Source organism: Pan troglodytes, chromosome 3 (genome assembly GCF_028858775.2).
Source record: "Pan troglodytes isolate AG18354 chromosome 3, NHGRI_mPanTro3-v2.0_pri, whole genome shotgun sequence".
Lineage (NCBI taxonomy): Eukaryota > Metazoa > Chordata > Mammalia > Primates > Hominidae > Pan > Pan troglodytes.
In genome coordinates this window covers 157146403-157218491 of record NC_072401.2, presented here as the reverse complement: position 1 = coordinate 157218491, position 72089 = coordinate 157146403, and the positions used below count along the sequence as shown (strand labels likewise).

The following is a 72089-nucleotide window of genomic DNA, read 5'->3' as shown; positions in this document are numbered from 1 at the left end:
TAGTTTGTTATAATTTCTGTTCTTTTACATTTGCTGAGGAGAGCTTTACTTCCAACTATGTGGTCAATTTTGGAATAGGTGTGGTGTGGTGCTGAAAAAAATGTATATTCTGTTGATTTGGGGTGGAGAGTTCTGTAGATGTCTATTAGGTCCGCTTGGTGCAGAGCTGAGTTCAATTCCTGGGTATCCTTGTTGACTTTCTGTCTCGTTGATCTGTCTAATGTTGACAGTGGGGTGTTAAAGTCTCCCATTATTAATGTGTGGGAGTCTAAGTCTCTTTGTAGGTCACTCAGGACTTGCTTTATGAATCTGGGTGCTCCTGTATTGGGTGCATAAATATTTAGGATAGTTAGCTCCTCTTGTTGAATTGATCCCTTTACCATTATGTAATGGCCTTCTTTGTCTCTTTTGATCTTTGTTGGTTTAAAGTCTGTTTTATCAGAGACTAGGATTGCAACCCCTGCCTTTTTTTGTTTTCCATTGGCTTGGTAGATCTTCCTCCATCCTTTTATTTTGAGCCTATGTGTGTCTCTGTACGTGAGATGGGTTTCCTGAATACAGCACACTGATGGGTCTTGACTCTTTATCCAACTTGCCAGTCTGTGTCTTTTAATTGGAGAATTTAGTCCATTTACATTTAAAGTTAATATTGTTATGTGTGAATTTGATCCTGTCATTATGATGTTAGCTGGTGATTTTGCTCGTTAGTTGATGCAGTTTCTTCCTAGTCTTGATGGTCTTTACATTTTGGCATGATTTTGCAGCGGCTGGTACCGGTTGTTCCTTTCCATATTTAGCGCTTCCTTCAGGAGCTCTTTTAGGGCAGGCCTGGTGGTGACAAAATCGGTCAGCATTTGCTTGTCTGTAAAGTATTTTATTTCTCCTTCACTTATGAAGCTTAGTTTGGCTGGATATGAAATTCTGGGTTGAAAATTCTTTTCTTTAAGAATGTTGAATATTGGCCCCCACTCTCTTCTGGCTTGTAGGGTTTCTGCCGAGAGATCCGCTGTTAGTCTGATGGGCTTCCCTTTGAGGGTAACCCGACCTTTCTGTCTGGCTGCCCTTAACATTTTTTCCTTCATTTCAACTTTGGTGAATCTGACAATTATGTGTCTTGGAGTTGCTCTTCTCGAGGAGTATCTTTGTGGCGTTCTCTGTATTTCCTGAATCTGAACGTTGGCCTGCCTTGCTAGATTGGGGAAGTTCTCCTGGATAATATCCTGCAGAGTGTTTTCCAACTTGGTTTCATTCTCCGCATCACTTTCAGGTACACCAATCAGACGTAGATTTGGTCTTTTCACATAGTCCCATATTTCTTGGAGGCTTTGCTCATTTCTTTTTATTCTTTTTTCTCTAGACTTCCCTTCTCGCTTCGTTTCATTCATTTCATCTTCCATTGCTGATACCCTTTCTTCCAGTTGATCGCATCGGCTCCTGAGGCTTCTGCATTCTTCACGTAGTTCTCGAGCCTTGGTTTTCAGCTCCATCAGCTCCTTTAAGCACTTCTCTGTATTGGTTATTCTAGTTATACATTCTTCTAAATTTTTTTCAAAGTTTTCAACTTCTTTGCCTTTGGTTTGAATGTCCTCCCGTAGCTCAGAGTAATTTGATCGTCTGAAGCCTTCTTCTCTCAGCTCGTCAAAATCATTCTCCATCCAGCTTTGTTCCGTTGATGGTGAGGAACTGCGTTCCTTTGGAGGAGGAGAGGCGCTCTGCATTTTAGAGTTTCCTGTTTTTCTGTTCTGTTTTCTCCCCATCTTTGTGGTTTTATCTACTTTTGGTCTTTGATGATGGTGATGTACAGATGGGTTTTCGGTGTGGATGTCCTTTCTGTTTGTTAGTTTTCCTTCTAACAGACAGGACCCTCAGCTGCAGGTCTGTTGGAGTACCCTGCCGTGTGAGGTGTCAGTGTGCCCCTGCTGGGGGGTGCCTCCCAGTTAGGCTGCTCGGGGGTCAGGGGTTAGGGACCCACTTGAGGAGGCAGTCTGCCCGTTCTCAGATCTCCAGCTGCGTGCTGGGAGAACCACTGCTCTCTTCAAAGCTGTCAGACAGCGACATTTAAGTCTGCAGAGGTTACTGCTGTCTTTTTGTTTGTCTGTGCCCTGCCCCCAGAGGTGGAGCCTACAGAGGCAGGCAGGCCTCCTTGAGCTGTGGTGGGCTCCACCCAGTTCGAGCTTCCTGGCTGCTTTGTTTACCTAAGCAAGCCTGGGCAATGGCGGGCGCCCCTCCCCCAGCCTCGCTGCCGCCTTGCAGTTTGATCTCAGACTGCTGTGCTAGCAATCAGCGAGACTCCGAGGGCGTAGGACCCTCCGAGCCAGGTGTGGGATATAGTCTCGTGGTGCGCCGTTTTTTAAGCCGGTCTGAAACGCGCAATATTCGGGTGGGAGTGACCCGAGTTTTCCAGGTGCGTCCGTCACCCCTTTCTTTGACTCGGAAAGGGAACTCCCTGACCCGTTGCGCTTCCCAGGTGAGGCAATGCCTCGCCCTGCTTCGGCTCGTGCACGGTACGCGCACCCACTGGCCTGCGCCCACTGTCTGGCACTCCCTAGTGAGATGAACCCGGTACCTCAGATGGAAATGCAGAAATCACCCGTCTTCTGCGTCGCTCACGCTGGGAGCTGTAGACCGGAGCTGTTCCTATTCGGCCATCTTGGCTCCTCCCCTCAACATTTTACTTTTATGCTTTTATTTCATATCTAGTTTTTACTTTGAGACAATAGATGAAAGGATGTTTAAAGGAGACCAGTAAGTAGAGTTGCATAAAATAAAATGAGAATTAAATTTAGGAAATAAAATTCCATCTTCTAAAGGTGAAATAAGGGTATCTAATGAGTAAATTTAGGTAAAAAACCATTCTCATGATATTCACAGGAATGTATATTGTAAAGACTTTCCTGGAAGGCATTTTGGCAGGAAGGATAACTGCAGTTAGTTTTCATATACTTTAACCTGATTATTCTACCTCTAGGATGTATTCTAAATAAACAACTACATGTACCACAAGGCTGCTCATGCAACCTGAAAACAACCATATTTATAAATATATACATATAATTATATAACCATAAAATAATGCACAATTCGGTTTTTGATTAACATGGAAAGATTTTCAAATGGCAAGACCAGGTTATAGAATAATATATGTAATATGACCATTTTTGTGCATAGAGGATAAAAGTATGGAAAAGAACCCTAACTATGAACAATGATCCTGGTTGAGTTTGGGCGGGTAGGGAAAGGATTGGGAGGTGAGCAGCTTACATTAAGTCTTTTAAAAACATGGATTTAAACAATATTTTCTCGACACATTAAACTAGTAAATTTCTACTTTCTAATATAAAGAAAAAGCTAATCATTCAAAAAGCTTTATTAAATGATGTAAATAGCTTTGTTTCAATGTAACTTTTAATCACTGTAAGCAAAATGAAGTATCTCAAGAATATGAATGATTACATGCATGTTCCCTCCGGATAGTAAATCCTTTGCTGCCATCTTCTGGAACTTGATTATTAACGTATACTCTGGGCTTCCCAGAAGAGACAAAAGAATAATTACATCCTTACAAGAGCACAATGCTGACGCCAAATTAGCTGTATGCACGTGCTAAATAATTTCTTTTATTCTCATTAACCTACAGTTGGGCTCTGGACTTTCCTTGAGAATCCTGAATGGGATTATTTTTTTACAAAGAAATTCCCACTAAGTAATGCCTGGGCTTTCTTCAGTGCTGGATTTTAATTCCACAAAAACTCATAATCTTACAAATGCATATAATGATAACAGATAAAATAGAACAATTTGAATAAAGAGTAACGTGTAAATAAGTGATTAAAAAAACTTGAAACTATGTTTACCCTCCCCCCCCACTTTTTTTCAAACATTAGTTTGGGGCCCTTTATTTAGGAAATCTTAATCAGAAATCCAACATACAAACAAAGAGAACTGGGCATCCACTTGCATCCTTCTTCCAAAAAGTGCCTAAAAGTATATTTGCATTCGTGTGTGAAACTAGATTTGTCTTAAAGGGATCGTGTACAAAGGAGGAAGGAGCCAAGCAATTCCAGAAAGGTGGATGAACAGAGGAGCTACACATGGGAGAAATGATGCAAAAAGACAATGTGTGCTAATCGATCAGGAAAGAAGGAAAGCATTGGGTTAATTTCTTACATAACAATAATGTCGTTTTATATATGTGAGATGCCATTAAAAGTAAAGATTTCTTAAAACTTTAGTGATACAATAGAGGCTATATAATCAATCTTGTCTGGGACATTTCCAGGAAAAAGCAATGTTCTTTCAAACCTATCTGGGTCTTAAGATGTGACTGTACTGTGCCCTTTCCCTTCACCACTCACGTCTGGAAAGATAATGAACTCCCTCAGCCCCATTTCCTTATCTCCCATTCACTTGCAGACTTAATCAGTCACGCTTCAGCTTTCTTCTCTCCCACTTGAAGCTGGTGAATGTTTAACTCTTGGGATGGGGAAGGTTGTGAGAAGGGAACACCCTGATTTGTAGCATTGTAGCATTTGCTGATTTCAAGTAATTCCACCATCACTGATTTAAAGCTGATGTCATTGAATGCAGAGCTGGGCTTGGATGTGCACAAGAGACTCTCCTGAGTAGGTATGAGCTCCTGTGCACAAGGGACTCTCTTGAGTAGGTATGAGCTCCAGTGCACAAGGGCCTCTGCTGAGTAGGTGTGAGCTCCAGCACACCTCTCTCTAATCCCTCTATTGAAACTGCTCTTACCTAGGCATGGTACAGATCCCAGTGACCTCCTAAGGAAAAATCTAGTTTGCTTCTCTACTTGACTAACAGGCAGCATGAGCCACTCCCTTATTGGTGAGCCATTCTCCTCTTTGGTTCTCTTCCTATTTCCCTGGCAATTTCTTGCCTTTCTGTGCTACGTACAACCTCTGCCCATAACTTGATAGATGCTTCCTAGGGTCCTATCCTCTGCTCCCTTCTGTATTCACTCCCCTTATAATCTCAGCCCCTCACCCACTCCCATATATCACAGGCACCTCCAACTCAGGGAGTCCCAGTCTGACATCATGCTGTCCCCTCTTCCTTTTTTTCCTGCACCCGGCACACACTTCAATCGTACTATTTACCATAGTTTAAAAATGTATCTATTCCTCTCTATATTCACTGCTATTGCCTAATTTCATCTGCATGTCATATCTCTCCTGAGCAAATGCCGCAGCTTTTTGGGTGATTTTTTTTGTCTACCCTCCTTTCAAATTCTTCTCCCCACAACCACCATTCATCTTCCAACTCAACTGTCAAAATTGCACTTCTTTGGCACAGTCTAATTACATTTCCTACTTTCTCCCATTTTTTCTCTAGGTTAAAATATTAATTGCACAGGCCATAATCAATCCTGCTTCCCTGCCATGTGTAGGAGGCACCAACAGAAATAGAACTTATTAACATAAAGTTGTATGTTTTTCCCATTCTGAGCACCAGAATCTTGACTGAAAAAGTCAGGTATATGAAAATATAGTGTAGGGGTTATATGAATATCTGATTGCTGCCATAGTCATTTACTGTCTTACAACACCATCTCCAGACAGTTCTAGAGACCACAAGTCTGAAATGCATGAGCAGGGATGCACTCCTTCTAGAGGCTTTAGGGGAGAATCTGTTCCCTGCTCCTTCCTAGCTTCTAAGGGCCATGACCCTGCATCACCCCAACTTCTGCTTCCATCGTGGTCACACCTCCTCTCTGATTCTTACCCTCTTGTACTCCAATTGTATGGACCCCTGTGACTACACTGGGCCCACTCTGATAATCCATAATCTCCCCATTTTGAGATCTTTAATTTAATCACATCTGCAAAGTCTCTTTTGATATGCAAGTTAACACATTCACAGGTTCTGGGAATTAGAACATGGACTTTTCTGAGAGTTAACTACAGGGGTTAGTTAAGAACGCTGGCTCTGGGTCCAATCCTGGTTCAATTAATTAAAAGCTACTTGCCTGGATTTGAGTGATCTGTCAGCCACAAGTTTACAGAACTGCCCCTTAGAGGTGGAGAAACTTTTTTTGTTGTTTTTAAGAGACAGAGTCTGGCTCTGTTGCCCAGGTTGCAGTGCAGGGGTGCAATCAAAGCTCACTGCAGCCTCAGACTCCTGGGCTCAAGCAATCCTCCTCCCTCAGCCTCCAAAGTAGCTAGAACTACAGATGCATGCCACCACATCTGACTAATTTGTAAATTTTTTGTAGCAACGGTGTCTTGCTATGTAGCTTAGACTGGTTTCAAACTCCTGGCCTTGGCCTCACCCTCCCAAAAGTGCCAGGATTACAGACACGAACCATGGCAACTGGCCAAAATAAGGATTCTTAAATAATCCCTTCATTCATCCTTTTAACACTCAGTAAGCATTCATTAAGTGCCGTTTACATGGCAGGCCCTATTCTAGGCTCTGGAAAAGAGTAGTGAACTAAATAAAGCTTCTTACCCTTAGAGAATTTATATTGTGGTGAGAGAAAACAGACAAATAGATAAATAGAATGCACAGTGTATCAAGTGCTATCAAGTGGCATGTCATTGAAGAGAAGGGAGACAGGGAATATGGCCTTTACAACTTTGAATGGAGCTGTTTTAGAGAGTGGGGTTGTCAGCTCTGTCTCTGAATTGCTCTATGAACTTGGGCAAGTTTTATATGGCCTTGGGCAAATCTCCTAATCTGGTAGCACAGCTTCTTATGTGCAAGATGGTGATAATGTTTTATGAGGATGAACAGATTATATAATACAAAGTGATCATCATAAAATAAGCACTCAGCATATTTATTTATTTATTCATTCGATAAATACTTACTATGTATTTACTTACACTGTTCCAAATGCTTATTAACTCGTTGAACTATGTGTTACTTTGTTCTCCACCCTCCACCTAGAATGAATCTCTTCTAGTTAGATGAATTCATCTATTATGTGTTGATTCTTAGTTTCAACATCATCTCCAGGTTCTTGAGGCTGTTTCTGAGGCACTCGAGTAGAGAAAGTTTGCTTATTCCCTCCTTCCTCCCCTCTGCCTCAGGCACTTCCGTTAGTATTTCCAGCTTGTGTGCATCCAAACACCAACAGCAGTGGTGGGAGCATTTTCGTGCACAGGCCCGAGGAACATGAAAAGCTTACTCTGTGCCAGGCTCTGGGATAGGCTCAGAGTGAAGGAAACTGAGTCCTTATCCATGTGGAACATACGTGGTTGAGGAGGGAGGACGGGAAAGTAAAGTCGACCAATAGATTACCAAAATAAACTGAGAATGATAAGTGCTATGAAGAGGGGAAAAAAAACAAATAGCTGAGAGTCTCTGAGAGCTAAGGTACTTCACTAGGTGAAGTGGTCTGAGAATTATTATCTGACCATTGAACTAAGATGTAAATAAAGAAAAGCAAGCCATGTGGAATGTTCCAGGAAAGGAGCATTTGGAGCAGTGGGAACATCGTGTGCAAAGGCCCTGAGGCAGGAGCAGCTTGGCACACTCCAGAAACAGAATGAAGGCCAGGGGAGCCACAGCAAGATGATGGAGAGGAGCAAGGGCTGGAGATGATGTGGGAGAGCTGGGCAAAGGCCAGATAAAGTAGGACATGGGAAGGAAGTTTGCATTTTTTTCTAAGTCTTTGTTACTCCTAATGTGGTCCAAGAGCAGCAGCAACTGCATTGCCTGGGAGCTTGTTGGAAATGCAGTCTTGAGCCCAACCCCAGATCAACTGAATCACAAACTTCATCTAAGCAAAATTCCCACATGACTCTGAAAATATATTAAATTTTTGGAAGCATAGTACTCTTAAGTTCATGGAAAGAAAGCCACATTCTTTGCAGATGGGGAATTGCTTTTTTTGTTTTGTTTTGTTTTTTGTTTGTTTTGTTTTTTGAGATGGAGTATTGCTCTTGTCACCCAGGCTAGAGTGCAATAGTGCAATCTCAGCTCACTGCAACCTCCACCTCTTGGTTTCAAGTGATTCTCCTGCCTCAGCCACCCCAGTAGCTGGGATTACAGGCATGTACCACCACGCCTGGCTAATTTTGTATTTTTAGTAGAGACGGGGTTTCTCCATGTTAGTCAGGCTGGTCTCAAACTCATGACCTCAGGTGATCTGCCCACCGTGGCCTCCCAAAGTGTTGGGACTGCAGGCATGAGCCACCACGCCCAGCCCAGGGAGAGTTTTAAAGATCCCTCAGGCTGCCACATGAAGAGCAGATGGTAGAGATACAAGGGCAGAGCCATCGCTCTGGTTTTGAGATGGCTGTGGTGGCCCAGGCCAGGTCGGGGAGGAGGAACCAGGTGGGAGTGGAGGAGATGGAGGAAATGGAGGGGACAGAGACACGTTTTGGAGACAGAGTCAACAGGACAAGCAATGGAAAAGGAAGAGTTCCAGCCATCCTGGCAGTGTAGCCTCCACTCCTCCAAAGACACTGCAGGGCACTGCGGGAAGAGCCCTACCCTGCAGCCAGGTGTGGCCACACCCTCAGGTACCAAATCCACTCTCCCTTACCCCTCCGTACACCTAGCATAATCTCAGGACTCAGTGGGTTTCTATTAGAGCCTGAAGCCGTGCAGGGGGAGCTTGGGATTCATGGATTTCACCTTCGATTAAATTGGTCAAGAAATGCACAAAGTTGCCCTGGAGAGATACACTCTTTTTATTGTTATTACATGCACCTGTGCTCATTCATTCATTTACTTCTTCATTCATTCAACAAACATCTACTGAACCTCCAATATGTCCTCAGCACGGTGCCCTACTGGGAATACGGCAGTAAATAGCACATCATGTTATAGTCTATAAAAGGACTTTCCATCTATTTCAGCTCACAGTAACCCTGTGTTGTCTTCCTAAGGCCCATTCCATGTTGCTCCCAGCTAGAAAACCCATGGGTTCCCTGTCAACCTCAGAGTGAAGTATGAATTCCTGAACCGGGGTACAAGGTCCTGCATTCCAGGGCCCTGATGATGTCTCCAAGCTTATCTGCTACTCAAGGCTGTTTTGAGTGAATATCCCAGTTTTAAGAATCTGATGAAAATAAAAAGCCTCTCTCCAGAAAAAAAAAATAGACATCCACAATTATGATAAAACGTCTGGAGGTTTGTGGGCCCCCCTTGAGGCTGTCCATGAACCCCAGGCTTATAGACAATCTTGTCTCTGCCTTTAACTCAACAATCTTGGTCACACCATGGAGTTTCACGTAGTGGTGTCTTTGCTCAGGCTATCACTTCTGCCTGCGGTCCTTCCTCTCCATCTCCCCATGTAAATTTCTACTCATCCTGGGGGCCTAACACACATGCACAACACCACCTCTCCCACAACAGGAGTAATCTTTCTAACTTCCATATTCCTATACAATTTTGTACACCAACTTACTTTTTATTCTTTCCCTACCTGATTCTTTCCCTAACTGGATAGTGAGTCTCCCTGGACTCAGATAGACCCTATATGACCTCGGCAAAGGTTTTCAGCTCTCTGAGCTTTTATTTCCTCATCTGTAAAAATGAGTGTAATAATCCGTCTCCACATTGCTTGAGCCCAGGAGTTCAAGACCAGCCTGGGCAACATAGTGAGACCCCATCCCTACAAAATAAAAAGTAAAAATAAATAAAAAATGATAATTCTTCTCCCTCAGGGTGGCTGAGAAATGTAAGGAAAAGAAAACAAATAGGCCTGGCACACAGCGGTGTTTCACACATGTTTGAATAAACAAATGATGGAATGCATTTTACAGGAGAAGAAACCAAGGCTTCTCTCTAGGGACAAGACTCCCGTGTGGCCCATAGGTGCTTGTTCCAGAAGACACATCACTACCACCTGTGCAGTGCAGTCAGAACCAGGCTGTGGACCAGGCTGTAAGGAGGAACAAAGTCAAAAAATGGTCTGATCAGCCTTAAAACTGAAGCCACCCAGGTTGTCATGGGCTTTTTCAGGCAACCTGGCCATAGATAGAACGGCTCTGAGAGATGTAGGGGAGAAACATCCTGGGAAGGCCAGGAGGGGATGTGGGTACCCTCTTTTCATTCAGCTACCTTCTGAGCCATTTGTCTTCCTCCACTTTCAAAACCCATGCCCGTCTGTTGCCATCAGGGTACACCCTGTGCTCCCTCAGTTGCAGTTTCTTGCACTCATCTTCCAATCACCTCAACTCATTTATCATGGGCTCTAGCTTCCCCTCCACACCAGGCTTTATCAGAGCCTCCAATCCACTTTCAGTATCACCTTTTTCACTACCACACACTCATGTCCTCACTCCCCTCCTAACCTCGTGTTGTTAAGTCGAACCATGGCAAATCAGAACTGTCTGTATGTATAGATCTATAGATAGATAGAATACAATAAAATTGATAAATTAGACTTCTTCAAAATTCAGAACTTTTGCACTTCCAAAGACACCATGAGGAAGTCAAATTGTCCCTGTTTGCAGATGATGTGATTGTATATTTAGAAAACCCCATTGTCTCAGCCTAAAATCTCCTTAAGCTGATAAGCAACTTCAGCAAAGTCTCAGGATACAAAATCAATGTGCAAAAATCACAAGCATTCCTATACACCATTAACAGACAAACAGAGAGGCAAATCATGAGTGAACTCCCATTCACAATTGCTACAAAGAGAATAAAATACCTAGGAATGCAACTTACAAGGGATGTGAAGGACCTCTTCAAAGAGAAGTACAAACCACTGCTCAAGGAAATAAAAGAAGACACAAATGGAAGAATATTCCATGCTCATGGATAGGAAGACTCCATATCATGAAAATGGCCATACTGTCCAAAGTAATTAAAAGATTCAATGCCATCTCCATCAAGCTACCAATGACTTTCTTCACAGAATTGGAAAAAACTACTTTAAAGTTCATATGGAACCAGAAAAGAGCCTGCATTGCCAAGACAATCCTACACAAGAAGAATAAAGCTGGAGGCTTCATGCTACCTGACTTCAAACTATACTACAAGGCTACAGTAACCAAAACAGCATGGTACTGGTACCAAAACAGAGATTTAGACCAATGGAACAGAACAGAGGCCTCAGAAATAACAACACACATCTACAACCATCTGATATTTGACAAATCTGACAAAAACAAGAAATGGGAAAAGGATTCCCTATTTAATAAATGGTGCTGGAAAAACTGGCTAGCTATATGTAGAAAGCTGAAACTGGATCCCTTCCTCACACCTTATACAAAAATTAATTCAAGATGGATTAAAGGGCCAGGTGTGGTGGCTCACACCTGTAATCCCAGCACTTTGGGAGGCCAAGGCGGGCAGATCACAAGGTCAGGAGATCGAGACCATCCTGGTTAACACGGTGAAACCCCGTCTCTACTGAAAATACAAAAAATTAGCCAGGCGTGGTGGCAGGTGCCTGTAGTCCCAGCTGCTCTGAAGGCTGAGGCAGGAGAATGGTGTGAATCTGGGAGGCGGAGCTTGCAGTGAGCTGAGATTGTGCCACTGCACTCCAGCCTGGGTGACGGAGCAAGACTCCATCTCAAAAAAAAAAAAAAAAAAAAAAAGATGGATTAAAGACTTAAATGTTAGACCTAAAACCATAAAAACCCCCAGAAGAAAACCTAGGCAATAGCATTCAGGACATAGGCATGGGCAAAGACTTCAGGTCTAAGACACCAAAAGCAATGGCAACAAAAGCCAAAATAGACAAATGGGATCTTATTAAACTAAAGAGCTTCTGCACGGCAAAAGAAACTACCATCAAAGTGAACAGGCAACCTACAGAATGGGAGAAAATTTTTGCAATCTACCCATCTGTCAAAGGGCTAATATCCAGAATCTACAAAGAACTCAAATTTACAAGAAAAAAACAAACAACCCCATCAAAAAGTGGGCAAAGGATATGTACAGACACTTCCCAAAAGAAGACATCTATGTAGCCAACAGACACATGAAAAAATGTTCATCATCACTGGTCATCAGAGAAATGCAAATCAAAACCTCAATGAGATACCATCTCACACCAGTTAGAATGGCGATCATTAAAAAGTCAGGAAACAACAGATGCTGGAGAAGATGTGGAGAAATAGGAACACTTTTACACTGTTGGTGGGAGTGTAAATTAGTTCAACCATTGTGGAAGACAGTGTGGCAATTCCTCAAGGATCTAGAACTAGAATTACCATTTGACCTAGCAATCTCATTACTGGGTATATACCCAAAGGATTATAAATCATGCTACCATAAAGACACATGAACACGTATGTTTATTGTGGCACTATTCACAATAGCAAAGACTTGGAAACAACCCAAATGTCCATCAATGATAGACTGCATTAAGAAAATGTGGGCCAGGTGCGGTGGCTCACACCTGTAATCCCAGCACTTTGGGAGGCCAAGGTGGATGGATCACAAGGTCAGGAGATCGAGACCATCCTGGCTAACACAGTGAAACCCCGTCTCTACTAAAAATACAAAAAACTAGCTGGGCATGGTGGTGGGCGCCCGTAGTCCCAGCTACTCGGGAGGCTGAGGCAGGAGAATGGTGAGAACCCAGGAGGCGGAGCTTGCAGTGAGCCGAGATCGCGCCACTGCAGTCCAGCCTGGGCGACAGAGTGAGACTCCGTCTCAAAAAAAAAAAAAAAAAAAGAAAGAAAGAAAATGTGGCACATATACACCATGAAATACAATGCAGCCATAACAAAGGGTGAGTTCATGTCCTTTGCAGGGACGTGGATGAAGCTGGAAACCATCATTCTCAGCAAACTATCACAAGGACAGAAAACCAAACACCGCTTGTTCTCACTCATAGGTGGGAATTGAACAATGATATCACTTAGACACAGGGCAGGGAACATCACACACCACACTGGGGCCTGTCTGGGGCTTGGGGGCCGGGGGAGAGATAGCATTAGGAGAAATACCTAATGTAAATGATGAGTTGATGGGTGCAGCAAACCAACATGGCACATGTAAACCTATGTATCAAACCTGCACGTTGTGCACATGTACCCAGAACTTAAAGTATAATCATAATTAAAAAAAAAAAAAAGAAAGTGAAAAGAGGCTGGGTGCAGTGGCTCATGCCTGTGAACTCAGTACTTTGGAAGGCTGAGGCAGGCAGATCACTTGAACCCAGGAGTTTGAGATCAGCCTGGGCAACATTGTGAAATCTCATCTCTATAAAATATAAACAAAATTAGCTGGGCATGGTGGTGCATGCCTGCAGTCTCAGCTACTCAAGAGGCTGAGGTGGGAGGATGGCTTGAGGCTGGGAAACAGGCAGAGGTTGCAGTGAGCAGTGTTTGCACCACTGCACTTCAGCCTGAGCAACAGAGCCAGACTTGGTCAAGAAAAAAAAAAAAAGAAAGAAAGAAAAAGAAAGGAAGAAAGCATTCCCAGCCCTTGCCCTACCTTTGAGGCTCTGCCGAATGCAGGTGATGGTGGCCACCTCCCTTTTATAGCAAACTGAATAACTGACTTTGTTTGTTCTCATTTGAGTGCTCTGTGTTTATTTCTGCACTTTGGACTAGGGGTGGCAAGAGTGATGGGGACAAGTGGACAAGTTGAGGTCTATTTTGGAGATAAAACAGGCCAACCTTGATAATGGATTAGAAGGCAGAGGGGGATGCAGGAAAGAAAAGAGAGGCATCAAGAAGACTCCTTAAGACCAGGTATGGTGGCTCACGCCTGTAATCCCAGCACTTTGGGAGGCTGAGTACTCTTGAGGCTGGAGGTTTGAGAACAGCCTGGCCAGTATGGTAAAACCTCGTCTCTACTAAATATAAAAATTAAGTGGGCGTGGTGGCACACTCCTGTAATTCCAGCTACAAGGGAGGCTGAGGCAGGAGACTTGCTTGAACCCAGGAGGTGGAGGTTGCCTTCCAGCCTGGGCAATAGAGCTAGGCTTTGTCACAGAAATGAAAGTAAAGATAAAGAAGACTCCATAGGTGTCTGTTCCTGGCAAATGGGTGGATGGTGGCATTGTTTACTGAGATGAAGGTCAGAAGAGGAGCAAGTTGGTGGGGTGGCTAAAAGCCAAAGTTAATTTTTTCATGTGAGATGACTATCAGATGAAGGTGCCAAGGAGAAAATTACATCCCTGAGTCTGTGCTCAGAGGGAAATCAAGCAGGAGAGAGTACATGGGAGTGGGCACACAAAGATGTTTTTTACAGCCAGGAATATGGATGATATCACAGGAGACAGTGTAGACGAAGAAGAGATGAGGAAGTAGGACTGACTTTCAGCAGGATTGAATCTGTAGAAATCCAGTTTCTCTTTGTAAATATTTCTTTTCTTCTTCTTTTATTATTTTTATTATTATTATTATTATTATTTTGAGATAGGGTCTCACTCTGTCACCCTGGCTGGAGTGTAGTGGTGTGATCAAGGCTCACTGCAGACTTGACCTCCTGGGCTCAAGCGATCTTCCCACCTCAGCCTCCTGAGTAGCTGGGACCACAGGTGTGTGCCACCACACCTGGCTAATTTTTTATTTTTTGTAGAGACACGTCTTGCTATGTTGCCCCAGCTGCTCTTCAACTCCTAGACTCAAGTGATCCTCCCATCTCAGCCTCCCAAAGTGCTAGGATTACAGGCATGAGCCACCGTGCAGAGCTTGTAAATATTTATTGAGTGAATAAGACATTCTTCAGCCCTGAGTAAAGTTGATGGCCTCCCGAGGGATTAGATTAGAAATTCCCACACTCTGATGTGGGCAGAAAACGAGGAGGCAGCCTCAGAAACTGAGAGGAGCTGCCAGTGAGGACAAAGAAAACCTGCTGCCCTGAGATGAACCCCACACTCCTCGGCACAGCGTGGGCTCACCTGGGCCACCTGCCTGCCGCCTTCCTCTTCAATATCATCTCTTCCTGCCATCCTTTTTGGACCAATTTTAGCATTTCCCTAAATGTATCCTATTGCTTCAGACCTTCGTATGTGCTGTCCTTTCTCTAGGATTACAAAAGTCATGTGAACTCATTATTAGTAAATCAAACACAAGGAAGCACATGACAGAGGGTAGAAGCTGCCCATCACCCCCAGCTCTCCATTAGTAAGCATTTGTGCTATGTGTCTGCAGATGTGTTTTCTGTGCCTATTCTAATGCACTCTCTCTCACACACATTCATGCCATATTTTCCTCCATGCATCCAAAATGGGAAATAACCTCATTTACCACATGCTTTTTCCTCTTAATACATGACGGACTCTTTTCATGTACATAGAGAGTACACACTTCCTTATATTTCAGTACAAATGTACATACAGTACATTTCAGTACGCAGAGAGGTGCCTCATTCTTTAAGACAGATGTTTATTAGAGTTTGATTGTATGAATTAATCACAATGTACTTAAGCAATCTGCATTAATGAAGCATTCCTCTCTCTCTTTTTCTTTCTTTCCTCTTTCTTCTCTTTCTTCCTTCCTTCCTTCCCTCCTTCCTCTTTCTCTCTCTGTCTCTCTCTCTCTCTCTCTGTCTCTCTGTCTCTCTCTCTCTCTCTTTCTCTCTCCCCCTCTCCCTCTCTCTCTGCCTCTCCCTCTCCTTCTGTCTCCCAGGCTGTGGTGCAGTGGTGTGATCACGGTTCATTACAACTTCAACCTCCCTGGCCCAAGTGATCCTTCCTCCTATCACCCAGGCTGTAGTGCAGTGGTGTGATCACAGATCATTGCAGCTTCAACCTCCCTGGCCCAAGTGATCCTCTCTCTTCAACCTCCTGAGTAGCAGAGATCACAGGTGAGCACCACCATGCTAAAGTTTTTGTAAAGACAAGATCTCACTATGTTGTCTAGGCTTTTTTCTTTGTAATTATAAATGTGGCAATGCTCTACTTTGTACAATCTGTACAAACGCATGCTCTTAGACAAATAAATTCTTAGAAGTAGAGTTGTGAGGTAAAAAAATGGTGAATGCTTTTAATTTAATAGATATTGCCAAACTGCACTCCAAAGAGTTCAGGACAATTTTTCCAACAAGTGTGAATTAAATTCCTAGTTTATCTATGCTCTTGTCAAGACTGGATATTGTCAATCATTCAACTCAGTCAATTTTATAGAAAAAAAGATATTGTATTATTGTTTTAATTTGAATTTCCTAGAATATAAATAAGGTTTCTAATAGTTTTTCACATTCTTTGCCCGTTTTTATGTAGGCTTTTTAACCTTTTGATTTGTAAGGATTCTCGGTATATTAGCTGTCTTATGTAAGTATTGCAAATACTGTTTTTTATTTAAATTTTTTTTTACTTTCTTTCTCCTTTTTTTTTTTTTAGAAACTGGGTCTTGGTCTGTCACCTAGGCTGGAGTGCAGTGGTGTCATCACAGCTCATTGTATCCCAGACCTCCAGGCTCAAGCAATTCTCTCTCCTCATCCTCCTGAGTATACCTGGTACTACAAGCACACATCACTACACCCAGCTAATTTTTGCATTTTTTGTAGATACGGGGTCTCACTATGTTGCTAGGCTGTTCTCACTTCTAGGTTCAAGCGATCCTCCCACCTCAGCCTCCTAAAATACTGAGATTACAAACAGGAGCCACCGCACTCAGCCGCAAATACTTTTTCTTTGTTTGTCTTAATTATTTTTTCAAATATAAATATAGATGGGCTCTATGCTGCCCAGGCTGAAATGCAGTGACTATTTACAGGTGTAATCAATCATGGTTCATTGCAGCCTTGACCTCCTGGCCTCAAGCTGTCCTCCTGCCTCAGCTTCCTGAGTAGCTAGGACTACAGGTATGCACCACCATGCCCAGCTAATTTTTGTTTGTTTGTTTGTTTGTTTGTTTGTTTTGTAGAGACAGAGTCTCACTATGTTGCCCAGGCTAGTCCCTGGCCTCAAGCAATCCTCCTACCTTAGTCTCCCAAAGTTCTAGTTTTACAGGCATGAGCTACCATGCCCGGCCAGCTTATTAATTTTTATTTTTGCTTTATAAAGGCTTAGAATTTTATGTGGTCATGCTTATGAAGACCCTTAATATTCCATTTTTTTTCTAAAATCTACTCATCTTTATTCTAGAAAGTTATTGATTTCATTCTCTTATATATAAGCATCTTTAAACCATCTGGAGTTATTTTGGTGTTGAAAGGGGAGGAATACAGCTTCTCTTTGTAAATATTTATTGAATGAATGAATGAGACATTCTGCAGCCCTAAGTAAAGTTGATGGCCTCCTAAGGGATTAGATTAAATGGTTAATAATGTTGTTTGTTCACTCGACAAATATTTCTAAACCAAATGCCCGCATGGAAGAATGCAATGGTGAATAAAATCAGATATAGATCCCACCCTGTGGCTATCACATTTGATGAGACAGGCAGACATTGGCCAGATAACAGAAATAGATGTAAAACCTAGAAAGGAGATACGTGCTCTGAAAGAGCATATAATAAAGGAAACTACCCTAGCCTGGGAGGTCAAGAAGGTGTTACTGGCTAAGGAAGTTTCTTGGGAAGTGCCCTTAGGACCAGCACCTGTGAGAGGGTGAAGCTAGCAGGCCTCGGCAGGCAGAGAAAACCGCACTGGAGTTGCAACAAAGTTCTTAGCCAATCCCACAGGGAGTTTTAGACGGTAGATGACCCTTCAAAGTTGTACTGAATTGAGGCGAGGGGTCTGAGCTTTTATTGCCCACCCCATCTCCCTCCTCCAGTGGACCAGGTAATGGATGCAGGCTGTCCTCAGGCAGCTTCTTTCAGCCACGGCATTTCCAGAGTGAGACTCATCTGCCAGCATCAGCCTCCAAGTCTCCCAGCAGCTGGGGAATGAGGGCCTGGTCCTGAAGTGACATCTGGGTGGCAGGTCACAGCATCCACCACAGAAGTGGCCTGGTCCTGAAGTGACATCTGGGTGGCAGGTCACAGCATCCACTACAGAACTTCCATAAAGAAGTTGGGGAGACCCTGAGTAGAGTACTGATGGGTAAGTGGAGATTAACTAGGCACAGAGAACGAAGACTTTTACTAGGAGCAGCATAATTTCTCCAGCACAATGCCATGGGAAGCCTTTGTACATCACAGGCAGGAAGGGAAGCAGGGAGACCATTTAGGAGGCTACTAAAGGAATAGGTTCATATAATACATTAAAATCTGGATATGAACATATAAAAAACTAGAAAGACAGAAAAGGTAAGTCTCCTGATAACCGCAGTCCTCAGAGACAGCAACTATTAAAGGTTTTTGTGGTTTTGTTTGTTTGTTTGTTTCTGTTTTTTTTGTGGATGGAGTCTCACTCTGTCACCCAGGCTGGGGTGCAGTGGTGAGATCTCGGCTCACCACAACCTCCGCTTCCTGGGTTCAAGCAATTCTGGATCAGCCTCCCAAGTAGCTGAGATTATAGGTGCACACCACCATGCCCGGAAATTTTTTCTTTTTTTTTTTTTTTAGTAGAGATGGGGTTTTACCATGTTGGCCAGGCTGGTCTCAAACTCCTGACCTCAAGTGACCCACCTGCCTCAGCCTCCCAAAGTGCTGAGATTACAGATGTGAGCCACCACACCCAGCCAACTATTAATGTTTTCGTGCATTTCTAATATTTTTTATTTTATATTAAAAAAAAAAAGAGACGAGGTCTCACTATGATACTCAGGCTGGTCTCAAACTCCTGGCTTCAAGTGATCCTCCCACCTTGGCCTTTCAAAGTGCTGGGATTACAGGCATGAGCCACCATGCCTGGCCTACTGCATTCCTTTTCCATCTTTCTCCTCTGCACATTTTACTTAAAAGCTAGGATTTTATTGTAGGTGTGATTTGGTTTTCTGCTTTTTTCTACACATTTTCTCTATATGTTTTCTGTTTCTAATTACAAAAGCAGTACATGCCAGTTACATAAACTCAGAAAGTACAAATTTTAAAAAAGAAATAAAGAATACTTCTGACCAGGCATGGTGGCTCACACCTGTAATCCAGTACCCCACAGTTTCCAGAGCTCCTATGTCCATGGTCCGGCTCAGCACCTGCCATGCTGAGAATACTTGGGAAATGCCAGCTAAGGACTGTCACCTCAGGAGGGTCTCTTCTCATCTCCAAAGCTGTCTTCTGCTTAGTGAGATGCACACAGACACTGGGCAAGTGTGCATTGAGCTTCTAATCTCTCCCACACACTGGAGACACATCCCTAGACTGACAGAGTCCCTTCCCTTGTGCTGCTCTCCCCTTGATGAGACAGACGATGGAGACAGGTAAAAAGCTAAGACAACCTGAGCTGTGAAGGAGGCAAGCAGGGGCTGAGGGATGGAGGCAGCAGGGTAGGAACAGGTAGTGGTGGCCCGGATGTCTGGAGCCCATGGCCAGGGCAGGACCCTGTGCTGCTCTGCTTAGGGAACTAGCTGGGCTCGAGTCATGAGGACAGACAGTGGGCAGGGTGAGGCTGGCACAATGCAGTCCCTTCCCCCCTGCTGAACACGTCACCTTCATGGGGTGGGAGCACAGATTTGGGGAAGCTGAGAGCCATCCTGATCCTACAGGTGGTTGTTTTTGAAAGCAAAAAATCCAAGGCTTATGCTCCTGGGACAGGGGAACTCTGGGGCTTCGAGTCCTCCCCATGGCCTTCACATTGGGCAATGAAGACGTCATCCTATTGAATCTGAGGGAGGGAGAAGTGTTGTCACTTGGGGTGTCAGCTTTCATCTCACTTAGTCCTTAAAGCGGCCCTGCGAGGTAAGGACCACCATCAGCCCAATTTACAGATGAGGACACTGAGCACTGAGGCTCAGAGAAGTTACATGGCTTGCCCAAAGTGACACAGCTACTACGTGATTGAATGGGATTGAACTCAGGTCCTTCTTAGACAGCTCAAACTGTTGATGGAACACTCTGGCTCACAGATGAGCAGGTAAAGTGGAACAAACACTTTAGAATGATTTGGCAATATTCACCAAAGCTAAACATTTGCCTGCCACGAACTAGCAATTTCAACCCTGCGCATGTACGTTACACAGATGTGTCTATATCTTCACTAAAATACAAGTGATACGGTTTGGCTCTGTGTCCCCACCCAAATCTCAATCTCATCTTGTAGCTCCCATAATTCTCATGTGTGGTGGGAGGAGCTGGGTGGGAGATGATTGAATCATGTGAGTGAGTCTTTCCTGTGCTGTCCTCGTGGTAGTGAATGGGTCACATGAGATGTGATGGTTTTAAAAACAGGAGTTTCTGTGCACAAGCCCTCTCTTTGCCTGCTGCCATCCACATAAGATGTGACTTGCTCCTTCTTGCTTTCTGCCATGTTAGTGAGGCCTCCCCAGCCATGTGGAACTGTAAGTCCAGTAAACCTCTTTCTTCTGTAAATTGCCTGGTCTCGGGTATATCTTTATCAGCAGCGTGAAACGGACTAATACAACAAGTAAAACAACGTTCATAGCAGCACTATTTGTAATAACCTCAAACTAGAAACTTCCCAAATATCTCACAGAAGAATGGATTAAAAAAAAAACCCATGGTACATTGGAGACTAGAATACTATACATCAAAGAAAATGAATAAATTATGGCTACAACATGAATGAATTTCACAAACCTCATATTGAGTTAGACCTATAAGAATAGACAATATGTGATTCCATTTATGTAAAGTTATTGTCAGGCAAACTAATCTCCAGTGATAGAGTTTACCTGGGGGTAGGGATGCAGGGAATTGAGCCTTCCGTGTGGCCTGAAATGTTTACAGTTGTCCCTCGACGTTTGTGGGGAATCAGTTTCACTACCTTCCATGGATACCAAAATCCACAGATGCTCAAGTCCTGATATAAAATGGTGCAGTATTTGCATATAACCTAAGTATATCTTCTAGTATATTTTAAATCATCTCTAGACTACTTATGCAATCGTGTGTCAGATAATACATTTCAGTCCATGCCAGAATGTATATAGGATGGTGCTTATAATCCCATAAGATTATAATGGAGCTGCCCTATACAGGTGTACCATTGCCAAAAATTGATATTTAAAAAGAGATGGGGTCTCTTTATGTTGTCCAGGCTAGTCTAGAAATCCTGGGCTCAAGTGATCCTCCTAACTTGGCCTCCCAAAGTACTGGGATTATAGGCATGAACCACCACAACTGGCCAGGTGTACCAGTTTTTAGTGTTTATACTGTATTTTTATGTGCCTTTTGTGTTTAAATACAAAAATAGCCACTATTGTGTTACAATTTTCTACAGTTCTCAGTATGGTAACATGCTGCAGAGGTTTGGAGCCCAGGAGCAATCAGCTCTACCATTCAGCCCAGGTGTGTGTCTGGCTGTACTCTCTGGAGGAAGCTAAGGAGAAATGACCTAAAGGCAGAGGGTGAGTCCGAGGTGGGATCCCGGAACAGGTATGGGAAGTTGGGCAAAAACGGATGAAATCTGAAAAAATTTCACCATATTAACATAATTACTGCATTAATAACCTTAGATAATAGTTCACACTATCATGTAGTCAATAGGATTGCACCCATGTTAAGTTTCTTAATTTTTTAAAAGAGACAAAGTCTCACTCTGTCACCCAGGCTGGAGTGCAGTGGTGTGATCATAGCTCACTGCTTCCTGGAACTCTTGGGATCAAGCAATGCTCCCACTCAGCCTCCTGACTCGATGGGACTATAGGCACATGCCACCATGCCTAGCTAATTTCTTTTACTTTTCTCTAGAGACAGGGTCTACCCATATTGCCAAGGCGAGTCTCAAACTCCTGGGTTTAAGCAAACCTGAACCTCCTGCCTCTACCTCTCAAATTGCTGAGATTACAAGTGCAAGCCACCACACCCAGCCTAAATTTCTTAGTTTTGACAAATGTGCCATGGTAATGCAAAATGTCATTATTAGGGGCAGCTGGATGGAAGGTGTATTTCTAAAATCATTTCAAAAGTAAACATTTATTTTAAAACAGGAAGGTGGTTATACTTACATGAGTGTAAAGTACAAAAGGCAGGCTCACAATGCTGTCAGAATTCAGAACACTGGTTGCAGGACTAGGGGCACTGGGAGGGGCTGGGCATGGTTGGCTTTGTGATCTGGGGGCTGGTGTGTTCTATCTTTGAATGACTTTTGAGCTGAACACTTACATGCAGGGATGTCAGTCATATCTTAATAAATTTTCATAAGTTTAACAAAAAATAAAACGAGGATGGGAAGCTTGTTTGGGTTGTGGTGCCTCGGGTGCTTATCCAACCATAAGCCCTGGCCCAGATGGTTCTAGAATCCTGGAAGGAACTGAGAACATTCCAAGTAGAGGTGGCAGAGCCAAGGCTTCAAGGTGGGAGCACACTGCTGCACGTCCCTAGCTGTGAACGGGGTGCCCTGGTTGGAAGCAGTGCTGTGTGCACTGTAGGGCAAGCCAGTCCATGTCCACATTGTGGCTCAGTGCAGTGAAAGCCAATCTCAGCCCCTGCTGTGGCTATAGCAGCGGCTGCAAGGCTTCGGGATCTCACCCAGCTTCTGCGAGGTGAACTGTGACAATGACAGAGCTCCACAGTGCCAGGGTCCCCTGCATGGTCATGCTGACTGCAGCTGGGAGCCCACCACACCCCTAGTGCCCCTCTCTTCCCAGGGCTGGGGTCTAGGCCCTGGGAAGAGAGGGGCACAGTTTGGGACAGAGGCCCCAGGGATACCATGCTCACCTTTCTCTCTCATGGCCTTAATGAAACCAGTTTCCCCATTGAACAGGATTTTCCAAGGTGTCTGGGGCTGCAGGGCAGCTGGTGGGGTGCTACCCTGTCTCCTTCCAGGCATGCCAGTCACTGGCCACCAATGGGGCCAGATGCAGGTGCCCATGTTGCAGCAGGGGTATCTCCCGACCTCCCTCTTAGTCCTGATGGGTCTGGGCAGGGCCTGGTGTCGCGGTCCACATGGGCTTCCTGGGCAAGGCCTGTCCCAATGACAGCCCTAGCAAGCAAAGACAACAAAAAAGACTAGCTCATATGGTCCAGCTTTGAGGTCTTGGAAGAAGTTGCTACCAGTATGAGGGTGGGAGGTCAGTTTCCTCCAAGATCCAAAGAGCATGTCAGCCATCCTTGGGGTCAGGAAAGGAGCCCAGCCTCTCCACCAGCCAGACAGGCCTGCAGTAGGATGGGGCTGGGGCTGGCCATGTGGATCACTTGGGCCGAATGAGGGGAAAAGGAAGACCATGGGGCAGAGGAAGAGCATGGGGGCGGCTGATGGCCCAAGGAGAAGACACTTCAGAGAAGGGGTCTGTATTAGTTTGTTTTCACACTGCTATAAAGAAATGCCTGAGACTGGGTAATTTATAAAGGAAAGAGGTTTAATTGACTCACAAGTCAGGAAATTTACATTCATGGCAGAAGGTGAAGAAGAAGCACCTTCTTCACAAGGCGGCAGGAGGGAGTGAGTGGAAAATGAGAAAGTGCCACATTTTAAAACCATCAGCTCTCCTGAGAACTCACTCACTATCAGGGGGACAGCATGGGGGAAACTGCCTCCAAATCCAATCACCTCCCACTAGGTTCCTCCCTTGACACAGGAGGATTAGAATTCAAGATGGGATTTGGGTCGGGACACAGAGCCAAACCTATCGGGGTCTCAGTCTGTCTTGCAGCTCCCCTGGGGCTGGGCTGAGTGCAGATCTGCTGGCCCTGCTCTACAGCACGTGGGGGCTCTACCTGTATGCTACCATCTGTTGCTTCCTGGTGGTGGTGGCCTGCTTCCTCAAGAGGAGGGCAGATCTGCTCCTGCCAGCCCCCCACAGGACCCTGTGGAACCCTGGCCATCCTTCCAGGATGAGGACATGAAACTGGTTCCTTGCCCTTCTTGCTGCTTGAGTGGCAAACCTCGGGTCATCCCTAGGTCTTGTCACTGCCCCTGCTTCTAAATGGAGAGTGTTTTGCCAAACCTTCCTGGGAGAGGCCCTTTATTTGTTCTATGCTGATAAAGCCAGATTAAGACATCTTGGCAAGCAGACAAGAGTGGCACCCAGGAAGGGTGAGTGTAGGGTGCTGGCCTTCGGGCTTGCCTGGAGCTGGGGATTACCAGAAAGCAGGGATGTCAGGGCTAAAGTCAGGAGAAGGTGCTTACGCTGGGGGTGTGTGGCTGGCTTGGGTCGGGGCATAAGTGAGAGCCAAGGTTTTTCAGCATGCAGCAGGGGCAGCTGACACCTGGCCTAGGGGCTGCAGAGCCCATGGGTTGCTCTTAGTTCCTGGATCCAGGGGGAATTCTGGAGCCGGGGTCTGGGGCTGCCTAGGGGTGGAGGTGGTGGGAGGCGGGGGGAGGGGCGGGAGAGGGGGCCTTGCATGGAAGGTGAAGGACAGGAAGCCGGCCAGGGAACAGTTTGCAGTGGTTGCTGCCATCCCCACCTCTACCCCCGAACCCACCCCTACCCCCACCCTGGTGCAGGGTCCGGCCTGAGCATGTGTCCTCTGCTTTGACCTCAGCAGATCACGAGATGGAAGTCACAATTACAAGTGGAAGCACCCCGTGGGTGTGCCACTCAAGTCAGCAGTGACCTGCAGCTTCTGCTTCCTGGAGTGTAGGGTGCCCACCCAGGAGAGCATGGAAAGGCCCATACCCTTGACCTTGAGGGTGCTGGGAGATGGGGGCCAAGGTCCTGCTGCCCTGCAGGTACCCTGAAAGGTGGCCTAGGAGTCCTGCCTGAACAGCTGCAGAGAGGGAGAGGAGGAGCGAGACAGAAGTGGAGAAGAAGGAGACAGAAAGAGATGGGGAGAAGGGAGTGAGATAGAGAGAGAGGAAGAGAGATGGGGAGAGAGACAGAGGAGCCTGAGAGGAAGAGGAGGGAGAGAAATAGGAAGAGAGACTAAAAGGCAGAGAGAGACAGGGAGAGAGGTGCATGAGTTGGAGGTCGGGTCACTCGATCCCAGTTCCCAGTGAAAACTGTAGGTCACCATCGCCTAACCACACATGCAAGGAAGTCTTCTGCCTGCTGCTTGCAGTTCTCGAGAGTTCCTTCTGGAGAATAAAACCTTTGACTGCTGCCCTTCCTCAATAGATTTTGATTGTGTTTTCTGGTGAACGGTGATGTCTCGCCTATTGCCTTCCTGGGCTCAAGGATCCACCAAAAGCTGACACCTCTTTTGGGGAGGCTCTGCAGTGCCTTCATGTCACTAGGTTCCCCAGGAAGCTTGTGAACTTACATTATTATGTAAACTGAAATTATTCACCCTGCACCACCCAAAATTATCTTTCATACCTACATCCACTAAAGGGTCCCATAGCACACTTTGGGAACTGCAGACAGTAAGCCTGGAGCTCCATTGCGCACTCCATCTTTTCACCATCCGTGGGCTAACAGGCTGTGTTAGTTTGCTAGGGCTGTCTTACAGACTGGCCACAGACTAGGCACCTTTAACAACTGAATCTTACTGTCTCACATTACTGGAGGCCATGAGTCTAAGATCAAGTTGTCAGCAAGCGGGTCCCTTCTGAGGGTGGTGCAGGAAGGCTTTTTTCCAGGCCTGTCTCCTGAGGTGTGGGTGGCTGTCTTCTCCCTGTGACTCTTCATTAAGGGTGATTCTGGTGAGAGCTCAGATGAGGAGAGCTGGATAGAATGTTTGTAGAATATGGAGGGGGCTGGGTGTGGTGGCTCATGCCTGGAATCTTAGCACTTTGGGAGGCTGAGGCAGGAGGATTGCTTGAGGCCAAGAGCTCAAGACCAACCTGGCCAACATAGGGGATACCCAGTCTGTTAAGAAAAAAAAAGAATATGGAAAAGAAAGGTCATTCTGATAAGTCTCAGATGGAAATGAAGAACATGTTATTGGAAACTGGAGGAAAGGCGACATTTGTCACAAAGTGACAAATAACTTGACTGCATTGTGTTCATGCCCAAGTGTTTTCTGGAAGGCAGAACTTATGAATAATGAGACTGAAATTTGCTAGAAGAAATATCTAAGCAAAGTATTGAAGGAGCAGCTTGATTCTCTTGAATGTGTATGGGAAAATGAAAGAAAAGAGGAATGATTTAGAGACAGAAGTTATCAAAAGGGAAGCAGAACTTAAAGATTTGGGAAATTTTTAGCCTTCTCAGCCTGTCCATATTTTAACAAATAAAGTGTGGGAGAGAACACAAAGGTTGTGAATCAGGAGACATGGATCAGGACTGTACTCTTCACCAGGACAATGAAAGAGCAACCCGGAAGGTGTTTTGTAAATTGCTTGGGCTGCACTCTCATCACAGGACCATGTTGCCAGAGCATTGAGGGCAGTACAGTTTCCAAGGAAGGCCCTAGGGTGCTCTGGGGACCTTGGGGCTTGCTTCCCAGCAATCCCTGAAGTCACTGGTCCCCACATTCTGGTGTGGCACCCCTTGGTTGCTCCAAGTGTTGCTCAATGGGCCCTGGTGCAGTGGGGGATGTGATGTCACCCCTCCAGAGGGCACAGGCAGAAAACCCTTTGGCAGCATCTATGTGGCGCTAATTCTGCAGGTATGAAGATTTTGCCTTTTCCTTATAGAAACTGTGGAGGCAATGAAGTAGCAGGGGTGGATGTGTAGCCGGCAGTTGAAGAACCTCCTATCTGTTGATATAAGAATGTGATTGGAGCTAGAAGAGCCTCTTAGAGAATAATCAGCAGCATTGAACCAAAAGAAACAAACAAGGGAGGAGGAGAAAAGCTAAAACCGGTTCGGGAATATTGGCAAATGGTGAGATTGTTGTACAGTAGTCCCCCTTTATCCACAGTGTGAGTTACCTATGGTACGGCACAATAAGATATTTTGAGAGAAAAAGAGCTATATTCATATAACTTTTATTACAGTATGTTATAATTATTCTGTTATTTATCTTTTACTGAGCCTAGTTTATAAATTCAACTTTACCATAGGTATGTATGCATAAGACAAAACATAGTATATATGGGATTTGGTATTATCCATGGTTTCAGCACATGCACTGGGGGGGTCTCCAAATGGATCCCTCTTGGATAAGGAGGAACTATTGTACTTTCAGGAAAAATGATGAGTGTTTTTTAAAAAAATATGTTGAGTTTATTTGTCCCATTCCTCTTTTTATTGAAAGACTCAGCTTTTATATCCAATGTTGTAGTTTTTAATCTTTGGGTTTTATACAACAGAAGTTATTTTAGGGAGGGGGTAGTTGTTACCTGAATATGTACTAATTTCTGCCTTTTATTTTTATAGTTTTAGAAAATGTCTCCAAGGAAAGGGAGGCTTATTTCTTCTGAGTGGCTGGCTTAAGTCACAGGCTTGTATCTGTCAGTAATTTGGCCATAGTCATTGGCATTTTAGATCACTGCCTAGTGCACACATGATTATCTATGTAGTATATAATCATAAAATGATTATATGTTGTGTATATATATATGATTATATATGTAGTATATAATCATAAAATGATTATAACATTTTATGATTATATACATATATATGTATACATATATACATTACATATGTAGTATATATATAATCAGTGTACATGTATACTATATACATATGTACAGTATACATATATACTATGTACATATGTACAGTATACATATATACTATGTATACATCATATATGTATAATCAGTATACATATATACTACATTATATATGTAGTATATAAAAACATTTTATACCTTAGTAGATTTTTGCCTTTTGCTCACATTGATTAGGCTACAGAATATTTTAGAGCAGAGGCGAAGAACTTTTTCTCCTGGAAGCTGCCAAGGGTGGTGTTCAATTTTGAACACGGCACAACCAGAAGACAAATTGAATTTTTGTTTTTCTTCTGTTAACTAAAACTCTTTATTGACTACCAGAAATGATTATTCATTGCAATTTAACAAGTATTTGTGTTCCTCTTGTGTGCCACAGAATTTGCCTAGGTACTGTGAGTGCAAAGATGAAACAGATAAGATTACTATTCTTGTGGAGGCTCAGTCTAGTCATTGTTTTTTAAACAGAATAGAACATATCAGAGTGGGACACCGTAAGGGAAAGAATGATTTGATGAAGTTATTTCACATACTGTGTGTGTATATACATATACAAAATGTTTCTTATTGTAGGTCTTGTTCAAAAAAGTTTGATAGCCATTACTCTAGTGCGGTGGTTTTCAATTGAGGTGATTTTGTCCTTCAGAGGATATTTGACAATGTCTAGAGATATTTTTGATTGTCACAGCTTGGAGGGTGCTACTGGCATCTAGTGGGGTGGAGAGTGGGATGCTGCTGACCATTCTACTATGCACAGGACAGCCCCCACAGCAAAGAATGATTCTGCTCAAACTGTCAATTTTGAGAAACTGCTGCTGTTAAGAAACTGATTCTAGTGGAAGAGACAGGCACGTAAACACATGAAAGAGAATAGGGACGGGAATTAGAGGGAAGGTGGAAGGTGAGCTTGGTAAGGAGAAGGAAAGTGGGGGAACCACAGTTACTGACTCACCAGCTCTACTGGGCACTGTCCTGAGTGGGGAAATAATTTTATCATATGTATTTGTGCAAAGTATTATATGAAATCTTTAAAATGGCACTGGAAGGGGTTGGTATTATCCCAACCTATGAATGCACAAACTGGGGTTAGGAGTGTCTAAGTAACATACCTGAGGTCACACAGAAAGTTGCGAGCTGGGGCCGGGCATGGTGGCTCATGGCTGTAATCCCAGCACTTGGGGAGATGGAGGCAGGAGGATCGCTTGAGCCCAGTAGTGGGCAAAAAAAGTGAGATCCTGGATCTAAAAATAAAATAAAATTGTAAGCTGGGATTGATGCACTATTACTCTGAAATACGTTGGGTCAAAGAATTTGGATGATCAATGGACAAGTTTTGTGTCCCAGAGGAATGATGAAGCGAGAAAGTTGAAAGTGCTGAAGAAAGAACTCCATAAGCTACATTGTGGGACTTGGGCTAGCTAGGAAAGGGAAGCAGGAAGCAAAGAGAGCAACTGATAAATTGGGGGAAGATGTGAAAAGCTCAAAAGTCTGGACATCTTAGATGAGATACATGCATTAAAAAAAAAGAAAGAAAGAAAAAGTAAAAAAAAAAAAAAGAGTCTAGATGTCTTGATGAGTTCCTAAATAGAAATAACAAGAGAAGAATAACTAAAAAAGGAAGCCATGGGCCTTTTGGAGTGGAGTATTACAGTTTAAGACTTCCAATACGGAGCCCCACAATTAGGGGTATGGACAAGTGAAAGTCTTGGAGTATAGAGCAAAGAATTCTGTTGAATGGAACATGGCCACACCATACCTTGGTGTGATCTCAGGTATTGGATAGGTTGGCTGTAGATATTCAGTGAATGTGGGAGAAGGGCCTAGATATCTATTGATGACAGAAACTGAGAAATAGAACATAGAATATTGGCTTGTGAGGAGGAAGGGTTTGGAGTAATAGGAGAGCAGTCACTGAGTATGTGAGGACCTAGGAGAACTTAGAAATCTTCCTTCTACAGCAGTCCCTATTTGAAAAGCCCTCAGGGAGATAGTTTATTCAGAAAATAGTTTTGCTTAGCTAAGATAAGGATGTGATTATAGAGGAAAAAGTGAGAGAATGTTTTACAGTGGAAAGGAGGTTCCAGGAGCATGAGGTGAACCTGGAAGGGTTCAACAGTAGTGCCATGAGTTAATAGAAAATAGGGAGCATTTTCTATTCTGGGTATGTGTGTGTAGAGGTGGTGTACATTTTCAGCTTCATAAATGGATACAGATGAGTGGACATATATATATTATATATATACTATTAGTTCTGTCCGTCTAGAGAACCCTGATTAATACAGCATTGTATTTTACTAAATTTCTTATTTCTTGTTATGCACATTTAGTTTTTCAATACATTGATTTATTAAATTTCTATCTCAATGTGATTTGTTTATACAAAATTGAATTAGTGAAATATTAACATATTTTAGAGATGTGGAAAAAATACCAGGTATGAGTTTAATTACTAGTCAATGAATTCATTCAGATAATTCAACTAGGATTAAGCTTTTTAAAAATTAAAAATAGTAAAAATTCATATTATTTTAAAGACTTTCAATAAACGTTTTTGGTTTTTATTTGCTTTAAGAATTTCCTATGCTAATTAAATGATGTTGATTTTGTTTAGTAGCACATGCTCTTTTAGCCTAGTGGATCATTTTGTTTGGTTTGATTCGAATAAGATTACTCACTAAGTATACAAAGAGGGGGAGTTTTACATTCAAGTAAGATGTCCAATGGGCTTTCAGCTGTGTCCACAAGAGCTGAGTTCTCTCCAGGCCCTTTGCGGCTTAGTTGCATGAGGAGCACATCTAATATCGAATACAATTCCAGGCACTCTTCCAAGTGTTCCACTTGTATTATTTCATTCAATTTTACAGCAACTTTTCAGGTGTCTATTATTAGTACACTTTTGTTTTCCCCCAGAAGAAGAAACTGAGTCATAAAGACCTTAACTTGGGACAATCACGTGTGTAGGAAAGGGGCAGCAGGATTCAAACGTGCAGTCGGAAACAGGGTTCTGCAAACGTCACTACCGTACTATTATTCTGTCCCATCCACTGACACCGTACTTCGATTCAGAGAACATCACGTCCTAACTGTGGCAAAACGACGAATGTGCTTTATTTGCAACACGTGCAGATAAGGACCCTTACTCTATTGGCAAGAGTAAGGCTATCTGGGTGGGAGTTGGGCGGGTCCTGTCTCCTAGGCAACAGCACATGCACACAAGCGACCAATAATGAGCCCCTCTCCAAAGACCCAGGAAAGTGATGTCACTTCCTTCGTCTGGGTGGTTGCCCCAGCGACACGTTGGGCCGAAGAGCGGTGTTGGGTACCCGAGAGACCCGGCGGTGGGGAAGTCACTTCCTCCCGAAGACGCTGTTTCCTAGCAACCGCCCTCCGCCTCTGTTATTAGCCCCTCCTCCTCGCTCGGTCCAGGACTGGCTCTGCGGGCGCCGCCAGGCCCAGACCAAGGTGAGCAGCTCCTACCCGACGCTTGGCTCTTGATTCTCAGGGTCGCGGAGAACTGGCCGCGGGCGTCCGGGGCTGGGAACAGAAAGCGGGACCTGGGGGCCATGGGGGATCCGGACAGAGACCGCGCTTGGGCGTGCACGGGCCTGGCGTTCGCTGGTGCTCAGCATACGGCGCGGTGAGGAGCGGCGAGCACCCGGACGTCACCTGGCCTGGTAGGGAACGGAACCCGGGGCGCACAACGCTATGGGCGGCCCTGCCAGGCCTCTGCTCCGAGCACGGGAAACCGCGATTTTAATGCGGCTCATCGCGAAAGCTTCGTCGTTTTGTCTGGCTCTGTTTAACACTTTTGTGAGAGGAAAAATTGGCTTGCAATACATATCGCTGGCTGTTTGCGGGTTAGCATTACGATCTTTTTCTTTGAATAGCGCTATATGCAAATATATAGATACATTTTTTTTTTTGGTGGTGGTGCTCATAATTTTTACGCCGACGATCCTTTTGATGGCCTTTTAAATAAGACATGACTTATTTTGAAGGCAATGTTATACTTTAGAAGAGAGGTGAAAAATAAGGTGTTCTATTTTAATTGGCAGCATTTTGTCGTATTAACTGGTAATCATTTATTTGCAGACTTTTTAAGTAGTTGCAAAACTATTTTAGGATAACTTCCATTTGAATTTTTTAAAACAAGCTTGTTGTGAGAATTTGCTATTTCTTTACAAGAACCTTTTTAAGTGAAGATGTAGCCCAATGTTCATATCAGATGCTTTTCTTTGACCTTTGTGGGGACAGTAGAATCAAATGTAATAAATTCTGAAGCATGCAAAGTCTGATTTTTTTGTATATTTCAGCTACCATCAGAAGTTGAATTCTAATAATTAGCTATTTTATAAAGGTAACGAGAAAAAATACACCATGTCTGATGAAGTTTTTAGCACCACTTTGGCATATACAAAGAGTCCAAAAGTTACCAAAAGAACTACTTTCCAGGTAAAGTATTTTTATTTGGAATCATTTCACAGTGTAAACACTGTATTAGATGGGTTGAAATTGGTGATTCTAGGAACAGTCCTATATAAAGCTGGGGTAAATCTTATATTTCTTTTGAGGTTTTGCACATGATCATGTTTGGGCTCATCCAGTATTACAAACTCCCCTATATGGTTTTAAGACTACCAAAGTAGCCTCAATACTAGTTTCCTACTAAGTTAAAAGTTGAATCGCAACCTTAAATTGCCATTTTTATATAAAAACTTTTTTTCTGTTGTAACATAATGTTTACGTTTTTTTTTCTGTTGAGTCACTGCAATTTTGAACTCAGCCTCTAAGTTTGCAATATTGATTGCATCCATTTCTGAAATATGCCGAGACAAAAGCTCTTAAAAATACCAATTTCTTTCAAAATACCAGTTTTTAATAAATTATAATCTAAATTGAGCCCCTTCTTATTTGTTACTCTCCAGCTCTAATTATAACCTGCAATTAATTTATTCCATAATGTGTGTCTCCTCTAGTTTAACTGCAAGCTCCATGAGGAAGGGCTCTTGTCTGTGATGCTCTGCATTGAGTATGAGGCGTAAAGTGGGTACATGGCATAAAGTGAGCTTGCAGGAAATATTTGTTAGATGAATGAAACCGAAGTTGGAAAGCAGTCGTTAATCAAGCATTGTTTGTTTAAAGAATTACTTGTAAATATGATACCTCCATGTTTGGATGGAAATTGATTTCAGTATCTCATTTCAGGATGAGCTAATAAGAGCAATTACAGCTCGCTCAGCCAGACAAAGGAGTTCTGAATACTCAGATGACTTTGACAGTGATGAGATTGGTATGTGACAGTATGGAAAAGTGAACCACTTTTCTTCTTTTTGCTTCCTTAGTTTTGTATTTAGCCAGCCCCCCAACCACCCATCCCCTCAATCACGTGTGTTAAAATAATACCTAAGCATTCACTAATTTTAGATTTTCAACTTTTTAATTAGTAGAAAGCCACTCTTAATTTTCAGGAAGTTGTATGATTTTCGTTTTTTGTTGTTGTTTTGTTTTCTGAATGTGTATACGAAAATATAAATTAATTGATGGCAGGTTTGCAGTAAAAGGTTGGCTGCCAGTGGTAAACCACATTGGCGAAGACAGGTTCATCTTTAAGATCAACCCTAGGAGGTGCTACAGCTAGTTAGTAACTAGTCCCACAGAACTAAACTTCAGTGCACATTAGAAGTGCTTTTATAAAGCTTGCTATAAATCAGATTTTTTTTTGGCTGTGATAAGGGGTAAATTTAAAAACCACAGACTCTTCGTGTTTCATATATCAGTACTATTATAATTTGGTTTCTCTTAGCTATGTAAACATATTAACATTTTAATTTCAGGTATAAGCATACAGAATTCTAAACTTGGTGTTTTTGTTTGTTTGTTTGTTTTTGTTTTTGAGATGGAGTCTCGCTCAGTTGCTCAAGCTGGAGTGCAGTGGTGCAATCTCGGCTCACTGCAACCTCCGCCTCCCAGGTTCAAGTGATTCTCCTCCCTCAGCCTCCTGAGTAGCTGGGACTACAGGTGCCCGCCACCATGCCCGGCTAATTTTTGTATTTTTAGTAGAGATGGGGTTTCACCACATCGGCCAGGCTGGTCTCAAACTCCTGACATTGTGATCCGCCCGCCTCGGCCTCCCAAAGTGCTGGGATTACAGGTGTGAGCCACCGCACCTGGCCTGGTGTTTTATTCTTTAAAATTTGGTGAATAATTGTAATTGATTTCTGTAAAACCAGTAATAACCACAGTTAAATCACTGCTGTATAGTTAACTTAGCATTTCTTATGATTCTTAGTAAATCTAATATTCTGGTGTGGATGGAATTGTAGTTCCAAAATTTTTATGGAAAAAAATATAATTAGTAATTACTAATTAAATTCTTCCATTTACAAATGTTCTTGATTTTACATGAAGAAGTAATTTGCAAATAAAAGTTTTACAGTCCATAATCTAATTTAAATGCTACATGGCTGATTGTTAGGGCCCTTTGGATGGCTTTTTCCAGAGCAAACAGTGTTTGGTTGTTTGGTACCCTACAGACAACACAATAAATACATTTTGAATAAATTAATGAAATTGGAATTTTTATTTCATAAATGTTAATGAAACATGCCTGAGTTAGCTGTGTTTTTAGAGCTGCAAGTCTATTTATAAAATACATTTGTGCCTATTCATTGTTAGAATTTTGTTTGTAGCTTTTAAGGTAAACTTTGATTAAGTTAACGTAACCTTGACAATTTTTAAAAATACTGTTGAAAACATTTTTTCTTTTCCATTTTTCAGTTTCCTTAGGTGATTTTTCTGACACTTCAGCAGATGAAAATTCAGTTAATAAAAAAATGAATGACTTTCATATATCAGATGATGAAGAAAAGAATCCTTCAAAACTATCGTTTTTGAAAACCAAGAAATCAAACGGTAACATAACCAAAGATGAGCCAGTGTGTGCCATCAAAAATGAAGAGGAAATGGCACCTGATGGGTGTGAAGACATTGTTGTAAAATCTTTCTCTGAATCTCAAAATAAGGATGAGGAATTTGAAAAAGACAAAATAAAAATGAAACCTAAACCCAGAATTCTTTCAATTAAAAGCACATCTTCAGGTAATTTGTTAGGATTACTGTAATTGCATTTCCTGGAGGTTTATTTTAAGATAATCAGTCCCAAAATTTTTATATGGTAGCTAGTATATATTTAAGAAAAAAAGACAGACTTCCATTTTACAGACCTGTTGTATTTTGTCTAACTTCCATTTTACAGACCTGTTGTATTTTGTCTTGCATCTAGGCTGTTGCCTGATAGAAAGCCAAAGCACAAAGCCAAAGCACCTTTAGTCATCCATAGCCTCCATAGCTGTGGATCTCCAGACACCTAGACCTGTGAGCTTCAGTTTTGTTTGTAGGTGTGGAACTGGAATGGAATGCTGTCTAATCCCTCTCACACTCCAAAGATTAGAGTTACAGCAATATTGAGACTAATCCTTATAACAGTCTTTGCCATACCAACATTGTGCCAGAAAATTTTCTTGACATTTGTATATTTGAAGGATGAGTTATGTTATTGCTGCTGTTGTTTGTTGAAGCGTCCAGGCACTCCTTAAGAGAATCTCCATTTGATCTCTGTATTGCCTATGAAAATCTACTAAGATTCAGTTTTCCAAAGGAAAGTTCCTGGTGTGATCTGGGATTACAGTTAGTTCTCCCCACAATTTTACTGAACTTTAAGCATAAAGGAACAAAGATAGAATGAAACGGAGACCAAGTCCTGTCACATACCCTGGGCCACCATTCATGAACTTGTATATGCAAGGTTAAGGATTTTTTGTTTTTCATTCTTTGTATTTTATAAAGGAATTATTAGTTGTTGTTAACCTTCATAAAAATCTCCTTCCATATCATCAGTAAATACAGTGCTAGTAAATATTTCATACTTTGCATATTAGATACCAGTGGTAACGTCAGACAAAAGTTTATTTCAGGCATGTATTGGGGAACTGCTCCTTTCTTCCTGACCCCACAATCTCATTAACTTTGAAATGAGCAAAGGATGTAAGCAGAGCAAAGAACACTAGAATAATGTCCAGGACACTGGGGGAAAAGCCTCTGTGTATTATATATGACTTCAGCAAATAAGTTAAGCTTCAGTATCCTCATCATGAGGAAGCTAAAAATAACCCTCTTTCTATTCCTGCAAAATTGTGAGAGTTTATTGAAGTGCATCTCATAAACTATAAAAAAACTACAAAAATGCAAACAGGATGCATAATGAAACAATTAACTTGTTAAAATGTACCTTCCAAGTATAGTGAGTGAAATCAATGCTGGAGAGAAGAGGAACATAATTGAACTTTGTTATTAAGAAAATGCGAGCATATATAGCAACTAAAAATTTGTCTGAGACAGGTGGATGTATATAATTAGAAGTTTATGGTAGATAATCAGGAAAGCAATAATCCACCTATTTCATACCTTAAAAAAAAAAAAAACCTGTGGTGGGTTACAATGAATAAGGAAATACTGTATTTTAACCACAAGGTGGCATCAGGATCCTAAATGCTCTACTTATATATGCAATGTTATATTCAGTACGTGTAATATAAAAATAATTACCTAAATAGGTAATTGTATACATTGATTACCAAAAAAAGCACTTTTCTTAAAGTATAGGCATTTTTTTTTTCTTTTTGGGAACTTGACAGTACTGGAAGTGGAATTTTTGTAGAAAATATATTAAAGTTGTCATTCTCAGGTTCTTCAGGTTGAAAAGTAAAAATTGAGGCTAGTGTTCCTAAGATAATATCTGCAATATAGCATATATTAAGTATTTAAATGAATAAATTAATATATGAATGATTTATCTTTGAAAGAGGGAATATGGTTCATGAGTTTATCCTCTAAATTCTTTGACTTTTTTTTTTCTGTACAGGTTTGGAACTCAATATTTTTAATGTGGTGAGATATTGCTGAGTAGCAAGTAATGCTTTATGAAACTATTAGAGCTTGAAGGTTTTCTCTGTCCTTGCTTGTCTTTTGTAAAAAGTATAATAACCAGACTTTATAGTCACTACTGAAGTGACAGTTGCTCTATAAAGTGAAAGTATTTTTCACAGGATATGTTTTTATTTTAATACTAACATGACTGAAATCATGAACTTTGGAGTCAGGATGCTTCTCCTTTAATCTGAGATCTGCAGCCTGCTAGAGTTTGTGACTTTGGGCATGAGACCTCTTTGTTCTCATTTTATTCATCTTTAAAAATGGGATAATAGTTGCCTATCTCTAGGAGTTTGAGGCAATTAAATGAGTTCACATATTTGAAGTGCTTAGAACAGTATTGGCATAAATTTAGCACTCTATAAATGTTCTGATTATTCATTTTATTATTTAGCGTTTGTTTATAAACATGCTCAGCAGGTATAAAGTATCAGTCATGCGGGATGCGTAAGTTCTAGAGATCTGCTGTACATTGTGCCTATAGTTAACAGTACTGTCTTTTGCACTGAATGTATTAAGAAGGTAGATCTCATGTTTGTTCTTACCACAATAATAAAAAAAATTGACTCAACACCTTCTTTCAGGCATTATATAATATTCTGCTTAAACTGAGGCTCAAAAGACATGCAAGCATTTGTCAGGAGGAGAAGCAGGAAGTGGATATTCTAGGCAGGGGTATCAGCTTAGGTAAAGGTATGGTAGCAGGAGGGATTGGAGGGATTGTGGTATGTGTGCATGACAACTGTTAGCCCAGCATTTCAGAAACACAGATGACAAAATGGCTGTAGATAAGGCAGTGAAGGACAAAACCATAAAATCCCTTTTATGTTGTTTAAAGGCAGTTAAGCTTTTATTCTGTAGGATTGGATCATGGGGAGCCATTGAATAATTTTGTAGAAAGGAGTGATGTGATCTGATTTGGATTTTGTAAATATCATGGAAGCAGTGATCTAGGAAAGAGTGGATAAGGACCCGACAGCAGGGATGTAGAAAGTGGAATAAATGAGATATTTGGCAATTAGAATTGATAGGGTATATTGATACTCTGGATTTAGGGGATAATAGAGGGAGGAATCTAGAGCCCTTGGATTTGGGGTTGAACATTTGGCTGGAGTTTAGGATGTAGCTAAAATTGTCAGCTACTTATAATAATACCAATTTGGTATGGTTGTGGAATCTTCTGGCAGAATCCATAAGCCCATTTTTAGGTAAATGGGAGGAAGATGTTAATTAGACCAATTTTGAAGTTGAGAAAAATGCATTTGTAGAACAATAGAAACATAAATATGTATAGCAGGTAAAATGCAGGCAAAAAATATATACATGGAAAGTCTTCCCATTGTTTCGAATACTGGATGCAAATCAGCATTAGATTCTTGATTTAAACTTAGAAGTAATGGAAAGAGTGAAATTTTAATAAATGCTAAAGAAGTTTTATGGACTCAGAACAATTAACTCATAAAAGGTTCCTTCCTCTAATGAGAGTTAGCACTCCTATCCCTTGAGTGCCAACATCGTCATCTTTGTCCTTATAATAGCACTTATAATCTTAGTAATCTAGTCTTGTAATTTTGTTTAGAAAAATCAACCTGTGAAGTCCCTGGACAGGTCCATTGCCGCTTTGTTGATTATGAGGTTTAGTAACGTGTACAGGGCTTGGTACTCAAGGGCCTGATGGATGAGCCTCCTCATTTTATAGTGGTAGAAACTGGAGCAAGATTTTGTTTTGGTTTTTTATTTTTAACATTTTTTTTGAATATTATAAGAGTTCACAATGTTGAAGAGTTAACTTCTTGCGACTGGTTACTTTCAGGATGACAACTGTTTCTTTACTTTGTTGTTTTTTTTTGTTGTTTTTTGGGTTTTTTTTTAGATGGAGTTTTGCTCTTGTTACCCAGGCTGGAGTGCAGTGGTGTGATCTCGATCTCGGCTCACTGCAACCTCAGACTCCTGGGTTCAAGCAATCCTCCTGCCTCAGTCTCCTGAGTAGCTGGGATTACAGGCACGTGCTACTAAGCCCGGCTAATTTTTTTGTATTTTTAGTAGAGACAGGGTTTCACCGTGTTAGCCAGGCTGGTCTCGAACTCCTGACCTCATGATCTGCCCATCTCGGCCTCCCAACGTGCTGGGATTACAGGCGTGAGTCACCGCTCCCAACGTGTTGGGATTACAGGCGTGAGCCACCGCGTCCGGCCTGATTATTAACCATCATTTATTTGTGCCTTACTAGAGCTCTGTATAGAGAAGAGTTGTGGGCTTCATCTGGACTCTTCAGGACAGAGAACAAAGGGGCATAGGCACAGGAGGGAAGTATGGTAGCACCCAGAGAGATAGATAAAGCCATGGTCATTTTTTTATACACACACTTTAAGCATTTTATTTTTCAGCAGAAAACAACAGCCTTGACACAGATGATCACTTTAAACCATCACCTCGGCCAAGGAGTATGTTGAAAAAGAAAAGTCACATGGAGGAGAAGGATGGACTAGAAGATAAAGAAACTGCCCTCAGTGAAGAATTGGAGTTACATTCTGCACCTTCTTCCCTTCCAATGCCGAATGGCATACAATTAGAAGCTGAGAAAAAAGCATTCTCTGAAAACCTTGATCCTGAGGTTAGCACTACCACTAAACTGTTGAATTGTGTTCTTGAATTTATGCTTTTTTATCTGATTATGAAAAAGAGAAGGAGAGAATGAATTTGTGTGCATGTGTGTGTGTTTTACATATTTTCTTCTGCAACTGATAAGGAAATAATTTTTAAAAATACACTGTATTCCACCGAGTCTAAAACTGCATCAATTGTAAGACGTAGCATTATTTTACATACCACTAAGGAAGAAGGAAATGCATCCAATTAAACTATAACACACCAGTGATTGTAGAGTTTATCCAGTTTTAGAGAAAGTAAAATGTCAAAAAGTGTTGCTTTTCTGAATCTATATAATAGTGTTTATCTTTAATAATTTTTTAAATTTATGTATCTTTGAATTATGTAATTTATGGCTAAGAACAATATAGTCAGTGTCATTTTATTTATTTGATTTTATTCACTCAACAAATGTGTGTTGAATGTTCATGGCACTCTTCTGTGTTCTTTGGGTTATGTTCCAATAGCATTAAATGTGGCCTTTCAGGTTTCCATCGGGGAGTTTACTATGCATTGTTATTAAGGGAGAACACTTCGTTTTTCTCTTTGTATTTCACTATGAGAAGCAAACTGTCCCTTCTGAACATTTCAGAAGGGAAAAGTACAGGAAGAACATTTCTTCCCCATAATCTGCTTGGGCAGATTAGGGAACTGCATGCCACCTGGCCAAGCTTCTTTCTTTTTCTCATCGCTTGTCTGCAGTGTTGGTGCTTAAGGATCTGCTCTCTGGGAGGTGAGGCAGAAGGTGCTGAGAGGAGCTCTTTTGTGCTATGACTAAATGGGGGAATCCCCCTAATTCAGACTGGAAGTATTAGGAAGCACAATAGGCTACCAATTCAAATCTTGTTCTGCAGTTGAGCTTTACCAGTAAAGCTGACAATTTGATATACGCCTAACTGACACCACCATGCTGTTTCTTAATTTGTTCTGAAAACCAGAAGAAGAAACCCAAGTAATTACTTTATATTTAAGAAAATTATCTGATCCATTGAATACTGTGCTAGTTTCTTGTAGCTGCTGTAACAAATTGCCACAAACTGGTTAACTTAAAACAACAGAAATGTATTCTCTTAGTTCTGGAGGTCAGAAGTCCGAGATCAGGTGTTTGCAGGGCCATTTTCCTCTGAAGGCATCACGGAAGAATCCTTCCTTGCCTCTTCCAGCTTCTTTCTAGTGGTTGTCGGCAGTCCATGGCATTCCTTGGCTTGTAGCTGGCTTGTAGCTGCATCATTCCCATCTCTGCCTTCATCCCATGTGGCCTTCTTCCCTGTGTTTTCTCTGCATGTGTGTGTCTCTTCTTTCTCTTAAAAAAAGACACCAGGCATTGGATTTAGGGCCCACCCTAATTGAGTGTGTCCTCATCTTAACTATTTAAAGCTGTAAACACCTTATTTCCTAAGAAAGTCGTATTTTGAGGTTCTGGATGAACATGAATTTTGGGGCATTAATGTTCGTATGTTAAACCTAGCATTCCCGGGATAAACTCTGGTTAGTCATGGTGTGATATTTTATTGTGGGATGTGATTTGTTAAAATTGTGTTAAGGTTTGCATCTATATTTATGAAGTTTATTGGTCTGTAATTTTTTTCTTATAATGTTACCATCAGGCTTGGGTATCAAATGAGTTGGGGAGTGTCTTTTCTTCATTTTATAAAAGTTTGGTATCATTATTTTCTTAAATGAGAGGATTCACCAGTACAATTATCTGGGCCTGGAATTTTCTGTGTGGAGACATCTTTGGCATTACATTTGATTTTTTAAATAGGTATTTCAGTACTCACATTTTCTGTTTTGCCAGTTTGGTAATTGTGTCTATCAAGAAGTTTGTCCATTTCATCTGATATGTTGAGTTTATAAACAGAGTTGTTCACGATAGTCCCTCATTCTTTTGATGACTAGGATTATCATGACATTTCATTTTTATTTCTAACATATATAATTTGTGTTTTGTGTCTTTCGTGCTAAATCTTGATAGGCATTGCTTAGTTTTATTAAACGTTTTTAAGAACCACTTCGGCTTTGTCATATGTTGGTGCAAAAGTAATTGCAGTTTTGGCCATTACTTTCAATGACAAAAACCGCAATCATTTTGCACCAACCTAATAATTTTCTCTATTGTTTGTTTAATTGATTTTCAGTATTATTTCAGTATTATTCAGTATTATTTCTTTTACTTTCTTTTTTTTTTTTTTTGAGACACAGTCTCGCTCTATCGCCCAGGCTGGAGTGCAGCGGTGCAATCCCAGCTCACTGCAAGCTCTGCCTCCCAGGTTCACTCCATTCTCCTGCTTCAGCCTCCCGAGTAGCTGGGACTACAGGCGTCCACCACCATGCCTGGCTAATTTTTGTATTTTTAGTAGAGACGGGGTTTCACCGTGTTAGCCAGGATGGTCTCGATCTCCTGACATTGTGATCCACCCACCTCGGCCTCCCAAGGTGTTGGGATTACAGGCGTGAGCCACGGCGCCTGGCCTCTTTTACTTTCTTTTGGTTTAATTTGCTTATCTTTAGATTTGAAAATTTTCTCATTCATTTTTAAGATTTTCATGTTTTCTGCTAAACCTGTTGAAAGGTGTAAACTTTCTTCTTTGCACTGCTTTAGTGGCCCCGATTTTTTGATGCCTTTTATTTTTATTATCATTTCTTTAAATATATATTTTAACTTCCCTTGTGATCTCCTGTTTTAAAAATTTATTTTTTTAGTTGAAAAATAATAATTGTACATGGGGTACGTAGTGATTTTTCGATACATATAATATATAGTGATCATTGTGATCTCTTTTTTGACCAGTTGGTTATTTTATGGTGATTTATTTTATTTTCAAATACTTGTTTTTTCTCTAGATATACTTTTGATGTTAATTATAAGTTAATTTTGTTGTAGTCTAGAGAATGTATCTTACATGATTTCAAATTTTTAAAAATTATTATTATTATTTCTAAATGGCCCAGCTTTAGTGTATCTTGTGAAAGTCTCATCTGCATCTGCAAAGTAGATGTGTTCTCCAGGTGTTGAATATAATGTTGTATAATTAAAGTTTGGTCAACATGGTTGGTAATATCATTCAGATCTTCTTTATCCTTACTGATTTTTCATCCAATTTGTTTACCCGTTACCAACTTAGGGGTATTAAAATATCCAGTTATGTTTGTGGGTTTGTTTATACTTCTCTTTAGTTCTGTCAGTATTTTATAACTTTGTTATCAGGCACATACACATTTATTATTATTATGTTTTGAGCATTATGAAACGTCTCTACCTCTGGTAATATTCCTTTCCTTATCTTATAGATTGTTTTGTGTAATACTTCAGCTTTCTTATGACAAGTGTTTCCATGGTATATGCTTTCTATCTTTTTTCTTTCAAACTAATTCTGTCTTTTCATGTAAGTGAATCTCTTACAATAAGAGTTTGGTGTCACTTTTTTATTAAGTCTGACAATCTATGCCTTTTAATGTAGTGTTTAGTCCATTTTTGAATGTTTTGTCCATTTAATGTAAATACTGATATGATTGGATTTAGGAGCAATTTGTTGCTCTTTATTTTCTATTTATCTGCTTTTTAAAATTATTGTTTTTATTGTTGTTTCTCTGTTACTCCTTTCTTGCCTTTTTTTGAGGAGATAATCATGAATCTTTTAGTTTTTTATTTTTAGTATTATTGACCTTTTATCTATATTTGTTTGCATTGTATTTCTCAGAGTTGATCAGTGGATTACAGAATATATCTGAAAATTATCACAATCTATTTAGAATTGATATTGTATTGTTTCACATTTGATCTAGAAACCTTGGAATAGTATAGTTCCATATACTCCCTCATCCATTGTGCTATTGTCATATATATTATATCTACGTATCCTATAATCCCCACAATAAGGTTATAACTTTTTCTTAAAGAGCCCTTTCAGTTTTTTGTATTAGACTTTTAAAAAATTAAAGAAGGCTAGAATAAATATATATTATATATCTACTGTATTATATATTGTATATATTATAGATAACATTCTATTGCTAAATATATTATAGATAATATATATTTGTAGATAATATCTATATATAGGTAATATATATTCTATTCTTATATATTATATAGATATATAACATCTATATAATCTATAGATATATAACATCTATATAATCTATTTATAGATATTACATATCTATAAATACACATACAATTTCTAGGGATCTTCATTTCTCCCTGTAGATTCAGATTACCATTTTGTGTCCTGTCAGTCTTACAAACTTATTTTACATTTCTTGTAATACAGGTTTACTAGTGATGGATTTTTCTCAGTCTTTGCTTTTCTGAAAGTATTTGTCTCATCTTTGTTTTCAAACGGTGGTTGATGTGATTGTATTCTTCTTGTCTAACAGTTGCCTTCTTCTACCTCCAGCTCTTTATAGGTTTCCATTTTTATTGGCCTCTCTTGTAATCATTCATTTCATTGTCCTCTCTATACAATGTGTTGATTTTGTCTGAATGCTGTCAGGAATTTTACTCAAGATTGTGGTTTTTATCTTTTGATTACAGCAATTTGACTACATGGTGCCTGGGTCTAGCTTTCTTTATGTTTATTCTGCTTGACGTTTGTTGAGCTTTCCAAACCTATAAGCTGATACTGTCTGTGAAATGGGAAGATTATTATTTCCCACCCTATTTTTCTTCCTCTCCTTTTGGTACTGTAGTTACACATGCATTGAAATTTGTGCTATATCTCACTGATCTCTGAGATCCTGCTTATATTTCTTAAATCTTTTTTCCTCTTTGTTTTTAAGATTGAATAACTTGTATTACTTAGTCTTCACGTTTACAGATTGTGGTCCGGAGAATGTATCTTTTATGATTTCAAATTGTATTAAATTATTTTGTTTTGTTTTAATGGCCCAGCAAAAGGGTATGTCATGAGAGTTCCATTTGCAGTTGCAAAGTATGTGTGTTTTCCAGGTGAATTTTTTATTTCACTTATTGTGGTGTTCAACTTCAGATTTTCTATTGGTATTTTTTCTGTTTTTTAATATAAAATCCCCCATCTTTTCAGCCATCATGCATATATTTTCCCCAAAATGCTTGAACATATTTATAATAGCTATTTTAAAGTCCTTGTCTGCTAACTCTAAAACGTGAGTCATCTCTGGGTTGGTTCCTATTGACCATTCTCTGTTTTTTTATTTTGTTTTTTAAATAAGTGTCACCATTTTCTGTTTCTTTAGTGACTTTTGATTGAATACCGGGTGTTCTGAATGATATTTTGTAGAGATTCTGTATTCTTTTATGTCCCTTCAAACATATTTTCTAGCAAGTGGATATCATGGCTGGACACAAATTCCCAATCCTGTTTCTCCTGCAGTGGATATCAGCTGAAATTTCTGCTTAATTCTTTTCAGGTTCTAGCTTCTATGGTTTTACAGGATCCTCTGAGGTCTCCCTTATGCCACAAATAGAGGTGGTAAAGGTTTTTGGTGAATTTCATATGCAGATTTTGTGGTCACTGTCCTCTGCTATTTTCCACATACTTATTGGCTGATCTGATGGTCCTAGACTCAGTCCTCTGTTCCCTCAAGTCATTCCACCAAGGCTGTAGCCTTCTATTACTTGAGCTGCATAGACTGGAGAATGCCTTCTGGCAAAAAGCTACTAATTTGCAGATCTCCTCAGGTGAAGCTTTATCTTTCAGGGTAGATAGACTCCAGTGTCTCAGCACTTCTTCCATTTTCTCAAATGTTTTCTCTCCATTGCTTTTGACATATAATTTCCTTTGCACCCATAAAATACTGCGGAGAAAGAAAATTAAAGTATTTGTACAACAAAGTTGAACTTCCTACATTGTAATATCATTACCTTTAGGCTAGATGATTCTATGAAGAAATGTTTACCTTAGATAGACAAATATAATTATTTCATATCAGATATAATTTTCAGAATTTTGAGGAAAACTCAAGTGCATGCAGTCTATGTGCTTTTCCTATCTAAAATATTTGGAAGTAGCGGCTTACTTGATTTTATTAAATGCTTTCATTTGGACAACTAGTAATATTTGCTTGGAACTAAAGTATTTTACCTGTCTTCTTTATGCTTTCCTTCAAAGGATAATTGTAGGAAGAGCTATCAAAATCAAATCTTGGCCTTAAATATTTATAAGAAATGTGATTATAAAGTAATAGGAGTTTTGAAAATTGGTAAAAAATAAATAGAGAGGTGGTGGTAGTTAAAGAACTTGAATAACTCTTTCAGTGACCCCTTTTAATGACCAAGACATCAAGGCTTGAAAGTAAAGCATGCTTACCTCCATTGGCTTGTCACACTTTGCGTTTCAGCAACAAATGCCTAAATAATGCAGATTTCAGAGTTATGCACTATTTCAATTTGTAGTTTTAATAATGCTATTGTTCCCATAAATGTTAATTATTAAACTTATGTGGCAAATGTATTTTTTTTTTGCGAAAACAGGATTCATGCTTAACAAGTCTAGCATCATCATCACTTAAACAAATTCTTGGAGATTCTTTTTCACCAGGATCTGAGGGAAACGCATCTGGAAAAGGTGGTTATATCTAATAATTATATCTTATATGTGAACTCTGTACTACTTAGACTCCTGTTTGTAAGAGAAATAATACTTTGTATAGTTATAAGAGAAATATATGTTTTTATGTGTTTGAGTTTTAATCCTGACTATGTAGTTAACTAACTGTGATTTTGGATGCAGAACTTAATCTCTCAGTGCCTCAATTTCCCTAAGTTATATTATTTGTCTCATAAGGTTATTGTGAAAATTAAGTGATATAGTGCATTTTAGCCATTAGCCTAGTTAATAGCCCAAGTGGAGTGAGCACTTAAGGTAAACTACTGTTATGTATGTGTTGCTGTGATATTCTTCAGGACAACATAATAGCTAGGTGGAATTTTAAAGTGAGACTAAGCTAGATTCCAATACAGGCACAATTACATAAGCAAAGTAACTAACCTTTCTGACCCTGTATGTTGATCTTTAAAATGGGTAAAATAAGAGTAATTTGCCTTATAGGGTGTTGTAAGAATTAAACATGTAAAGCATTTACAGCAATACCATAGTAAGCACTTGGTGTGATATGTGAATTGTTAACATAATTTCTTTTCTTAGTGATATGTAGCTTAATGAAACCTAAAAGACATAGCTATTTCTAGGTCTGAGATGTGTAATGAACATTTTAGTGCTTACTATGTAGTATCATTTTTGTCATTTTACAGATGAGAAAAGCTGAAGTGCAGTGACTTAGGGAAACATACCCAAGGTCAGTGATGGAACCATAGTTAAATCTTGAGTTCCAAAGTTCTTGTTCTTTTCACTGAACAGATTAACAGCTCCAAAGAATCCAATAGTGAATTGAGTGATTTTAAGCCCATCTTACCGCAAAACAAATTCCAAAAAAATGGTCATAATGAAACCAACAGAATTAAGACTTTTCACAGTAAAGATTCAGGTTTAGCTGCAAGGTGGACGTTGGTAGAACTGAAAGTTGGTGATCCCATTCCAAAATGTGGTAAAATCAGAATAGTAGAAGCAATTCTATAAATGCAAAACTGAATCTTCTTATGCCAGAGCTTGAGCCTGTTTCTTGGAGCACTGAGAGGATAAGCAATAGGCTTGTCTTTATTGCCCCTTATGGTATCAGAGGAAGTACTACATCTTGGTGAGATGAAACTCATTAGAGACTGTGTAAAATTGCATTAATTCTTGGTTCTTTCTGCAGCTATACAATTCAACAATTGTACTACTAGTAACTGTAGTAGCCTAGAGAGGTGTGACACCTTCTTATGCAGCATGTTGTTCCAGCTAAGAAACTCAGGCTTTAGAGTTAAACAAGTATTGTCATCTCACTTACTTGGTTTGTATATCAACAAGCTCTTTTGACATGTCGTTGTTTTAGGGTAGTTATTCCATTCTGTTTATTAATATGCTATTTTTCTAAGTACTAGATTTGTTAAGTGCTTCATTAGTTAAGCCTAGACTATTTTTTTTTTGTAAATCACTTTCGAAAAGAGTTTATGCAAGTTTAATATAAGTTTTCTTCATATTTTACAAGAAAAGAGTTTATAGATAGTCCTCATTTAAAAGAAAGTAAATGAATCAAGTATTTACCTTATTAATTCAGAAGGGGGTTTTAATGCTATTACTCTGTCTCAAAATAGATCCAAATGAAGAAATCACTGAAAACCATAATTCCTTGAAATCAGATGAAAATAAAGAGAATTCATTTTCAGCAGACCATGTGACTACTGCAGTTGAGAAATCCAAGGAAAGTCAAGTGACTGCTGATGACCTTGAAGAAGAAAAGGCAAAAGCGGAACTGATTATGGATGATGACAGAACAGTTGGTCCACTACTATCTAAATCTCAGAGTATCTTAATATCTACCAGTGCAACAGCATCTTCAAAGGTATTTGTAAAAATTCATACTTTTCATACTACAGCTTAAAACTTGAAATAGAACTTTAAGAAATTTTATCTTCTGTATTATATACTTCTGAATTACCAGTGGAAAATTTATATTTTGATAGTGATATTGTATTGTCACATGGTTCTTACTTAATCCAATAAAATTTAACTTTAAGGAAAGTTTGTAGTGAATATAATGAAACCCAGTGTTTAAAAATTATCAGAGGTGTGTGATCATAATATACTTTTAAATGTCTCAGAAATGCATACTCATAGTGTATATGTTTCCATAGGTCTTCATATTTTAAAAATATAACTGTCTGGAATAATTTCTGAGATTTTAAATTAGAGTTATGTTTTTGGATATTGTTTTAAAACGTGTTAACAATTTTAACAAAAATCTTAAAGAAATGTTTATCAACATCTGTGCTTCTTTAAAATAGATGGTTATCATCAGGAACATTAGTATTATTATTCGTATTTGATCCTTTGCCTTTATTTCCTAATTTTCAAAATAATGAACTGGTGCCCTGGCAACCTCCAGAGGTGATGAAGTTGCTTTGTTTTTTCTTTTTTCAATTCATGTAAATTTAATGGTTACAAGTGCTTTTTTGTTACATGGATATATTGTGTAGTGGTAAAGTCAGACTTTTAGTATAAACTAAAATGTACATTGTACCCATTAAGTAATTTCTCATCCCGCACCTCCCTCTCACCTTTCCTAGTCTCCATTATCTATTATTCCATACTCTATATACATGTGTACACATGATTTAGCTCTGACTTGTAAGTGAGAACATGTACCATTTGACTTTCTGTTTCTGATTTATTTCACTTAAGGTAATAGCCTCCAGTTCCATCCATGTTGTTGTAAAAGATATTATTTCTTTTCTGTGTGGCTGAATAGTATTCCTGTGTGTGTGTGTGTGTGTGTGTATACACATTTTCTTTATACAATCATATGTTGATGTACATTTAGGTTGATTCCATATCTTTGCTATTGTGACTAGTGGTGTGATAAACATGAGTGCAGGTATCTTTTTTATATAATGATTTATTTTCCTTTTGGCAGATACTCACAGTGGGGTTGCTGGATTGAGTGGTAGTTCTATTTTTAGTTCCTTAAGAAATCCCCAAACTATTTTCCATAAAGATTGTACTAATTTACATTCTTACCAAGAGTATACAAGCATTCCCTTTTCTCTGTGTTCTCACCAACATCTGTTACTTTTTAAACTTTTTAATAATAGCTAAATATTCTGACTAGTATAATATATCTCACTGTGGTTTTAATTTGTGTTTCTCTGATGATTAGTGATGGTGAACTTTTTTTTTCATGTTTCTTGGCCACTTGTATGTCTTCTTTTCAAAAAGTCTATTCATGTTTTTTGCCCTCTTTTTAGTGGGGTTATTTGTTTTTTGTTGTTGTTGTTGAGGGGAACATTATTATTCTAACCTTAAGAAACAGATATGTAATATGTAGGATTACTTGTCCCTACACTAAATTGTGCCTGAGTGCTATACTTTAAAAATTTATGGTGTAGCATTTTCAGTCTTTGTTTCTCCTGAATTTGTCATTATCTCTTGTAGCTGCAATTAGCTAGCAGCTCTGTGTATTTATTATCAGCGGAAGAAAACAGGGCTAGCTGAAAATTTGTGTTTGAGCAATACTTTTATAACATAAAATACAAGCTTTTCTTAAAATTGATGAAGGAGGTTCATTAAGTCATGTTCCAGGTATATCATCCTTAGCTAATTTCTTTAGGAAAAAAACACTACTGCTAAGTTAGGGATGTGTTTATTATGTCTGTGCTCTCACTTTACCACTAGCACCCATCAGTCTGTGTAAAGTAGAAAAGTTGTTCCTTAAAAGAAGAAAGGATATTCCGGAGTTTATAGACAGGATTGTAGAATGTCTAATAGAGGCAATTCTAAATTAGAACAGGCATTTCATATGTAACAAGTAAGGTTGTAACTTGTTTCTTTTGACTGGACCCTTGGCTTCATTCTTACTCTCTACTGAATGACCTTTTCTAAACAGAAATATAATTATTCTCCATTGAAGTCTTTTTGTTGGTTTCTCATCACAAGAATTCCATCCAGACTCCTCATCGCTGCCTAGTGATCTCACCTGGTTCTTCCCTGACCCCGTCTTCCTCCGCTTTCCCTGCCATTCACTATGCTTCAGCTCCATTCACCTCTTTCTGTTTTTCAGAGATAACAGGCTCCGTCCCTTCTCAGGCTTTTACCACTTGCTGTTTCTTTCTTTCATAGACCTTCCGGTGGGCCCTTTGCACTCTTAGCTCTGATGTCAGCCCCTCAGGACAGCCTTCCCTGACCAACTTCTTTAAAGCAGCTCCTCAGCCCCACTCTAGTCATTCTCTGTCATTGCACACTATTTTATGTCCTTCATGAGCCATGTTTGCTTATATATTTATTTTTGGTCATCTGTCTCTAGAATTTAATATTCTTAAGGGCATTTTATTCGCTGATTTGCTCCCAATGTCTACTGTGTTTGACACATAGTAGACGCTTAAAGAATAGTGATTTACTGGCAGTTTGGCTTCTAAGCCTAAAAAGGATAGTTGTCATGAATAAATCATCTTTGGCATTTTCTGTTTAATAGAAAACAATTGAAGATAGAAATATAAAGAATAAAAAGTCAACAAATAATAGAGCATCCAGTGCATCTGCCAGGTAATAAAGTTACCAATATTTGTCATTTATGGGCTTGCATTCTAGCAAAGCTAGTTTTAATTTAACTTTCATAAAGTAAATTTCATTTGGTGTTACTGTATTTTCTTTTTATTTCCATTTCATAAAATGAAAGTAGTTACTTCATGATAAAACCCCTTGGTTGATGATATTATTTGAAATAAAGTAATTTATAAAAAGTAAGTCTATTACTGATTGTTTTAGTGCCTGGAATGTTTATGCAATACCTTTGCTCTCCAGGATCGTCCTAGGAATATTTTTCTTCTGTCTTAATGTCAGTGATTAGGGATTCTTTGTGCTCCAGACTGCTTCTGGAATAGAGCTTCTTTCTCCTACTTTTCCTGAGACAAGCAATATAAAATGGTAATAAAGCTGAAGTCTAGCAATGATACTTATTCATTATCAAGTATCATTGTCTAACATGAGAAATTGTACTGAAAGCCTTCAGAATCTATGAACTAAGTAGGTTTATTAAAATGATTATCTGTATAGCTTCATTCACACCAGTGATAATGAATGCCTAACTCATAAGTGCTAATCAAAAACCTTCTGAATCTTTAAAATTATCGTTAGCCAAATTATCATTAATCAAATAAAACAGAGCTAGCAAGCTTTTTCTGTAAATGGCCAGTTAGTGCATATTTTAGGCTTTGTAGGCGATACAGTCTGTATTGGAACTACTCATTTCTGCTATTTTAACAGGAAAGCAGCCACAGGCAAAACTTAACATGAATGATTACAGCTATGGTGCAATAAACTTTGTATATCAAAACCAATGGCTGGCCAAATTTTCCCACCAATCCCTGATATAGATAGTACTATTCTTTCTAATTTTATATTTGGAATGCTTCATGTAACAAAATGATGAAAGAAAATATTAAAAGAGTGATTATAACCTACTGTATTGTTTTTTCCATGTAACTTGAGAAGTGGTCCATATTTCTTAAGTTTCTAATTACAAATATTTAAAAAGAGCAATCATTTTAAAGCTATATAACTTAAAGTTATAAAATTTAAATTATGTTGAAGGGGACATATTTAAGTTATGTCCCCTTCTACATAATTTAATATTCTTTGTATACTAAGACTGTACATTTTACCTACATCATTTTCAAAGTAATTATAATTTGTTAAATTATAATGTAGTTTTCAATTTTTTTTTTGAGATGGAGTCTCACTCTGTTGCTCAGGCTGGAGTGCAGTGGCATGATCTCTGCTCACTGCAACCTCTGCCTCCTGGGCTCAAGCTATCCTCCCACCTCAGCCTCCAGGGTAGCTATGACTACAGGCATGTGCTACCACGCCAGCTAATTTTTTGTATTTTTGGTAGAGACAGGGTTTCACCATGTTGCCCAGGCTGGTCAACAGCCCAACAGGATGAGCTCAAGTCATCCACCCACTTTGGCCTTCCAAAGTGCTGGGATTACAGGTGTGAGCCATCATGCCTGGCCAGTTTTCAAATATTATACGTGCATATTCTAACAGATCTCTCTTCTACCAAATGCAATTGTAATATTTTGTCTTGATTCATTTGGATCTTTTCAGATTAATGACCTCTGAGTTTTTGAAGAAATCTAGTTCTAAAAGGAGAACTCCATCGACAACTACCTCTTCTCACTATTTAGGGACTTTAAAAGTCTTGGACCAAAAACCTTCACAGAAACAGAGCATAGAACCTGATAGAGCAGATAACATAAGGGCAGCTGTTTATCAGGTAAAAAAGGCAAATATTTTTAAGAGGAGAAGAATGATCACTTTCATAAGCCTACACTGTTTATAAAGAATAAAGTAATCCTGATAGAAAATGCTGGTTTAATACTTAAATTTATTGAGAAAGAGTTTCCTTTTAATACATGAGTAATCATATTTTACTAAATTATTTGCTTCCACACTTTGCATAACTGACCATAGTTGTTTTTAAAGAAAGAATATGCCATTGCAATTTATAGAAATACAGCACAAGCCAAAACATTGTAAAGTCTATATATGTTTTCATTTTTTTCTTCTTGAAGTTTATATGAACAAAAGGAGTTATTATGAACAAAAAGTTATTAAATTTTTTCTTTCCTGAGATGTTGTTAGGCGTACATAGAAAAAAGATTGTATTAATTTATTCACAATTCTAAAAGTCTTTTTTTGTCTTTTTTAAAGTAGAATAGTATACTTTAGAAAATTGTACATGCGAATTTCAGAGAAAATGTTAATATAAAGAATTCTAATTCACTTAAGAAATTTTAAATATTATATGACCTTTTTCTTGTTCTCATAGGAGTGGTTAGAAAAGAAAAATGTATATTTACATGAAATGCACAGAATAAAAAGAATTGAAAGTGAAAACTTAAGGATCCAAAATGAACAGGTATTCTGACATATAGAAGTAAAAATGTTTTGGATTTTTATTTCAGTAAAATATCCCTGAATATATAACTTTTCTAAATCAGCTTTTTAAATGGCAAAATAACTTGTATATTAAAGAAATGATTTCTGGTTTTACTTCTGTTTTACTTTATACATTTTAGTTTGATATAACTGTTTTACATGAAAACAGATTTTAATTTTGTATTTGCATAGGATAGCTTTGTTCCTGCTGATTATGAAGTTATTATTGTTTATGAGCACCTAATTCACTTTTAAAAGTTGATTTCATTTAGAACTTAACCAAGAAGGCCAGGTACTGTGGCTCACGCCTGTAATCCCAGCACTTTGGGAGGCCAAGGCAGATGGGATTCCTTGAGGTCTGGAGTTCGACACCAGCCTGGGCAATGTGGTGAAACCCCATCTCTACTAAAAATACAAAAATTAGCCAGGGATGGTGGTGGGCACCTGTAATCCCAGCTACTCAGGAGGCTGAGGTGGTAGGATCACTTGAACCCGGGAGGCGGAGGTTGCAGTTAGCTGAGATCGTGCCACTGTACTCCAGCCTAGGTGACAGAGACTCTGTCTCAAAAAAAAAAAAAAAAAGGCACGACAAGATAAAGGATCATTAGACACTAGTTAGCCTTCAATTTTCCTCTTTTCTCTCTTGAATTTTATAAGTATCTTCAAGTCCAACCCCTACCTGAACTCTTGATCTGTATCCTTTCCCATTGAATGGAGGTGAACTTTTGTTCCTGTCTCTTCTGTACTGAGTCTCTTCCTCTAACTCCTGCTTGTACGCTCAGTTATTTCTTATCTTCTAAAGTCAAACTTCTGGACAAAAACTCCAGTGTGCTGTTCAGTACTAAAAATAGATTTAGAAGAAAAATATTTTCCAAAGTGAACTGCACGATAATGCGTCAGTAGTGAAGGGAGCAGCCCTCCAGGGGGCGTGCCTGTCTATCTGTTAACCACGTTCATAGCAGTATGCTGCTGTGGTCAGTGCCATACCCCTTCTCATTTGATTTTCGTAGCTCTGTGAGGTAGATAGTACTTTGACTTCTAAATTATGTTACCCCAATGTTAAGGTTTTATGTCATTTAATATTGAACAATAAAGCAAACAGAATATTATGGGATTAGATTGAAGGAAGTAAAATAATAACATAACTTGCTATACAGTCTCCAACCTATTTTTCAGTCGAGCACATACTTTCAACATTTGGGATACATTTGTGCAGTAAGAACTTTATGTTTTGATACTATTCAAAATTAAGATTTAAACCAAAAATCTGCATCTTACTGCATGGCTTGGCCAATTTGCCTTACTCTAACTTACTTTAGAAGCCCATAACTTTACTGATTTTTTTTCAAATATTTTATTACGAAAATTTGACTATACCACTTAGCCTATTACAGTTTATTTTGATATAATTTGTTTAGTACACTTTCAAAAATAATAGTTGACATCTTTCTCATTAATAGGTCAATATGTGATAAATGTTTTTAGAAAAGGACGTTTTAAAACCAATGAATAATTCAGATAACATTCTTTGTAAATTAACTTATCTAAGCCATTCTAAATCAATTACCTACTTTGAAAGTTAATTTCTAAGTATAATGAATATCAGAGGACTAAAGATAAATGTATATGTGTATATTTATATCTAGCCATATTTGTGTCTATGTATATATACATATATATGTATATCACTCTATTATTTTTTCCACTGTAGAAAAAAGCTGCTAAAAGAGAAGAAGCATTAGCATCATTTGAGGCCTGGAAGGCTATGAAAGAAAAGGAAGCAAAGAAAATAGCTGCCAAAAAGAGGCTTGAAGAAAAAAACAAGAAGAAAACTGAAGAAGAAAATGCTGCAAGAAAAGGAGAAGCACTACAAGTATTCAGAACTTTGCACATCTTAATTATTTTAAAACGTTTGAAATCCAAATTAATGATTAACCATATTTTTATTTATTTTCAAATATTCACAGTAAGAAAATTATTCTGAACTTTTTCAGGCTTTTGAAAAATGGAAAGAGAAAAAGATGGAATATCTTAAAGAGAAAAATAGAAAGGAGAGAGAATATGAAAGAGCAAAGAAACAGAAAGAGGAGGAAACTGTTGCCGAGAAAAAGAAAGATAATTTAACTGCTGTTGAGAAATGGTAATCCAAAATCATAAATATTTTGATATATTTTAAATTATAGTAACACTTCAGGATTTTATAAAATTTATTTACTTGAAATTTAGTAATGCATTTCAATTTCATTACTGTCAAAGATGTACTAGGTAATCTTTATTATGTATTTTCCTTTAACTCTCCAGTGTTTTATACTATGCTCTATAGGAATGAAAAAAAGGAAGCTTTTTTCAAGCAAAAGGAAAAAGAAAAAATAAATGAGAAAAGAAAGGAAGAACTGAAAAGAGCTGAGAAAAAAGATAAAGATAAACAAGCTATTGATGAATATGAAAAATGGCTGGTAGGTATTATTTGTCAATGCACTTTTGTCTTTTTCATGTACCTTTTGTGTCTTTTCTGTCCCTAATTCTAATTCTATTTGCTGCAGACCTACTGATCATTTCTACCTGGAATCTGCTTTGTTGAATTCAAGCTCTCCTCCTGCATATAGCATATTTTCTTTGATTTAGTCATTTCTATTAATGTTTCTACTATTCCCTCAAACACCCAGGCTGAAAACTTGTTATAATCTTCTTCCTTACCTGCATCCCCACATTTACCATTTACTATTCATGCCCATTCTTCCTTTGCTGTGATTCTCACATCTAACATAGAAAGAAGACAAGTTTACTATTGAGGGTACTACGTGGTGGAACTTGGTCATGACAAAAAGTAACACTGAACTTAATAGTGAGAAAATTATTCCATCTTTTATTCTCTTTTGATGTTTCTGATGACCTCAAGGAGAATCTCTTATTTAGGAATTTTTAATGAAAGAGAGCAGGTTTGAGGTTTAGGAGGAGCAATAGCTAGCTGAACCAGATAGGTGTATATATTTGATTTCACTTTACTTATCTTTATAAAAGTTACTTTTTGTTGATGTCAAGCAAAATATTATTTTCCATTTTAGAATATCAATATAAATATGCATTTTGTCCATGTTTATATAAGTAATACATTACTATGAATAAATACTTTACATAAGTAGGTAACACATTCGTATGAATAGTTAACATATTCATATGATTCAGCAACCAAAATTATAGTATTTTTGCACTAGAAGTCTATCCAGTCAGGTTTCCTATCAAACTTTAAAACAACTCATACCAATCAACTAAATCATCCAGGTTATTTTTGATTTGCATTTCTCTGGTTAGAATTGAGCTTGAATATCTTTTCATTTGTATACAGGCCATTTATCTATTATTTTCTCTGTAAATTGTCATTTCATAGACTTTGCACACTTTTCTATTAGATTGTTGGTTTTTTTTCCTTACTGATTTCTAGAATCTTTTGTTTTGTACTGGGGAAATTAGCCTATCATTTTTTATATGAGTTGCAAATATTTACCCCCACTATATTGTTGGTTTCCCGGCTTTCCTTATAGTATCTTATGCCATGAAGAATTTAAATTTTAGGTGTCAAATTTATGTGTTTTTTTTTTTTTTGGCTTTTGATTTTCAAGCATAGTTGAAAAGACCTACACAATTTGAGGTTAAACAGAATTCTCTTATTTTTCTTCTAACAACTTTGTGACTTTAATATCTTAATGTTTTAACATTTGTTCTGCTTGGAATTTGCCCTGATACATGGTGGGAAATATGATTTCAACTTTAGTTTTTCCAAATGTATCCTTTATAAAGTAGCCCATTTTTACCCATTGATTTGAGGTGCTACTTCTGTTATATGATACCTTCTCATGTTTTCGGGTCTGTTTCTTAACTTTCTGTTTCATTGGTCAGTCTCGTGATTCCAGTGCCACACTTCCATTATTAGGCTTGATATGTCTAAATATCTGCTTGGATTCATCTCCCTTTATAGTTCTTCTTTCACAGTCTTTCTGACCAGTCTTGTTTATTTTTTCCATAAACTTAAGAATCAGCAGTAGTTAGAAAGGTACATGGGACCAAAATGAGCGATTTAAAGATAGGATAAAAAGATAAAACAATAATAAATTTAAGAAACATGCCAGACCAACATAAAGAAAATTGCAGAACTCTCCTGAACAACACAAATGAAGACTTGAGAAAATGGATCAGAATTGCCCATGCACAGAAACACACTTAACCTTATAATGATGTTATAAGGATGTCAGCTCTCCCTGAAGTCATTTAATGCAATCTTAACAAAAGCCAACAGGATTTACTCTGTGTGTTGACTTTAGTACTGCTATATGCTAATTCGATGCAGAGAAATAGTAATAAAATAAGGTAATCAAAATTGGTTCAATTTTGAATGAAAAAGGTAGTGTTTCATGATGATTTCCTTAAGTTAATCTGTTAAATAATGCTATGTTCTAAAAAAAAATTTAAAGTCCACTTATATTAAGAAGATGTACACTGACTGCTAGTATCAGTTAGGGAAATTAAATGTAAACATTTGAGTTTTCCATTTTAATTCCATATCTTCATGAAAATGGAATAGAATTTCTTTAATAAGTCACATTTAGGTATACTGTTTTTAATTATAGCACTTAATTACATTGTCATTCTCATCAGTCCTCTGAAGAACAAGAATTCCTCAAAGACCAAAGACAAAATAACATGTTTGATATCTAGTAAAATGTCTGCAAATATAGTACACCTATAAACACATAAACATACATGTTACAGATCGGTTCTCCTTCTTACCAAATTCTTATTGAAATTTGTTTGCAGATAGAATAGAAAAATTGCCCCTGTATAGAAGTCTAATGACTTCAGTTTTCATGGAAAACAACATCTCAAGCTTTTTATATACAAACTAGTTTGAACAGTAAGCATTTGGTGGGTAATTGCTTTAGGGGAAAGTTAATAGCCAAAGATCAGGTAAGACTAAAATATTTTTCTTGCCAATTACCAGATTAATTCATCATTACCTTTAGTAAGAAAATAAGCAAAAAGCTCAGTTTTCCACAGATAAATGTCTGAAGGACTTTTTAACAAGGTTCTTTTAATTACTATCAAGGTGACTATTGATTCTTTTGAATTGATATTACAGTTAATATAATTGTCTATTTGCTACCCTGGCTTTACAGCTCCCTGCTAGTAAGATGAAGCATATTTCAAGTTACTGCCCCCCCATGTTAAGTGAAATTACAAAAAGAGATTTATTCAGTCAATTTCTGTGGACACAGTCTGGTCACTGCTTTTCTTCCGCCTAGCTAGATGGTCTGTCTCTAAAATATTAAAATGATTGAAGATGATCTAATTACAGCTTTGCTTTTCTCAATTAAAATTCTGAAAGGAAGTTTCCTCTTTGCCTTATTAGAAATAGCAAGCAAACAAACATGCAAGCATTCTTATGACATGGAATGAGGATATGGGTGTTAACATTGACAAAAAAAAAAACAAACCTCCCACTTCACTTTGTTTGTTACATGTGAATGGAAAGCTTGTCCTGTATTGCCATATTATTCTTGTGGCATTTATATATATACTGATGAAAAGATGCATACATACCTAATCATTTTCCATAATGCCTTTCCTCCCAAGCCATCAACCTGCAGAGGCAGGTTTCACTAAGGGTTTTCCTGCTCCTTGAGGAATATGAGAAAAATACCAAGATGAAGAAACCACCAAACCTTATAGTGTTAGCAGAGACATAGAGGGACACCTGGTGCCCCTCTTCCATTTCTTGTCTCCTGCCTTCTGCCAAGCCTTAGTCACAATCCAAGTTGTAAGATGGAAAGACCAGATCCTACTAATATTTCAAGTATTATTATACTATAAAATATTATATCCCATATTTTTATTCCACAGATGAATTTGAGAATCATTTCATTTCCCTTCATGTCCTCCCATCAAAGAAATAACTAAGTATCTGCGTATTAGACGTATTAGACTGCGTATTAGGCGCAGATACTTAGTTATTTCTTTGACGGGAGGACATGAAGGGAAATGAAATGATTCTCAAATTCATCTGTGGAATAAAAATATGGGATATAATATGAGAATAATATGAAGTAGGACTATCCCTATCAAGCAATAAAATATAAATTTACCATTCCACTTCTGTGAATCATCATTATTTCTACTGTTCTGAATTGTTCCCATCATGTTCCAGGATACATAATCTTCCATAAAAATACACTCTCTGAACTCTGCATTTCTCTCTGTCTGTGGGCCTACTTTTGTCTGCTTTTCTTTATAGTGAAACATCTAGAAAGTTTTACTTATACTTCCTTAGTTCCTTATATCCTTTTCATTCACTTCCCACTTCAGTTTTGTCTTTGTCCTCATCACTACACCAAAATCACACTTTGAAAGTTACAGGTTTGCATCTAGACGGTCTATTGTGTGTTTCTGTCCCATTTCAGAATATCTCAGCATTCTACAGTGTTGATTTCCTCATCCTGCAGCTGTCACCTCCTTTGGCTGTCATGCTTCCCTGGTGTTCCCCTCACTTCTCTGCCTGGCTTCTGTGTCATTCGTTGAATTCTTTTACCTGAGTTCTGCATGTTAACATGGCCTGCCAAGCCCCATATAATCTTAGTCCTCATCCATTTTTTTCTCACCTGGTGCCCCTCTTCCGTTTCTTGTCTCCTGCCTTCTGCCAAGCCTTAGTCACAATGGATATTTTTGTTTCCTCCCACAGCACACATTTTTTTCCCCACTCTCAGAGCCCTCACCACTACTGTTTGCAAGCAAAGCTCGTCCCCGATATTTATCACGAGTGGCTTCTCTTATCCATCATGTCACACTTCAAAGGGACTTTCCCTGAGTCCATTTTTTGTTGAAAGTAAATACTCTTTTTTATTCCTTCTCATAGTTTTAAAACATGTTTCAGAGAAATTCACACAATTTGGAATTATCTGTTGTTTATTTTCTTGTTTGTTTCTGTCCATTTTGAAAGTTCCCTGGGGGACAGGGACCATATCTGTGTGTTGGGATTTTAAAAAATTATTTTTATTTGCAAATGACACATAAAAAGTGCACATATTTATGGAATACAGTGTGATGTTTCCATCTACATTGTATACATTGTGTAACAATCCAAAATGACTCACAAAGGTAGGCAAAATGTTTGATGCAAAGATATTAATATTTATTATAGGAAAGTACACAAATTACTAAAAATTAAAGGCAAATACCATACATTTAAATGGGCCAAATAATTGAGCAGAAAATTTACAAAAGGCTAAAGAAATGTTTGAAAATGTGCTCAAGTTCAATAATAAAGAAACATGAGGCAGAATTTTTAACTATTTGTAAAAAATTTGAAGTATCTCATACTGTCATGACATATTGAAACTTTGCACCCAGTAAATTTACTTCTGAGAATTTGTTCTCACGAAGTCACCACCAACTTATAATAGTTACTATATTTGAGTTATAATTATAGGTCTTTTTTTGTATTTTATACAATTCTTTTTTAATGTTTTCACTTTTAAAGTTTAAAAAATTAAGTGATATTAATACTTGCAAATTGACAATGTTTACTAATTTTTTTCTTGCTTCCATTTTTTGTTTGTTTGTTTTTTTGAGACAGGGTCTCACTCTGTTGCCCAGGCTGGAGTGCAGTGGTGCAATCTCGGCTCACTGCAACCTCCACCTCCCAGGCTCAAGCAATCCTCCCATCTCAGCCTCCTAAGTAGCTGGGACTATAGGTGTGCACTGCCACACCTGGCTAATTTTTGTGTTGTTTTGTAGAGATGATGTTTCACCATGTTTCCCAGGCTGGTCTCGAACTCCCAGGCTCAAACAATCCACCCACCTTAGTCTCCTAAAGTTCTGGGATTACTGGCATGAGCCACCATGCCTGGCCCTACCTGTTATTTCTTTATGATCTGTTAAACTAGGAAGTGATATATAAATATCCTATAATGGATTATTTTGTTCTTCAGCAAGCAACCTGATTTGAAAATAATAATCATATATGTACATAAATTTATAGTGTTCTATTTTCTCTTTAGGAAAATAAGGAAAAACAAGAAAGAATTGAACGAAAACAGAAGAAACGTCATTCCTTTCTTGAAAGTGAGGCACTTCCTCCGTGGAGCCCTCCAAGCAGAACTGTGTTCGCAAAAGTGTTTTGACAATTCTAGTTCTTACATTATTTAGTTATTTATCGGTTTGCCAATATTAGCCATAGATTTAAAACCATTCAATTATTTATAGTTAGAGGAATATATTTTAGTTAAATGCCAGACACTCCTGCTGACAATGAAAGAAATAGTTTGGAATGTAATCAGTGAAAGCATTTTTTTGAACTGTAGATAAACTGCCTCAAACAAAGACCTAATAATCAGATTGTTTTTACCATTAAGATACATAAGATTTTATCATGTCCTGATAATTCTTATGGTGGAGTGATTCATGATCTTTTTCATTAAGCTCTGTATGTTATTTAAGTATATTTAATTCCAGTAATAAAAAGGAAATCATCTAGGTACCATAATGATAGAAATTATTCCTTTTGTGGATGATTGTGAATCTAGATTCAGATTTTTAAATGAAGGGTCGCTGGGAAGTGCGCATATATTATTCCTTCTGAAAATGATGTTTAGCTCAAAGCAGTTGCATTTGTACTGTGCAAGTTAGAATTTTCATCAGTTGAGGCAGTAGTTCAGTAGAACTCTAATCATCAAGGCTTTTTATTTAAGAATTTTGCCTTATGTTTTAATATGAGTGTACTTTATCTGTTCCAGGCTTATATGACAATCATAGGTACTTTATAATGAGTCCACCTCTGAAATTTTTCTTTCTGAATTCTATCTCACTTTATTATTTCAGTGATACCGAAAGACATCAATGTCACAGTAGTGATATACTTATGTATTGGTTATGGAAATTCCACAGGAGTTCAAGGTCATTATCACTATAATTATTTTCCAGACTAAAGCCATAAAGGTGATTTAGGCAATTATTGTCATCTTAGCTAGTCCTGTTTTATAGCTTATATTCAGCAGACAGCTGTATGGGAAGGTAAATATGTTGACAATGTCCACAAAGCCTTTATTTATTTATTTATTTATTTGATCTCTGCATGTCCTCGTAGTAACTGGTCTCATACTTGACCTGGTCATCTGGTTTAAGACAGACCAAGTGTATGCTCACGGAGCTGAAATGCATTAGTCAGTTGTGCAATGAGGAGATGATGGATGAGAATATACAGTTCCTATTTATTGAGCATCTAATATATAATCTCTACTGGACCTTTACAAATGTATTTAACATCTTTACAACAACTTTTCAGGGTAGGTGTTACCGGCTTCATCTTACATATAAAAATACTGACGCTCAGATAAACCAAGTAACTTACCGTCCATCTGGAGTGTGCCTGAGTTGAGATCAAACGGGATTCAGTACGTCTGACTGAATCTGCCTCCTTCTGAAATCTCTATGCTCTTTTTCACACTTCTCTGTAGCCTCAGAGACTGCCAAGTTCTGTCAAGACCTCTGCATAATATCAACATTACAAACACGTTTTAACTTTTAGAGCCTAAAATCATGTATTGTTATCCAAAGATGATCTTTCTCTACAGAAATAGCTGCTTGTTCTTAGAGATGGTGGAGGTCATTAAATCTATAAAGTGAGATAAAAATCCATAAGATTTCATGAGTTACTCAGGCATCTTATAACTACTATCAGAATATCAGAAAACTCAGCAAGTTATGTGACAAAGGCTTTGAGATGGTCACTCCAGACGTTCCACATACTGAGCGTCAGCCTTCTTGCTGCAGTGCATGTGCAAGATAAGATGTCATAGGCAGCTTTGTAAGATTGTATCAGTGCTATAGACAATTAAGAGAAATTTCATAGATAAAACTAGAACCCTTTCTATATGGCCAGAACTGTAATACTTTATGAAATTGATCTGATTATCAGCAATATGTAGTATCAGCATGGAATTTAGGACCTCTCTTACTCATTCCTGTGTCCCCCATAGTACCAAAAACAGTGCCTGCCAAAATAGATTAAGTGTTTATTGTATTAGCTGTTTAGAGCTGAAAAGATATTTACAAATTCCAGGGAAGTAAAAGGAAAAAAACTGAAAAAGATACAGCTACTTTTGGGGATGTGAGATCATGAATGTGTATCTTATAGATTTCACATTATTTATTTACTTTCCAATTATTTTCTTCTACATTATCATATTTAGTGGCTAACCGTTATTACTTCTTAGGTTGTTGTGAGAACTGAGTTAATTAATGTGAAGTATTTGACACATAATAAGGACTTAAATGTTCATTGTTGTCATTATTGATTTATTACCATGAGCCCTACATTTCCCCATTTCATGAGTGTGAGAACATTAACATAGATAGGGTTGATAATGGTTATTTGACATTACACATTTTTAGGAAGAAGAAATTTCTGTCTTGCTGGCCAGTCCAGGCTGTAACACTCAAAACAAAAAAACAAAACAAACAAAAAAAAAAAACAGAAAGATGCCTTGTATTAGGGCCTTCCTAAAAAGGAAGCTGAGTAAGTATTAATTTCTTAGGATTGCTTCTGAGGTAGGATGAGGTGTTTGCATAGACCCAACAAGTCATTCACTTCAAATTTTTTTTGTCTTACTATGATAAATAACATATTATTTCCTGTTTACAGCAACCTGCACTGAAATTAACTAGTTGAATAAAATCACCTCTTCTAGCACAAATAAAGCTGAGTTCGGGGAGGTGGGTGAAAATACAGTACTGTTGTTTACTTCCTAAGATCCAAGGGAGAGAATCAAGCTTGGTAATATTCTCTTGAATATACATTTACCTATTTAAAAGGTATGATTTTCCCATATTTCCTTAGGAAGTATGTCATGTCAATATAGATATTTACTCATTAGGTTTACATTAATTTGTATTATAAGGGAATGTTTAATTCAAATTAAGGACATTAAAAGTATATAGACTTTCATATAAAAGTTCCGGTTTTATAAATTGCGTTGATCACTTAAAGAATGCAGAGATCTCAAAGTAAAGAAAACAAATTTTATGAATATTTTAAAACATTACTTAAAACAAGTTTCCTTAGAAAGCACATTTGTGGATAAATTTAAATATTAATACTAAATAATAAAGTAGTATACAGAATTTAAATTTCATAATAATGAAGAAAGTGGTAATGCTATGTAACTTAAAAGATGCAATATGGCATTTTAGATCAAGAGGTTAAAGTTTTCTTAATGAAAGAAAGTAACGATTTATGGGATAAAAATATTCCAGTGGTTTGTATTTGCTTCATACTTCAAAAGTGTTAGTCCATTTATTGTTTAAAGTTATATTGAAACTGATATTTTCACTGCTGCCAAAGCAGTACCTGACAGTAGATAGGTATCCACAGTCTTATGTTCCTTAGAGTTATAGAACTATGCCTCTGAAAGGGGTTTTAATACTTTAATAAACCTGGCCTAAACTGTTTTATTTCTAAGTTGAAGAAACTGATTGTCAAGTACTTTGACTTGTCCAATCTCATACAACTAACTATGGTACATCTAGAGTTAGATCTCAGTATCAGGGGTCCCAGTTGTATTCTGCTCACCATTCCACAATTTCGATATTGATAAAACTTTCACACTAACTTTTGAACTGTGGTTATTATTAATTTAGTTGATTCATGTCCTCTTATTCATCTCCTTACTCCTCCACTGCTGCCTTCATAACTGTCCACCAGATCAAAGCTATTTGGGTACCTACACTTTAAAGTGAGGGGAAATAATGAAGTTTCTTAAATCCTGTGTCATGGACTAAGATACAATAAAGAAAAGGAATTTCACAAAGTAGGGGAAATTACGTGTTAGTTATAATCATTCCCAAGAATAAACTAGTAAAAGAAACTTAGATTTCCCTAATTTAATCTTGACTCCAATTTTGATAGTGCTATATAAAAAGGTATTTAAACCCATATGCTTCCTTTTACATAAAAGAAAGATATCAACTTTCCTAGTTTGCATTTACACTGGCTAATAGGATAATAAAATGCTGTGTAAATGTTAAACTGGAAGTTTCTCTGAGTTATTTTTACTTTAAAATTTCATGTGATTATGCCATTTTGAATATGTATATTACATGTAATTGTATAATGTTAACTTGGGTAGGCAAAATTCTTGGTATTGAATTTAAGATGTTTTAAAAATTATTAAGAAGATATTAATGTCTGCTTTTTGATAGCATATTTTCATGTAATGTTTAGTGTATTAAAATCAACCATTCAAGATTTATTTTATTGGGTGACACTATTGACTGTGTTCCAAAATGCCCATAGTGTTAGGAAATGTGTGAGTTTTATTTGTGGGCTAAGGATAAAATAATCATATTATGCTAATATACCTTTTATTATAAATGACTAAAAATTTGGATATAAAACTGATGTTTTACTACACAAATTACAGAGAGAGATAATATAATTATATAATTATTAAATAATTAGAAAATGCAAGTAAGCAAAAGTCACCCATGTTCCCAGTTCTCATCTCCTGAAGATAGTTATAACTAACATATTATTTTGTACTCTTCCTGTTAATTAGTTTCTAGTGTACTTTCTCCTGTAGCTGAAATTAAGCTGAGAAAAAAGGAAGAGATAGTTCCTCCCTCCTCTTTCTCTCTCCCACTCTGTCTCTCTCCTGTGTTGTGTGTATATACAAATATGTATGCATGTATATATATATAATGTACATAATATATATAAAATACAAATACTAATGTGCATATTTTCAAACATACACATATTTTTTATTATTTGAAATAAGAATGAGATCAGACTACATATTTGGTAGCCAGATTTTTTTCACTCAGTGATATATCATGAACGTATTTCCATGCTAATATAATTTTCTAATAATTTTAGATGCTGTAACTACAATTTCATTGTTAATGGGCAATTTGTTGCTTTACAAATGGTAAATTATATGATAAATAATATGATCATTATTCTTGTAGCCAATATCATTATTAGAAATGATGGACCGCATTAAAGCTATAAAATTAAAAAGAATTTATAAATGTAAGGAGTTATTCAGACATCTTGTATCTAGTATTACAATATCAGAAAACTCAGCAGGTTATATGACATATACACTTTGAGATAGTCACTCAGAAGTTTTCACATACAGGATTAACCTTGCTGCAGTGCATGTGCAAGATTAAAAAAGATGTCATGGGTCACTTTGTAATGTCATATCATTGCTGTTGATAAATAAAGGAAATGTTATAAATAAAACTAGATGCCTTTTTATGTTTCCAGAACTATAAGACATAGAAGGTGAGTTGTTTAATGGGTATAGAATTTCAGTTTTTGCAGGATGAAGAGAGTTCTGGAGAGCACTTGCACGTCAGTGAGAATGTATGTAACACTACTGAACCCTACACTTAAAAATGGTTAAGATGGTAAATTTTACATATATTTGGCCACAGTTTCAAAACCACAAAGCAATAATAATAATGCTTACTTACTTGCTCATATAAGAGAGATATAGAGAAGACTTCTCCCCTGATTATAGAATGTCTTTTGTTTGGTCTGACTGGACCAACTTGCTCATCTCAGATGAGTCATCATTGATTCAATTACAGTTGCCAGGAGAATGTCAGATGCTGAAGGACTTAAACCTGGATTGAATACTGAGTAAGAAAGCAACAGTTCAAGTAAATCTCCTAGTAACTCTTCATTTCAGATTTTGTTCTTGAACCCACTATATTTTTGACATAAGCTTTAGGGTTCTTGTTATGCTTTTAAAACCAAATCGTATTATGATTTCTGGGAGACTTGTAGTAACCATACACAATAATGGAATCCATTCACTTGAAGTAGATATGATGAAATGAATCCCCATCTAGAGGTTGAGTTCAGTTATATTTCTGTATGCATGGCCATATAACTTTTAAAAATAACTCCATGGTGTTCATGGATCCCCTTTGAGGAAAGTCTACTGTGATTCCTACCCATCCCACACACAGTGTAACTTACTCTTCTCTACACTGTTTCCCTACCCTAAATAACTTGTTATTGAAAGCCACACCTTTTAAAGTGTATACGTCTATTTTCCAACTTAAATGAGAGCTGTATGAGGACAGGAACTATATTTTCCGCATTTTGACATTTCTAGTTTATCAGTTGGTTCTGGATAATCTTTGGCTGATAGAATAGTAAGTTAAAAGTAAAATATAAAAATAGTGCATGAATATGGCCAGGTGCGGTGGCTTACACCTGTAATCCTAGCATTTTGGGAGGCCTAGGCAGGCGTATCACCTAAGGTCGGGAGTTGGAGACCAGCCTGACCAACATGGAGAAACTCCATCTCTACTAAAAATACAAAATTAGCCGGGTGTGGTGGCACTTGCCTGTAATCCCAGCTACTAGGGAGGCTGAGGCAAGGAGAATCACTTGAGCCTGGGAGGTGGAGGTTGCGGTGAGCAAGATCGCGCCATTGCACTCCAGCCTGGGCAACAAGAGTGAAACTCTGTCTCAAAAAAATAAAACATAGTGCATGAATGTTTGTAATGCGTGTATATTATATATATGAACAGGACTTTATAGATAAAATTTTAGAAATTTTATGAGTATTAAAATGGAATTATAAATTATAACTTACAGATAGAAATTTGACTTAAATATTACATTAATTTTTCAGTTTCAACAAAATAATTCTTTAATTGAAAAACCGCATATGTATGTATCATTGCATTAAGTTGGGAAAGAAAATAAGCTCACCTATATTCTAATATTTACAATTAAGTAGATTAAGCCCCATCCAGAGCACTATTTTTTTTCTGTCTTGGTGTCCTTCCTGTGGCAATATTAAATTAAAAAAAAAAGAAACAAGCCCAGTGTTTACTGGTTCATTCAGTCTAAAAAATGAATCCCAGATAGAACTATCTTTTGAATAGAGCTGTAATTCAGATATACCCAAGCGTGGATGCTGAAGGCAAGGTCTACAGTGATGCTTCAATCCTGGTGAACGGATTGCATGGTTGCTTGTGGCTACTTTTTTCTAATTTTTACTTTAGGGGCTCTTCCCACACCCTGAGCTATTTTTCTTAAAATATGAATTTGTTTCTAACACCAGATTTTTCATTTTAACGGACACAATTAAAAGAAATATTTGACTTTTTTCTGGTTCTACCACCAGAAAAATAATTGTGTGTTGATAAATGTGTAAGGACAAATGACCTCAGTATTGAAGAGGCAAAATGGAGGGGCAAAGGTGATGATGAACTGGGGATACAGAGCCTACCTCTTCCTCAATAACAGCCAATAGTTGCCTTGACAGAATTTGTATTTTAAAATATCAGTGTCCATGTCAACTAAACAAACAAAACTCTTAAAGTGAACACTGCAAGGTCCAAATGAAACAGATCCGCAAGCCTTCCTGGTTATGTTTTCTTCCCCAGAAATTTCCAACTGGTGTGTGAAGCACATACATGAGCTAAAGTGCACTGATAAACTACAAATGCTGGGGGGGGGGGGCGGTGGTTGGGGGCGCTCCTGTCAGGGAGTTACAGAAGCTCGGGACAGAGCCCAAGTTGAGTTTGTCCCCTCTGGCTCAAACTGCTTCATATAGGCTTCTAGGAGGGTGCCACATGGAGACTCGGGCTTACTGGTGTGCCATTTTGTACTTGCAGGTTACTACAAAGCGAGGGACGTGGGCAGTCATTGCTCTACCTCGGCCATGAAGATCCTCAATCATATGGAATCCATTTCAGTAGCCAGCTGTGGAGTAGGCTACTTCCCATGGATAGGGGCCTGTGGGCTGCTGAAGGGGTTAATTTCTCAGACGCCCAAAAAACATCACTGTCGGGGATCAATCGGTGTGGTTGGAAAAATTATAGTTGTAGGAAATAGACACAAACCTTCTTGGAAGGCCAGGGGGCTTGCATAGCTTCAGTCAAAGATTTGGCTGAAGGCAGCCAGATTCTCTTTTCAGGAGCCAGAGAGCGTAGGGCACAGATACAAAGGAATATAACAGTTTATCTAAATAGCTTGTTTACTCACGTGGTCCTAAGACTAACCTTTGATCATTCACAGGCAGGATGGCTCTCTCTGGGGAGGCTGACCAGTTTAATTATCCACAGGTGTGTTGACTCAAAGCCTTTGTCATTAATCTGTGCTGAATAAATGCCCACAGGGCCAGCTAGTAAAGGCGTGGGGCTGCCACAACTCTGTGCATGGCCCAGCACCCTAGCTGCTCTTTCACTGAATAATCAGTGAGTACGTTATTCATCCGTTGTGCATCACTATGGTGGCCAGCCAAATGGCCAGACCAATAGAAGCTGGGTGGTGCCTGGAGGCTACATGGAGTCTCCTGGAGGGTACAGTTCTCTATCTTCAAGTATATACTGCCTTTCATAGTTTGTGTGAGCTTTTAGTGGCATCCAAACTAGCTGCAAGGTGACTGCACTATCCATTCCAACCATGGAAGTGCCATTCATCAAACCAGAACTCCATGATTATCTTGATACACTATATTTCACAAAATATTCAACATGATTTGAAGTTTGCTTTGTCACATGAAATCTTAGCATTTTAATTGTTAATGAAAGAAAAGAATGCTGCTTGGTTACTTAAATATGATCCAATGGTAAGGATTTGATGATGCAGTATATGTTTTCAAAAATTGTATTATCTGTTTATGCTAACAAAATGTTTGGTCTCTAAGGGTTTGATGAGATAATCTTTAAATGTCTTGATCAGGATTGCATGTGGACATCTCAAATATAAAACCTGATATTAAAAAGTCACACAAGCAAAGTTAGTCCATTTTCACACTGCCATAAAGATAGTACCTAAGACTGGGTAATTTACAAACAAAAGAGGTTTAATTGACTCACAGTTCCACATGGCTGGGGAGGCCTCAGGAAACTTACAATCATGGTGGAAGGTAAAGGGCAAGCAAGGCACATCTTACATAGTGGAGGAGAGAAAGAGAGAGAGCAGGGGAAATGCCAGACATATCAAACAAACATCTTGTGAGAACTCTCTCACTGTTATAATAACAGCATGGGGGAAACCACCTCCATGATCCAATCACCTCCCACCAGGACCCTCCCTTAACACGGGATTACAACTTGATATGAAATTTGGGTGGGGACACAGAGCCAAACCATATCATTTCTGCCCCTGGCCCTTCCCAAATCTCATGTCCTTTTCACATTTCAAAACCAATCATGCCTTCGCAACAAACAGTCCCTTCCACCTATGAGCCTGTAAAATCAAAAGCAAGTTAGTTACTTCCAAGATACAATGGAATACAGGCACTGGGTAAATGTTCCTATTCCAAATAGGAGAAGTTGGCCAAAACAAAGAGGCCACATGCCCCATGCAAGTCCAAAACCCAGAAGGGCAGTCATTAAATCTTAAAGCTCTGAAATGATCTGCTTTAACTCCGTGTCTCACATCCAAGGTACTGTGATAGAAGGTGTGGGCTTTCACAGACTTGGGCAGCTCTGCCCTTGTGGCTTTTGAGGATACAGCTCCTGCAGCTGCTTCCATGAGCTGGCGTGGAGTGTCTGTGGTTTCTCCAGGCACCTGGTGCAAGCTGTCAGGGGATCTACCATTCTGGGATCTGGAGAATGGTGACCCCCTTTTCTCACAGCTCCACTAGGCCTCAGAGTCCCAGTAGGGACTCTTTAGGGGCCCCAGCCCCACAAATCCCCTCTGCACTGCCCTAGCAGAGGTTCTTCATGAGGGTTCCACCCCTGAGCAGACTTCTGCCTGGACATCCAGGTGTTTCCATACATTCTCTAAAATCTAGGCAGAGGCTCCCAAACCTCAACTCTTGTCTTCTGAGACCGCGTAACTTATAAACAACAGAGGTTTAATTGACTTGCAGTTCCACATGACTGGGATGGCCTCAGGAAACTTACAATCATGACAGTAGGTGAAGGAGAAGCAAGCATCTTCTTCACAGGCGGCCAAAGAGAGAGAGAGCATGCAGGGGAAACTGCCACTTTTAAAACCATCAGATATCATGGGACCTCCTTCACTATCATGAGAGCAGCAGGGGGGAGCCACCCCCTTGATTCAATCAGCTCCCACCAGGTCTCTCCCTCAACATGTGGGGATTAGAATTTGAGATGAGATTTGGGTGGGGAAACAGAGCCAAGTCATGTCACCCATTATACATTTTCAAACACCTTATTGTGACATTTGATACAGGTTTATTATTTTCTAATAATTTTAAATTTTACTTTTATATAAAGAAAAGGCAATTGTGTTAACCAAGCCTGATATAGGCATTCTTAAAACATTCAGGGAAATCAATAATAACATTTTTTTTTCTGATACCTTATGACAAATATTGGGAACTAGCTCTATCATTCCCAGATAATCAGGTAACTCATGTCTCAGAGTACATAACCAAAGCTGTGACTCTTTCCAGAACAAAGAAGATCTGTCCAGGTCAACTTATCTTCTCCATGCTAGTTATAAAGGTGGTTGGCAACATTTTCAATGATATCTTCTTTTGTTAAAAGAAGAGAAAATGTTTAATCTCCCTGGGTAGTGGTCAAGTTTAATAAATATTCCAAAGACAGCCAGGTGTGGTGGCTCGTGCCTGTAATCCCAGCACTTTGGGAGGCCGAGGCAGGTGGATTACATGAGATCAGGAGTTCAAGACCAGCCTAGTCAACATGGCGTAACCCTGTCTCTACTAAAATACAAAAATTAGCTGGGTGTGGTGGCACACGCCTGTAATCCCAGCTACTTGGGAGGCTGAGGCAGGAGAATTGCTTGAACCCAGGAGGCAGAGGCTGCAGTGAGCGGAGATCGTGTCTCCAGTCTGGGCGACAGAGCAACACTCTGTCTTGCAAAAAAAAAAAAAAAGAAAAAAATTCCAAGGACACCAAAAATACATAGTTTTTTGTGAGATATAGGAATGATTTTGGTCAGAGTAATGATTATCTATTATATGGAAGCCCAGTAAATAGATTGGTTATGTCAAGTGCTAGTCTCAGTACTGAGTATACATAAATGGAAAAAGCAAAGTTCCTGTGCTCATGCAATTTATTTTCATAGGGAAGAGAAACACTGAACAGATAAACAAGTACATATGTAATGTAATGTTCACCGATTAAAAGTACAAAAACGTCTAAGCAGGGTATGAGGATAGAGTGATAGAAGCTGTTACATAGGGTTATCAGAAGTTTGTCTAAAGAATACTGAGATAAACCTAAAAAGAGTGAATGAGCAAACCATATGAATACCTAGAGAATAGCCATGTGAATTTCACCTGTGGGACCTCATAAGGCATGGCACAGACTTGGATTTCATTTTAAGTCTCACGTGTAAAATTGGAGAGTTAATAGCAGTGACTGCACAAGATCGTATAACATAGATATTTTCCTACGTAGACAATAGATTTTAGGGAACAAGGGTGAAGAGTTTAAGAGCTGTTGCAGTTGTTCAGAAAAAAGATGAGAGTAGTTGCACAGGATGCCAAGTCATCAAATTTCAGTTGTGTTTTGAGGGAGAAACTACAAGATGTGTTGGATGAGGCTGTGGAAAAAAATAGAATCAGGGATGGCACTGAG

The 72089-nt window shown here is 38.7% G+C and overlaps 1 protein-coding gene across 8 annotated transcripts; it reads left to right on the top strand.

Moving 5' to 3' along the window:
• Window positions 1-30395: 30395 nt before the first annotated feature.
• Window positions 30396-65784, top strand: MAP9 (microtubule associated protein 9). 8 transcript variants are annotated; one of them, XM_024356347.3, is made up of 14 exons: window positions 30396-30798; window positions 31650-31788; window positions 32542-32626; window positions 34114-34434; window positions 38715-38938; window positions 45428-45521; window positions 47150-47397; window positions 50023-50093; window positions 51657-51825; window positions 52381-52470; window positions 54202-54363; window positions 54485-54630; window positions 54814-54946; window positions 60539-61023. In XM_024356347.3, the coding sequence occupies exons 2-14, from the start codon at window positions 31714-31716 to the stop codon at window positions 60659-60661; spliced, it is 1941 nt and encodes a 646-aa protein (XP_024212115.2). In that variant the 5' UTR covers window positions 30396-30798; window positions 31650-31713; the 3' UTR covers window positions 60662-61023. The 8 variants fall into 8 exon arrangements, with proteins under 8 accessions (XP_024212115.2, XP_517499.3, XP_024212116.2 ...); XM_517499.5 differs by having other exon boundaries at window positions 30577-30798; window positions 38712-38938; window positions 60539-65784; XM_054683452.2 differs by having other exon boundaries at window positions 30712-31193.
• The last annotated feature ends 6305 nt before the right edge of the window (window positions 65785-72089 follow it).

What these genes read in the sequence shown, in the direction of transcription:
- MAP9 (XM_517499.5), top strand. Translation starts at nt 31,714, where the DNA reads ATGTCTGATGAAGTTTTTAGCACCACTTTGGCATATACAAAGAGTCCA. An exon ending in AATTAAAAGCACATCTTCAG is followed by an intron (nt 34,435 to 38,711) that starts GTAATTTGTTAG and finishes TTTATTTTTCAG; the next exon opens with CAGAAAACAACAGCCTTGAC. An exon ending in TAAGGGCAGCTGTTTATCAG is followed by an intron (nt 51,826 to 52,380) that starts GTAAAAAAGGCA and finishes TTGTTCTCATAG; the next exon opens with GAGTGGTTAGAAAAGAAAAA.